At 48.0% G+C, this 72089-nt stretch overlaps 1 protein-coding gene across 1 annotated transcript; it reads left to right on the top strand.

Moving 5' to 3' along the window:
- Positions 1-28263: 28263 nt before the first annotated feature.
- On the top strand, positions 28264-41223 carry LOC119405267 (keratin-associated protein 21-1-like). Its single transcript, XM_037672079.2, has 2 exons — positions 28264-28462; positions 41047-41223. Exons 1-2 carry the CDS (start codon positions 28282-28284, stop codon positions 41094-41096), a joined length of 231 nt encoding a protein of 76 aa, XP_037528007.2. The 5' UTR covers positions 28264-28281; the 3' UTR covers positions 41097-41223.
- Positions 41224-72089: the final 30866 nt, after the last annotated feature.

Below are 72089 nucleotides of genomic sequence, written 5' to 3'. Positions count from 1 at the left end.
AGAAATTCGTGTATGGCTAAGCAGACGTTCCTGTCGCCGTAGTCCAGAGAAGACGCCCCAAAGGAAAGAAAAAAAAAATCGGCAGATCCCACTGATTCTGGGAGTAGATGTCATGCGACGCAGTAGGCGATCAGTGGCCTATACTGATTTTTTAAAAGACGATTTGGGGAACTTAAACGCAGAAATTTTGGTCTGTCGTTCTGTCTGTCCTGTTTAGAAAAAGTTTATTCCATCATAAGACGCTACGTGCGTCTACGGACATTTGGATACAGTATCTGTTTAGAAAAAATTTATTTACACTATGTACAGAGTATACATCCTGCGTGACATATCAGTGTTCAAGGGACACATTCACATTTTCACAATTGTACATCACAAAAACTAACACTTTCACATAGGGCGAACAGCAGAAGTCTGATCAACATAACAACAAACGAGCATAGCTCACAATTGACACAATAGGGAATAGGGGAGAAGGGTAAATGGGCGGGTGACCATTCTCTTCCATCGTGTACATCACCGTGGTGGTAGATTCACTAGGACATGAGATATCAAGGTGGCGAACACAGATCAAAAGGTCGAGAAGACAAGCACATAAACTCCGAACCGACGGTGCGGCCTAGCACCATGTCGGCCGAAAAATAAGTTGAACTCGATCACGCTCAACGCCGACAAAAGGGCATGACCAATGGCGCAGAAACTCGCGCTCCCCCAAGAAGAAAAGCTCCTCAGAGAGGAACGCGAGGATCTCACGCCTCATGCGCCCCAATATCGGCCATAAAGCACGTCGACGGCAATTCCCAGCGACGGCTTCGCAGCGATTGCGCCAAAGGCTGAACAGGCCGGCAACTAGTAAAAGTGCCGCGAAGTGCCCTCGTGGGAACCCCCCGCCGGACACGAACCCTCGGACACCTTGTCCACGAAAACCAGCATGGACCGCACGCCAAAAAAGTCGGGCGACCACGCATTCGATCGTCGCATGCCGGTTGGTCTCAACCATGACGCAGTTCGGGCAAGTGGCGCTGCGTACCACCTGCCATCGTTGCAGCCGATCTCGAGTGGGGAGCAAGCCCCAGCCCCATCGCCAAACGAAGTCACGAAGGTGACCCGGCAACGCCGCTGCAGTCATGTGCTTCCACGGGCGACTCATTACCGCTTGCCGGTGTCGGGGTACTAAAGGCTGCACTAGGGCGGCCATTGTGTCCACTACTTTCGCTTCGGCTACATCGATCTCGGGACATGTAGTCTCTAGACGGCGGTGGAAGGCTAGGAGGGCACGATACACAGTCGGTAAATGAGAGGACTGCGGACCACAGTTGAAAGGACCAGCGGGCACTAGGACACGTAGGGATGGGCCCAGGTGGTAACGCGCGAGTGTCTGCGCAGGCGTACCATCATTATTTAAAACGCGCAATAAAGTGCGGAGGGACAGGATGGAAGCCGTAACGGCCACGTCGGGGAACGCGAAGCCTCCTCGGCTGCGCGGTTGCGCTAACGTGGGGCGCGATAATAATTCCGTACCACCAGACCAAAAGAACGAGGTGATTAAACGCTGAACTTTCTGTGAAACGCGGAGCGGGGGTTTGACGGTGTGACATAAGTACCAAAATTTGCCGAGGTAAACCGATTGCGACAAGTACCGGCGTTCTAAAAGGGGAAAATCGAAGTGCTTAGCAGCGTCTATGTTTTCTGTTAGAGATTGTATAACAGATGCCCAGATATTTTCGTGTATACCGAAAGCATTATAAGTGACACCTAGTATCTCCATGGTGGGGGACCATTGCAAAGGCAACGTGATGTTAATACGTCCGGCAGGGTTTCCAATGAAGAAATATTGACTTTTTGACAAGTTTAAACGAGCACCGGATATCCCACCGAAATGGGAAAAGGCATTCAGGACGTGCTGCAGTGACTGTTCGTTGTGTATGTACAGAGTAATATCATCGGCATAGGCAGTTACTTTAACTTCAGTGCGGCTAGGAAGGGGTAAGCCACGAATCTGTGGATCTCGTTCGATAGCCTTTAAAAAGGGCTCTAAGGCAAGGACGAATAAGACAGGGGAGAGAGGACAACCCTGACGGACTCCTCGTGTAACCTGGAATGGGCGGCTCTCGCGCGAATCTAGGAAAAGGGTACTCTCGGAGTTAGCGTACATAGCACGAATGAGGCGAATGAACTTGTCAGGAAAACCAAATGATTGTAAGACGTTGAATAAATAGGTATGTTCAACGAAGTCAAAAGCTTTTTCCTGATCTAAGGAAACCAGTAACCCCTGGGCGCATCGTCCAGTGGTGTACTGTATTATGTCACGCGTGAGCCAGGTATGACTATGAATGTCGCGGCCTGGAATGGAACAGACTTGATGGGGAGCTATTAGCGATGGAAGAGACGGACTGATGCGGCGTACCAGAATGTTAGCCAGGAGTTTGTAATCCGCATTGAGAAGGGTAATGGGGCGCCAATCTTCGGGTCGCATGGATTGGGAGTCTTTCTTGGGTATAAGTGTGATACGGCCGCTACGGAAAGAGTGCGGGAGGGAAAGATCGTGGAAACAGCGCCTGATGACACGTGACATAAATGGGCCAATAATGGGCCAAAACTCGATGTAGAACTCGACGGGGAGGCCATCGGGTCCAGGGGCCGAACCCTTTTTCATTGCATTTAAGGCATCTTTGATTTCAGAATCCGATGGTGGCGATAGGAGAGTGTCAGAATCCGCGTCGGAGTAACGGGGTAAATCTTGTAGGAGGGAGTGCAAAGAACCCCCTGCGGCAGAACTTACGCTAGTAGCTGACTGAGCCATAAATTCAAAGTGGCGCGTGAAAGCCTGGAAGTCGCGTGAGCCAGTAGGGACAGGAGCTATGGGGCTTAGCGTGTGAGCAGGCGAGCCGCACGGACGGATGAGCGCCCGGCGTGCATACCGGAGGACCTCAGGGTGTGCACATGGCGCACGTCTACAGCGCCAAGCTGCCGCTGAGAGTGAAGAGGCGCGCATGATACGCTGGTACCTGTCTACTAGCTCTGCTTGCCATGCACGCATGACGGGAGAGGGGCACGGGTCCCGGTGGGCAATGCGGATTTTCTGCATTAAAACGTTGGCGTCCTGCGTCACACGAGCGCGAAGTGCCCTACCCGACGCACTGCAATGGTGACGCCATTGTTCTTTCAGATGATCCCAGTCAGTGAGATTTGCGCCAATAAGTGATGCGTGTAGTGCTCGGGACAAACCTTGGGCCGCTTGAAAGTCTTGAAGGACGCGGCAATCCAGACGCCATGGCCTCTGAAGCGCCGGCGTCCCCGCAGGCAGGTGTAAAGTCAGCGAAACCGGGCGGTGGTCACTTATATACACGGGTGTGGGTGGTAGTGACAGCACCTCAACATTACGTACAAAGGCCACGAGGCCGGGGGATACATATGCTCGATCAAGTCGACTGCTCGACGTCGCGCGACGCCAAGTATAAACATACCTCCCGCCATACGTACGGTCATATACATCTGTCAGTGACAACTGTTGTACTAGACGCTCAAGTTCTTTGGCATTCCAGTTAGACCGGCCTCGACCTGGACCTCGGACGTCAGTGTGGGAGTCTAAGACACAGTTGAAATCTCCTAAAAGTACCAAATGTCGAGAATTTAAAAGGTAAGTGTCGAGGGAGCGAAAAAAAGCGGCAGAGTTTGCGGACACCGCCGGCCCATAGACGCCAACAAATCTGATGCGCAAAGAAAAAAACGTGCAGTCGAACGCCAGCACGCGTCCAAAGGCATCGAAAGTGACATGGTGGTCACGCAGAAGGCTGCGGTTAAAAACAATAACTCCGACGCCGGTCGAACGCGTGCTAGCGAACGAAAAGTAACAATCAATGTTAAATGCGCGTTTGAATGTCAGAACATCTGAGAGTTTGAAAAAGTTAGTTTCCTGCAGAAAAAGTAGGTCACAAGATGCTGAACGCGCAATATTTATAATTTCAGCCTGTTTTTGAGGGTTGCGGAAACCTTGAACATTAAATGTAATGACTTTTAAAGTGAGAGCCATGATGAAAGAGGAGATAAGGATACAGAGTAAGTGACGGAAAGGCAGAAGTACCTTCAATGGGAGCGGGAGCGGGTGAACGCGCCCCGCAAGCAGTTCAGTCATTTCTTGCGGCCGGGCGACGCACCGGAGGCGCGGGGCTTCCGGGGTCGCGTTGGTGTCCGCAAGGGACTTCTGTCACGGCTATGGGTTTCCGAGTCGCTGCTGGAAACTCGGTGACGCTTGATGCTGGAACTTCGAACGGAGGGGGGCACTAGAACGTCGACACTCTCCTGGCTGACGTCGCTGGGAGTAGCGTCTTCGTCAATTTGCAGGCGCGTCTCACTTGAAGAGCTGTCTGAGTCTTCAATGTGGACGTTTCCGTCAGCTGTAGACGAAGACTCCTCGATGGTAGGAGGATTCGCAGACGATGAGGACGCCGCGTGACTAGCGTTGGACGTCACGCTGTCATCTGTAGACGGAGACTCCTCGATGGTAGGAGGATTCGCAGACGATGAGGAGGCCGCGTGTCTTTCTGTTTGTCGGCACGTCCCTCGATTCAGCCACTCGGCCAAAGTTGAACCACTTTCCCAAGGGCCAGCCATCGTAAACGGCTGACTAGGTTCATACTTGTGTACATTGTTGATCAAAAAGCAAACGTTACGCATATCTGAGGCGCAACATCACTAGGTAAGTATTAGGTGGTGTGTTCCTTTAATAGAAAATACATATACACGTAATTCTATAGACCCTGGTTTCTTAAGCTGCGCTGAAAATGCGACTGCGCTGAAACTTGGCTTCCTCCGTGCCCTTTGCACGAGCTCATTGTTGTGTTTCGGTTTCGGTTCAGTATTGCACTGTACGAGTGCCATGGGGCGCCGCTCTGGCATTCCTGCTTTACCCAGGCGACGTGAATATAAAAGAGTGTGTGGAGAGTACTCGTTGAATGCGGACGTTTCTTCTGCTTCGGCGCTTCGCTCCAAACCGCGTGTTCGGGCTGGCTGGCGTCCCCGCCGGTCGCGTTGGTCACCGCCGGTCTTCTCCTGCTGCTGCGCCGGGACTACCAGCCCGCAACACAGCATTCACGTTTCCCGACGTATTGCCAGATGGCGTTCATATCTCACGCAGCGCCTCTTCTATTGTCTTTAGACGACATTTGCAGCGAAGCACGCAGATACGCGGCCAATTTTTATTGCTTTGATTCAAGCGTTGCGAGTTGGACCGACTCCTTTGTGCATCTTGAGTATATATAAGTATATCGTGGGCAGGCCTGTAGCGAGGGATCTTTTTCGGGGTGGTGGTGATGGGGGGGGGGGGGGGGGGGGAGGGGTGAAGCACTTGCTGAAGGCCTTGATTATAAGCACCTATTTTGTGGAAAGTACCTATTTGAGGAAGCAACAATTTGAAGGAGGGCTGCTGGATCCCCTCTTCCCCCTTTAATTCTATGCTATGCGTTACTCTCTCCTCTCCTCCTCACATCTATCCTCCTCACCCCCACTTCCCTCTCCTACCCCCTTGCTATAATACACTACACAAGGCTATGCTATGCTCTGCTAGCGTCGAATCCAGCCTCGCGAAGAACTTTTCCCCCTAGAATTGCTCTCTTTCTCTACCGTTATATCTGTCCTTCTCTCCCTCTCTGTACTCGTCTGACCCATCACAGTTAGTGCATACCGAGCCGGAGCAATCGACGCACGTGTTTTGACGGCGAATTCGCTGTCAAAACACGTGCGTCAAAACACGTGCTTAAGCACAAGATGAAAACGACGGCGATGAAGAAGAGGACGAAGAGAGGGCGCATCCGTCTCGCGGAGCAGGTGCGGCGCAGCCGTGGCATTAACGGTTGCTAGGAGACGTGAGGCGCTCCGAGCGTTTTTTTTTGTTTTTTCGTACGCATCAATGTTTTTACGGTTGTGTTTTGTTGCGTTTAAAGGGACACTAAAGAGAAACAATGAATTGGTTTAGGTGGATAAAGCGTGCTCGGAGAACTCTTGTGTAGTTTATTTCACCACCAGAGGTTTATTATTAGAGGAGAAAACCAAGTTCAAAGTTTCATTTTTAAATTTCGCGCCGAACTTTGTAATTCGTGACGTAAAAGACTTCAAAGAGCATTTAACGTATTTTGGCGCCACTGGCTCGACGAAATTTCCACAAACTCGTTATGTCAAGTCTCTGGCCCCCTCAGAGGACAATGTACTTCGATTTAACCGATTAGGAACTACGTAGGCCCAAGCAGGCGCCGTCAAAAATATGTGACGTCACGGCAAATGGTGCGGGAATTCCAAGGTGGCGTCGCCACCTGTATTTTCGTTTTGCGCGTTTTCTCGCTTATTAAGCGTCTTCTCGCAGCAAGCGTGGTGTTTTTGGTATCGTGGAAGACTACTTTACTAATGCGAGAAAAATCGTTTTGCTCTTTATTGTCCCTTTAACATTAACCGGTTGTGTTTAACATGGAAGCTGTTAAACACAACCGGTTAGCCTATAGTGCGAACGGCGCCAGCTTTTGCCGCACTTACGGAACTCACTTTTTCTGCCTTTTCAGGGCATTGGTGCATGTAAATGTCCTCCTCACCATCAGCCAATATTATGTCCCCTGTATGACAAAGGCCTCTCGCAAGAAGCTCTTATTTGCTCTATCTTGTGCGAGCTGACTACAATTTTTCCCTGTCAACTTCTTAATTACATGACTCCATCCTGCTAGCGCTGCCGTTCTCTGCTGCGTTTCCCGTCCACTAACCATTCTGTTGCTCCTAACCATTCTGTTGTAACCATTCCTAACCATTCTGTTGCTCTAACTGTGACCACGGGGTCGCCACGGTGATACAGTTGTCACGGTGCTCGGCTGCCGACCCGAAACTCGCGGGTCCGAATCCGACCGCGGCGGTCGCATTTCGATGGAGACGAAATGCCAGAGGCCCGTGTACTTAGATATAGGTGCGCGTTAAAGAACCCCATGTCAGTGGCGTAGGCAGAAATTTTAGGGGCGAAGCTCCTTAAGGCGGCACCCGTTCGTCCCTCGTAATCGTCGTGGTCGTAGTAGTGAGTAACAAGTCTTACGCTTTGACCTCCAAGGTGGTGCCGGTGGGAGATTTCTCCTGTGCGTTGTTGAACAATAAAAAATTCGCAGCGTGCGCGTTAACTAAAAGCCGAGTTCTTCGGTCTCTCATTCCCCATTAGCAGCCATTGGCATGTTCCAGTAGGAAACGTTAGTAGAAGTAGAAGTGTAAGTGTTAGCTAAAAGCCGACTTCTTGTGTCTCTCATTGCCATTAGCAGCCATTGTTTACCTCCAAGGTAGTGCCTGGTGAGATTTCTCCTGTGCGTGATTAAACAACAAAAATTTTGTTCAAAACGCCGTTGATTGATGAAATAAACCAACGAAAGACGCCAGATGTTTTGTAAAAGCAGAACGAAAGAACGCCAGATGTTTTTCTTAAAGTGTAGTAGTAGTAGTTATATGTAGCCACCTCGCCCGATCGTCAACGGGCTAGGTGCACCGGCAACGGCGCGAGGACCCTGCCGTACGAGAGTTAAATCACACTAAAAGACATACTTTGCGGGCGATACACTCTAGTGAGCTTTCAACTTTTCGTCTTAATGTACATGATAAAGAAATTATTTCTACGAAAAACGCAAGGCACACCTTGAGCAATATGTTTGGTTTTGGGACGCTAAATGGAACCATGAGGCGATGCGAAGCCGGAGCACTTGCACGATCGCGTTCCGTTGGCTTTCGTTGGGCATGCTACCGACCTCGCGTCGTGGAACGCGCGTCCTGTCTTCCCTCTAGCCTTGCCTTTAATTCGCACAGGGCGAGCGGGGAATGCGGTCGCTCTTGGCGCTCTTTCGATCGGGAGCGGACTTCTTCCTTGCATTTCACCGATCACAAGTGATAATGAAGGGACCACGTAAACCAACAGTACAATAAAAGTTTGATGTTTAATATATACACGATGTTTCACACTCTTTATATTATGTACTGGGCGCATTTCACGGAAGAGTTTCACGGTTTACAGATGATTCCCTCCGTAGCTTCGCCCCACTCATCATCATTCACCCCGTGGATATGCTGTGATTTTTTTTTTCGGAGGGGGTGGAGGGGGGCGCACCTCCTTGACCCAACATTGGGTCTGGGCACATAAGTGCGGTCGAGTGTCGTTTTGTGCTCTGTATACCATGGAAAAAAAATTCTGGGGGGGAGAGGCAAGGGCCTGGTGTCCCACCCCCCCCCCCCCCCCCCCCCTGGCTACGCCGCTGCCCCGTGTGCTCGAAATTCCCGGAGCCTTCCACTGCGGCGTGCCTCGCAATTACTAAATCGTGGTTTTGATCCGTAAAGCTCCAGATATTATCCAGGCGATATCCTTAGATGCCTCATCAAGCGAGAAAATTGACCGTCGGCGTCCCGCGACCAACGTTACTAGAACAAACTCAGTTTCAAAGCTCCGTATCTCCGCCAGCGGAGGAGGGTGGTCCGAACGGCGGTCGCGAGAACTAGCGGCGCTGCAGTTCCGTCTTGCGCCACTATCGGCGCGTCGTCTGCTGCCGGCATAACGCTGCGGTCCATCGCGCAATTGCTCGCGGCAACTGGGCCCATGCCCCCCTCCGAAATTTGTTTTTGCTATGGCATACAGAGCCCAAAATGACACTTGACCACATCAGCCTGCCCAACCCCGACTTCAAATCAAGGAGTTGCCCCCCCCCCCCCCCCCCCGAAAAAAATTTCTGCCGACGCCCCTGACTGCGCGGCAACTTTCTTATTGTACTAGTGGCAAACTGAGACATTTATCATTCTTCCATTCGATGTTCGCGCGTCTCATTTGCGGACTACTAATAGGTGGATATGCATAAAGTCGTCTGTATGCATTGGCTCGCGTGCGTTGTTCATTTGATTGGCTAAGCATCGATGTACGGTCTATATTTGAGCTGTCTACATTGCGCTCAACTTCCAATCATAGGATTTTCTAAGCGAATCAGGGTTTTCAGCGTAATTTTTATAACTACCACCACAATTTTAGCCGCTGCCGTCTTATCTAGACCAAGAACAACCCTAGCACATTTGTAAAAGCCTATAGAGTGTACAAAGAAGGGTACTTGCTCGAGATACAAAAACGTTCTAGAAGAACAGTACTCATGTTGTCTACAATTTATTTTTAAAAAACTTTGTCGAAAAACATCACCAACGCTTTGCAATGTTTACAAGACACGTTTTCGCGACGGTTGAGGGGACATGCTCTGACCCAAAATCGGAAAATTTTACGAGAACTCTGTAAATGAAATCTCAGTGTACGATTACATCGAATAGATGTCGTCTCTGAGCAATTTTTTCAGCGGATAGTTATATTTTCGGTGTCGCACCTTTCTACGTCGCATCTTTCTACGGTGCCTTGTACAATTCGAACAGGTCGGCCGTGGTGTGAGCACCTAGCAGTTATTCGCGCGTACTCTGTCGCTAGAAGAGTCGTCAGTATTGACTCCTTCGCACAATTTCAGTTTTTCAACTTCACCGAGCAGATGTTCCATGCCCGCAGCACTTACACTGCATGACAGCCGTTTGCGCTGCGTGCTGTAGCTGTTCACTGCGCAGTTAAACTGCTCGTCAACTACAATTATCTTTTGCGCATGTAAGTCTCCCGAGCCGGCGAGTGCAAAATATTCCGCACATCTTGTTCGATACCTCGTCGTAAAATCCTTCGAAAATCCACTGCTTTGAAGGCATAGCGATAGTTGACAACTGATCGAATGTCAGTGTGATGCAACTCTCAGTCTCGGTAGCGTATATATATATATATAAGTAATAGCCTGCCTTTCGTTTCGCTGTTCTATTTCTGGCGGCTCCTTCAAACTGGGCACTGAGCTTTCGCGGGACGCCGTGCGTTTTGCGGGGAGGGGGGGGGGGGATTTGCGCCTTGGTCCCGACCGTTTTTGCCTTGAAATGTGGGGTGGAAGTGCTGGGAACAAGCACTGCACGGCACCGGGCGCGAGTTTCCACAACGACACGACGATAGTGCATTACAATGTCGTCACTCTCAAAATGAACGTCACAGACCTTGCATTTCGCAGTAAGCATTCTATCGTTGCGATGCAAAGCATGAATGGCGTAGGGTCTTTTGGAGGCCCGAAGAACTGTCGTCAAGCGGAGTCGTCGTTGAAGTAGCCGCTCTTACACCCCGGCGCAAAGCAAGTCGGCATACAGCACTGTGAATCGGTTCGTCCTCGTTACGCTTCATACATCATGCACGTGTCTTCGTACAAGACGCTAAGCCTGGTTAAGAACAGTCGCAAAAATGACGAGCGAACAAAGCGCATTCGTCGCTGTAACCCACGTGCGCTCGTACGTCGCCGGCGCCGATCACAACAAGCGCCAGCCGCGGGTAGGGTGGCTAGAAAGGGAGGTGTGCTGAGCGCGGCGGCCAGCCATAGGAGAGGGTGGTCCTCTTTCGCGTGATCGCCGCTAGGGCACAACGTAGCGCTGCCGTCTGGGGCGCCGTCAGCGTTTCCGCGGAGAGAGGCTGGCCGGCGGTTTGTAGTTGTGTCGGTTGTGTAGTTTGCTGCGAACTGTTGGCGTGTGCTGTTGATTCATGAGTGTTGTGTGCTAGCAAAGATGCCGTCTACCTCAAAGAAAAAAACTCAGCGTTGGTGCTTCGTGCCAGGGTGTGATTCCGGCTACAGATCTTGTTGGGAAAAAGTGTCCCTTTTCCGTGCACCGACTTGCCAAGAACTGTTCTTGAAGTGGGCACGCTCCATTCCGAGGGCTGACAAACCGCTTTAAGAGAATTCTGCTGTTTGCGCAAAGCATTTGCGCAAACAGCGGAATGAATGGCAAAATGTCAAAGAAATGAATGACAAAAAAATCAAAAGGAGAAAGCCTTGTGTGATGTGAGGCAAGCCGCGGAAACAATCAAGTACATTCTGTAGTACACAATAAAGGTTCTTTACCTAGTAACATGTTGCATTAATTTATTTGGTTTCTGAATTGAGCCTCAAAAGACTACCGAGCGTTGTATTACCATGTATGCCGGCCATGATTTAATCCCGATTTGGTTGGCGTAGATCAAGTTATCTGCTTTCGCACGTAATGAGGCGCACGAATAAAATGATCAGAGTGCATTAGAGCATAATTAAGCCCCCAGGGCCATAATTAAGGGGGGGGTGAGGGGGTTCTGACACCCCCGAAATTTTTTCTTGCTTTATTTATTTCTTTATTTATCATAGTACCCACAGCGCCCAAGGGCATATTACAGTTTGGGGGGGGGGGGCGAGAATACAATATTTCGATACAGAATACAGATTCCAACACTTCAATATTACAATAAATGCAATTCACTGTCAACTTACGTAGTGATACATGGGATATACACAATATAAATCGGGTTCATAGTACAGTTTTGTCCTTACACAACCGCGCGAGTACACTACTGGAGACCCAGAAGTGAACTTGAAAATACTTCATGTGAAGTAATTTCTGCTACTTCAGGAGACAATCTATTCCACTTGCTTATCGTCCTCGGAAAAAATGACATTTTAAATGCGTCAGTCGGGCAGCTTATTTCCTTTATCTTATTGGCATGATGTAATCGCTGCGAAACGTAATCCGGTTTGTGAAAGTATCGCGAGGGGTCCAGACCCGTTAGGTCATGAAATACCTTATGAAATAGTTTCAACCGCAGATATTCCCTTCGTTTGTGTAGAAGTTCCCAACCAAGCCTTTCTTTTGCTTTTGAAACACTGAAATTCCTGGTATAGTCAGAGCAGCAGACAAACCAAACAGCCAAGTTCTGAATTCTTTCTAAATTGGACACGTCACAATTGCCTTCCACGGTTCCCACATAGCACAAGCGTAATCTAAGATAGATCGAACGTTAGACATGTACAGTTGAGTCTTGGCCTCAAATGGTTAACTTTTGCATTTCTGCGCAGGAAACCTAGCACACACCCGGCTTTGTGACGTGATGGATGTGACAGCTCCAGGAAAGGTCTGGTGTGAAATATACACGGAGATGCTTGTGTTCGCGAACTGATAGCAGCCTGGTTGAATTTACTACATAAAAAGAGTCATGGGGGGCCTTTTTCCTAGTGAAACACATATGCACTGTTTTTTTTTTTCATTAATAAACATACGCCACCTATCACACCATTCTAAGACCTTGTCGAGGTTGTTTTGGAGAGTAGTGTAATCATGGGAACTATGTATAATTCTGTACAAAACACAGTCATCGGCAAATAATTTGATATGTGATGAAATACCGGAACAAATGTCATTTATGTAGATGATGGAACAATAGCGGACCCAGACTGACCCTTGGGGCATGCCAGAGGACACATCAACTTCCCGGGATGTCTTACCATTGATAATGACATTTTTCCTTCTCAAATTTAAATACTAGTTTAACCAGTTCACAATTAACTGTGTCGCTCACATTATACGTTTTTAGTTTTTCAATTAATAAAGAGTGGGGTACACCACCAAAGGTTTTTTTTTTTTTTAATCTAGAAACAAGCAGTCAACAGAGAAACCTTTATCTAAAGCACAGGATAAGTGTCAATTCAAGTAATTGTGTTGTACAGGAAAAACGATTATGAAAGTCGTGCTGCTGAGGATTAAGTAAGGAATGCGTGTTCATATATGAGTCATAACATTGGTAAATAGAACATGTTCAAGTATTATGCGTGCAACTGCATTATCAACTGCATTATCAGCTAGGAACTGCATTATCAGCTAAAGTTTTATATAATTTGGTAACGCGCGCATTTCCACTGAAGCGTTCTCCTTGCCGAGAACGGAGAACGGCTACGTTCGCTGACGGCGCCCCCGACGACAGCGCCGCCCCACGGCATTCACGCGAATGGCGGCCAACTTTTGCCGCCCGGTCATCACACCTCCCCTTCTAGCCACCCTACCGCGGGAGCTAGACGTGACTGCAGCGCCACTAGTTCTCACGACCGCCACGCGGACCGCCTCTCCGGCGGAGCTTTTAAACTGAGTTTGTTCTAGTAACGTTGTCCCGCGACGTCGGCTTCAACACGAGTGATGCAAGCAATCATCAGCATGACGTCACAGATCACCAAAAGTTGTGACATCGTTGTGACTTTACTACAACGTAACATATAACGTGGCATCACATGACATCCTCACTTGGTCAAAGGTGGGCCGATCACGGAGGCAGTGCAAAACCAGGTGACGTGCGACGTGCGGAAACCTTGGAATGCCTCCGATCATGGAGGCAATGAAAAACAAGTCGAGGTACTGAAACCTTGGAATGCTTCCGATCACGGAGGCAATGCAAAACCAGGTGAGGTGCTGAGACCTTGGAATGCCTCCGATCACGGAGACAATGAAAAACCAGGTCATGTGCTGAAACCTTGGAATGCCTCCGATCACGGAGGCAATGCAAAACCAGGGGAGGTGCTGAAACCTTGGAATGCCTCCGATCACGGAGACAATGAAAAACCAGGTGAGGTGCTGAAACCTTGAAATGCCTCCGCTCATGGAGGCAATGTAAAACCAGATGAGGTGCAGAAAACTTTTGGAGGGGGCGGAGGACGATCAATTCATCAAATGAGAAGAAAAAGAAGAAGATAGCTTTCGCCTTCGAGTCGGTTTAGGCGAATGCATAAGAGACCCCGTGAGTTTTTAGATGTGAAGAATCTTATAGCGGAGTTCAATCCGGTGGTGGTGGTGTGCGGCGTGACCACCCTTACTGCACATGCGCAAGCCCTCACCACGCCCCTCTCCCCTCCCCCTCTCCACTTCCCCTCTCCCCTTCAGCTCTCCACTTCCCCTCTACTCTTCCCTTTCCCCCTCCCCTTACCCCTCCCCGACTCCTATTCCCCTTTCCCCCCTCACCACTCCCCCTCTGAAACGCGGGCTCTACATGCCGAAACAATGCTTCGCATCTACTCATGGTCCCCTTTAGCGGGAGGTGGTGTGATTTACTTTTTATAATAATAAATGTAATCACCGTCCGTCTGTCCTACGCATTACGTGGCCAGCGTAAAGATTTCTAATTCATTTCGGACGCAACAGGTAATTAATACAATCAAATAGGGCATTAAACACACGCCCCGGGCGAAGCCTACGTCTTTGGCAAATTCGAGAGCGAACGAGGCTCCAGCTACACCTGTTTCCCATATCGACATCAAATTCCGCAACATAAAGGCCCTATACTCGAGCCTTAGAATGATCGCGCGCATACGTATAAAAACGCCCGCGAAGAAATTCACTTCTTTCAAAGGGGGCCGCGTGCCGCGATCCTTTGAGGTCGCACGACAGCATATACGCCGACGTCACAGAAACCAAACATAACTGAAGCGCAGGTATATATGGTAAAGCTCGCGTCGGCAACACTTCTACCCGCGCACACGAGACGATATCTTTTGCCCGAAAGATAAGTTCGAGCATGCTCGCTGAATCGCAACGGTCCACCGTGTAAACTCGATGACGGTGCAGCCTCAGACGCGAGCTGAGCGTGTTAAGTTTAGAAAAGCGAGGACTCCAGCGCGATCCCCCTTTTGAACGCCAAACTCCTGCGTATATGGCTTTGAAAGACGCTTTGATGGCCGACGCTTTTGCTAGAACTCGAAGCCCGCGCCGTCCGCACCTCCCCTTTTGGAATAATAATAAAATAATAAATAAAACAGGCCGCCGGGACGTTCTAAACTCTACACTCGGCGTACGGCTTACAAGAAGAAGCCCACGATGGACCTCGGACCACGACCTCATCCTTTGAGAGATTTGGAAGAACAGCACATGCCGCATTCACGCAGTGCGCGAGCGGTCGTTAATTTTGTTTCATGCGTCCACCCTTAAAAAAAAAAGAAAGAACACGGGTGCAGAACACGAATGCCTGCTTGCCGGGAGACGACTTTCAGGACAGCACCGCGTTCGCACTGTGTTCAGAGCGGGATGTTTGTGGAGGATCTCGTGGTCGTTTTACGGTCCGGTGGTTTTCAGTGTCCCCTCGTTGGGTCTTAGCCGTGGGCAGTGAACTGTCATAGTCGACGAATGTTTCTACGAATGGTAATTACTGGGAAGTGCCTTTTAGATCGCGTTATGGGGGGCGTGGCTTCTGATTCTTGGTGTGGCAGGAGCACGTTCTTGGGGACGAGGTTTAACCGACAAGCTACCGGCACCTCAGCTCCCTTGACTAGCGGGTCTAGTCGAGCTGCGGATATCCGGAGTTTTTCTTGCTATTTTCATCGTGAAAAAAAAAGTAAATTTTTGTTGCCCACTGATTGTGGTAAAATGAAACAAATCACGAGATCTCAAACTTACGGTCGCAGTAAAAAAAAAAAAAAAGATAGTGAGAAGGATCCTCGCTCATTTGGTACTATACCCGTTTGCATAGCGTGCGCCTGCCCAACAAAACGGGCATCACATTTGCCCTAGGCGTCTCTTAAACTGCGTCAGGTTGTAAAACACCGTGTTAAAAAAGTACGCGCTGCATAATTTTAGGTGAAGGTGTTTTACACGACTCTATTCCCCCCCTCCTCCCCACCGCACCCCCTAAAAAAAAAAAAAACCACACCGGCTCAGTGTCGGTCCTTCAAAAATTTTATCATACCCAAACAAAAGACGTTGTTCTTTTTTTTTGTAGATTGTGTTCCCCGGAAGCTTCGCATTTTGTGGCGTCGTCGACAGTCCACAGACAGTGCTCGCTCGCACCACGTCCTTTATGGATGTTTTATGAAAAAGACGCTGAAAAAAAAAAAGGCTTTACAGAAATTTCAAGTGCTTAGCAAACGTTTCGGGGTATATCGTCTGTCGGAATGCACAGCCTATAGCTGCGTGCCAAAGGAAAGAGAACTCAAAGTACTGTTGTCTTGGACCGAGAGAGGGAGTCCAGGAGAAGGACGAAGTCGCAGAGACGGGTCCAGACAATGCAGACGTGTCTGCAGAGCCACTTGATGTGTTCGATAAGGGTCTGGCGGCATCGTTCGCAAGAACTCGAAGTTCTACTGCTGCATCTCTTCTTGATATGTGTTCAGTGAGAGGTAAAGGCTATGACCAGAAAACATGCAGTGGTAATATTATGAACGCTATGACATTCCATCATGTTGTCCTTTTCAGCCTATCAAAAAAAAAAAAAAGCCTTATAAGCCTCCTGGGACGAATCAAAGTGGATATGAGGGCCCATGCGATAATGGAGCGAGATCCGACAACGTTCATTGTAGCACCCTCAAGTGCAATGTCGAAGGCTGGTCATCTGCACTGGCGTAGCCAGGGGCGGGGGAGGGGGGGGGGAGTTTAACCTTCCCCCCACAAAATTTTCAGTTTTACGTCTGTGTATGTACTGTTACACATAAAAAGACACACACAAACACATAAGTGATGGTTCAACGCCCCCCCCCCCTCCCCACCGGAAAAAAATTTCTGGCTACGTCACTGGTCATAGGTACTCACATTGAAATGGCAGAGCATATAAATTTGTGCAGATAAACGGCACGAACTGTCTATCGGAAGAAGATTTAACATTCTGGGCAGTGGTATAGCGATCAAGGAATCACAAGTTGAGAATCGCAGGATGTGCGGCAAGCAGCCCCTCAAGGACATCACCACGACGAAGACAGTGGAGCTGTCGAAATTTCGGTTCACTGGGCATGAAAAACAACACACTCGTAGTATCGCCTCAAAATGACTGCAGAGCTATGTGAAGGCTTGAGGCGCGTACACTTTCTGCGCACGAGTCGATGATCTGACCACTTTCACAAGAGAACTGGTCTTGGTTACTTTTGGGGGATACTTAGGCAACATCATTTTCTTAGTTCCTTCTTGAATTGTGAGGCCAGTATATAGACACCATAGCACCCTCAAACGCCGCTTACAGAAGACTACGTCGAACAAAATATACCTAACGAAGCAAACCAATGAACAGACCGTAGCGTGTCCGCTGCCAGGGGCGTACTTTTTGTTGGGGTTGTTGGGGGTTTCAACCCCTCCCCCCCCCCCCCCCGAAATTTTTCAGTTTTGCTTGCGTATATATACACGCGCACATATAAACGCACGCACGAACATACATAAGGTATGATTGAACCCCCCCCCCCCCCCCGAAAAAAATTTCTGATTTCTGGCTACGTCCCTGTCCGCTGCACATCAAGAACCCCGCAAAATCACGCGGGAACCTTACCAAACAGGAAGCCATGAAGACGCGCGTTTTCGAAAAGTGTTGTAGTGTTTCCGTTGCTTCTTTGTGCCTTATAGCAGCGTTTCGAGATCAGAAATGGTGGCTTGAGTTTGTTTATACTCTCGCGTGCAGAATGAGCGGAGAAGTTAGAATACCCAGGTAAAAAAAAAATGGGAGCGTGTGCGACACCAAAGATGACTGCCTAAACCAGCAATAAAATCAGACTCGGTGCTATCTGTTGGGGCCTCACGTCTGAAGACCTTCGCAGGAGGAGCAGTTAGTGGCTCCCCTTTTGAACGCTTTAGCGACTCTCTGTAAGGGTTCACGTTTTTTCAGTTTAAGATTGGGTTAAGCCTTCTCCAGCGGGCAAGTACCGTTATCCTATCACCACGAAGTAGAACCGCGAACAAGCTTCCCACTGTGCTCGCTGTATGCCTTTCAGAGAACCAACGGCTGCGTACAGCAATGCGCCTGCCAGAAAGTTCGGGGAGGTGAATCTTGGCTACCCGTCATCACCTCGGCAATGGCTGCTAACCGTGCCCACTTAGCGCTGGCTTATTCTTACCGTCGCACTAAAGCCGACGCCCTGACAGCTCAAAAACAGATGAGGAAAGGGGATCGTCGCGTACCTCCCTTTTTACTTTATTTTTTTTTCTCGCAGCCACGAGATGGAGCTGGGAAACAAAACCACCATCCTGGAACACTCACTCTAGAGGCAAAATATCGCGAGGCGCATCATTAATGCCAGCCGCGTTTTCACACCTCGACGAGAGAAGGCTCCTGGCGGTGAGATTCTTGAAGACTCTTGACGTGCCTGCTATAGAAGGTGCGTGAGGCTGAGGGCCATGGGCGAATTCATTGAGATGATGCAGTCTCTGCGAACATGAAAGAGGTCCCTCAAGGAGAAAGCACAACCGGAAGAAAAAAAAAAGAAAGAAGAGTCTGATAAAAGAAGGCGCGTTTCCAACCATGCGGTCCTTCTTCAGAAAGGGCACCCTACCGGATTGCCGTTTCCGACTAAGAGCTTCAGTGTTTGCTCGTCTTCGTTCCGGAAGGGCCTGCCAGGTAGGCCCCCCTGCTCGCGTCTTCAAGTTTACCCCTTCCCGAAGAGCGTAAATAAATATATATAAAAAACAAGCGAGCTGAGAATCGCCTCGTGCACGCAGACATTCATGAATGGGTCACGTGATTCGAATCTGGAGTTTGGACAGCCGGTGGACAAAGGCCGCGAAAGAAAGGAGGGCTGGGGAGGGAGTGTACCTTTCTTTGCAGGGTCTCTTACACTCATCGACCCATTCACGGCTCTCCCTTTTCACAGCCGGCATTTGCGAGTCGCGGGGCATTCATGATGCCACCCGCGAGGTTCTTTGACGGTCGTCCGTCGGAACTGTCTTTGCCAAGAAGGGCGATCTCCGTGGGCAGGATTGCTGCTGCTGCTGCTGCTGCTGCTGCTGCTGCTGCTGCCCAGGGAAGCCAAAGGCCGGGTTAAAATGGGTTCAGGTAGAGGGACATATTCAAGTCAGCGAAGGAGAGAGTGCGAACACGGAAAGCATATGCAGGAAAGAGGCGGGGAAGGTTATACATAGGGAGAAAGAAAGGGAAAGAGAGATTGTCTCTTGTATACTGTAGGCGATGCCCTGGGAGAGAGACCACTTTTTCTTGAGAACTAACGTACTGCGGCGTCCGCGGCGTGGTACTGAGAGGGAACCCCGGGTGGTTTTAAGGCTGCACGACGCGTCGCCCCACTCTCGAGTCGCAGAAAGACCGGGGCCGGGCCTCAATCGGAGGGTTCCGTCGTATCGTGGACTGCGGCGCGGTTGGGGGTGCCCAGTCTGTTATAAGTGGAAGAGGATCACCGGGAAGCCAGCTCCGAGGTTATACGACGAAGGAACCATCCACGATGACAAGGGTCTGCAGGACTGTCGCCTCGCTTCTGGTGCGTGACAAAAAAGGGAGAGGGAGTTGGAAGGAATTCGCTATTGAGAACGTGAGCGTTGAGGCAGTGCCGCTATAACGAAGAAGCCTCGCTGGCATTTGGAGTTCTTACGTAGAGCACAAACTGGTGGATTATATTCCCCGTTACGGTATACGGAGACATTCAAAGAACAAGAAAAAAAATCTCTGCGAGTTTAAGCTGGTTGGTGAAAGCTAGTGTGAGTTCAAACTGGTTTACGTATATAAACTGCAGTTCTAGATTGTTGGGTAGTTCTTAGCGACGGCGTTTACGATATTTAATGCCGTGCAGTTGCAGAGCGTAGATTAGTTAACAAATGCTTTGGACAGTGATTTCTACGTTGGTTCGGCGACGAAGGGTTGTTCTTGTGTCGCTATTTGTATATGCAGCATGCCCAAAGTGGCACAATATTTCTATATGTCACACGTGTTTATCACATACCAGCAAACGAACCCAACAGATGATTAGGCCCCGTATGATGACCCCAATATTTTTATCACATGATACCCTATACCGTATGTCTTTATGATACCCTATGTCTTTATTTTGACAATCCATCGGTCTATCAGCAAATTGTCCAGTGTTACAGAAGGCCCTTGTGATACATGGACATTCATCAAGAAAAAAAGAAAAGCACTAGGATGATGCTGCGGAGCACAGATATGTTTCGTCCACAGGTTAATCGCGGACTGTGTTTGTTGAAGGCCAGTAATAATTTGGGAAAACCAAAGTTCAGACAATTACCGCTAGTCTTTTTTTCCTATGATATCAAGTGCCGTTGTTAGTCGTAATACTCGCAAGGTAATCAGTGTAATATTATCGGAGTTTACAATTTGTAACTTAGAAAGTGGTCGGTAGTAAAAGCGAGATTCGCGACCCTTTGCCATATTGAGACCATATGGATGGCACTCGTAATGGTTCCTGAAGGTATTTGCGTTTTGTTCTACTGTAGGGTAAGTCAGCACGTTGGAACATCCTCTGCTAAATGTGTTATGCTATGCTGACTGTCCATTGGCACCTCAATGGCTCGGAAGCACGTGACCTGCACAGAAGGGTCACCTATGAGGTCATTGTTAGAGCGGTTGTGTCAGTTGCTTTCAGGAAATGACCGCGTTGGTGTCAGCGACCCGTGGGTTTCGTCTTTGGTTCTGGCAATGGTGGTGCTGGCAAAAATATCGAGAAGTGTGAAAAGGCACGGCGTAGGTTACCTTCCACCCCCACCCCCCAGCCCCCCAGCCCCCACCCCACTTTCAGTGACACGGGCCAACCACTGATACTGGCAAAATAGCGCTACTTGCCGCATATGCTCTATATGTGACGTCATACGGGACTTTTTTTTTTGCTCGGGTCACGTGACCCCGAGCTGCTGAGGTGCAAATAGACTATCCCCCTTATATCGAGGGGAAGCTGAGTGGCTACACAGCTATCAGTGGTCGGAATTATAGGGACATCGTGAAAGTGGTTTGTTGAGTAGGCATGGCCATCGAGATGTGTTGCAGAGGCTCTGGCGACACTGATAGCGCCAGGGCGACAACCAAACATAGAACGGTGGTATAGAACAAACAAGAAAGTGTTCTAGAAGCTAGAACGTAGTTAGAAGCTAGAAGCTAGAACGTAGTTAGAAGCAGTTACAGTAATAAGTGTGTTAACTTAAAACGCGGAACGTTATGTATTCTATTTCCTCAAACTTCCCTAAAATTCCCGTAATGCGCGTTTTTCATTCTCCTGTGCTTCCCTCTGACGTCTTGGTAGGCCCCGGGGATCCGGGGGCCGGGGTCGAGACTGAAAGCCTCGGAGATCGAGGGGTGGTGGTGGTAGTGGTTTGAAGAGGAAAAGGCGCCTAATTTCTGCAGCCCGGTCGGGAGCACGGCGCAGCGCCTGCGGGAAAGGGGAGATGGGATGACAGTGGATAGGAGAGAGAAGGTTAGAGATGTGGAGGCACAGAGGTCATCAGTACGAAGAGCAGCAGGCCGGCAGCAAGGATAGGGGTGGCAAGGGTCCCTGTCTTAGTGGTAGGCCGCGATTCCCGTCTCCTCGAGGAAATCCGCCAGGCTCCGGAGTGCTGGTAGATGGGGACGGGAAGGGAAGAGGAGGTGCTCCAGGGTAGTGGCAGGAAGGCCCTGCCTCCGGTAGGCTGTGGTGACTGTCGAGCGTTCCTTTGCCAATCCGGGGCAGGTGCAAAGGAGGTGCTCAAGGGTTTCGGGGTGGCCGCAGCGGCTGCAGGCCGGGGAGGCGCAGCGACCCTTCAGGTAGCGGCGGGCCGCGGTCCACACACAGCCGGTCCGCAGTCGCAGCAGGGAGGCTCGATCGAGGGGCTCGCAGACACCACGCCAAAACGTTTCGCGCCTTTTCCGCTAGGGGGAAGGGCGCATGGGCCATGACACCATGAAAAAGTCGTATTATGTAAGGAAGCGGCATTCTCTCAGAAGAAAAATGGTGAATTTTTGAGTGAGAGAAGCGAGGAACATGCTGAAACTCGTGTGCGTGCGAGAGAACCACTTTACGAACATAAAGAGTTAGGGGCGAGGAATGAGAGAGAGAGAGAGAGAGAGAGAGAGAGAGACAGTGAGAGAGAAAAGAGCAGCCCACTTATTTTTGCATGTCAAAAAGCGTTCCTTACACGAAAGCTCCTTTAGACGCTTTAGAAGGGACCAACAAAGCGCACTTTTTGGATTTCCGGACGTCACGCCATCCTAAAAGCGAGCTGTTCTCGCACCAGGAATGAATCTGAGAAGCTCATCATTTCGTGTATAAGAACTGAGCTCTCACGTGTTCCGCACGCGCTGGTGCGCTTCGCCGGCTAGGGTTTGCGGATGTGGAGCTCTATTTATCGTGCCAAGTTGACGTCACTACTACGTAGTTCATGCCGCAGCTGGTCAAAATGGGACTATTCACGAACTAACACACGTATCAAGGTGCTGCTCTTTGCCTTTTAGCACCGTCAATGAATTCAAGCGGGCTGTGTCTCATTGATGGTAGTTTCACTGAGCGTTGCGCATAGTGATCTCAGTAGAGTGTAATGATAATAATTGTTGGGGTTTTATGTTCCAAAACCACGATATGATTTTGAGGGTCGTGTGTAGTGGAGGGCTCAGGAAATTTCGACCACCTCGATGGGGTTCTTTAAAGGAGCACTGACACAAAATTTCAAAGGAGGGATAACCCGTGTGATGGATTTATGTGGACACACACGCATCATCTACGAAATATCAACGGATAATATAGCCTAGAACATATTTAAAATCACGTTTAAAGTGCGCGTCGCCCCACTCCACGCGAAACGCGCCTTCGGTGTCCTAGTAAACAACCAACGGCCACCTGCGTCACGGGTTTGTGTTGGCTGCCACGATTGTGGCGGGCGCTCTCTCCCACTGACTCCTAGCAGACCTTTTCAATGGAAAGAAGGGGAGACTTGCACGGGAGTACAAAGGCTGATGTCCAGCCTCAGAGGGCATTGTAGCAGCACCAGGAAGCCTTCGTTGAAAAGAGTTGTCGACGCGGTGCTCATGTGCACGCGGTTTTGTGTGCTCACGTAGCCGGCTATGCTTACACAGCCACCACTCTGGGTCCTGCCTCCCTCGGCGCTCTCTGAAACCGAAACTGCGACTGGGCGCTATAAAACCGTCTCCAAATAATTAACGGTTGCGCGCTCGAGCAAACGAGCTTTTCAGCCGTGATAAGTGGGTCGTTAACTACTTATCGCAACAGAAAAAAACAAGATGTAAAATTTTGGTGTCAGTGCCCCTTTAATGTGCACCTAAATCTAAGCACACGGAGCTCTAGACTAGCACTTCGCCTCCATCGAAATGCGGCCGCCGCGGCCGGCATTTGATTCTGCAACCTTCAGGTCAGCGGTAGAGCCCCATAACCACTGCATCCCCGCGGCGGTTTTCAATAGAGTGTAACGGTGCATGTCGGCTTCTACCGGACCAAATAAGCACTAAATAAACCTAGAATGAGAAAATTATTTGTGAAGAGTATCGTCGTTAATTTCGCAATCGTAGGTTCGTTATAAACATTTTTCCGAGTTTCGCGCCGGAACTTCAACCCCTGAGAGTTAGTGTGACGTCACAGATTTGAAAGTCTTTTTATCGCATTTTGGCTACATTGGCTCGTTGAGATTTACCGAAACATCGGTACGTTAAGCCTCTGACTCCCCTTGAAGTTAATGTATTTCACTTTTTGGTCGATCACGATTTTTTGCCGATCACGTAGGATCCAGCGGACGACTTCAAAATCAATGCCGTCGCGGCAAATAGTGGCGGGAAACTGAAGGCGGCGTAGCCACCTCTATTTTTTTCTTTTAACGCGTTTTCTCGCTTACTAGGTGTTTTTTCGCGGTAAGAGTGATGCTGTTGGTATTGGGAAAGGCTAAATTACTAACAGGAAAACAACCATTTTCTTTCTTTAATAACACTTTAAAGAAAAATACGCGCACAACTCTGTAGATTTAGCGAATGTTTGCCGTTTTCAGCAAGTGCTCAGTATACAGGGTGCCCCAGTTATCACTAGCCAGAGTTTAAAAATATGGCGATGCCCTGTATGACGACGTCACCAATTGTATGTTGACTATTATTGCATGGAGTAAGTGAGACAATTTTTTGTTTTCCGCTGAATCTTCTAATCAGGCATGTTTAATTAACTAACTTTTTAAGCAACGAAGCTGGGCAAAAGATTCCATCGAGAAAGTTGTAGATCGGTTTGCAAAACGTCCGATTAGTCAGCTTTTAACTTTCTCTCTATTAAGTATTAGTGTTTTTCTGCTTACCACATATGCTTACCACGTTACCACTTTCTGCTTACCACGTTACAAGCCCGCTAGCGTGCCTTTGAGCGCCGCGATTGCAGTGCTCCTGACCGTTCCGTGTGCAAACGACTGTAGCATTAGGTCGGGTGTGCTGCTTCGACAGGACAGCAACGATGGCGGTGGCTATGCGATGACGCACGTTTGCTCGTGGCAACACAAACGATAACCCGCGCGTCTGCCTATCGCAGTCATGAACCGTCGCGAGGGAAGCGTATCGTTTTTACGCGGAGCGTTGGGAAGCACCACAATCACGGCGCGCAGATGCGCGGAAGCGGGCATGTCACGTGGTATTTTCTGCATTTCGCAGGCATCTGTAGTTAGCAGAAAAACACTAATACTTAATTGATCGAAAGTTAAAAGCTGTCTAATCGGGCGTTTTGCAAACCAATCTACAACTTTCTCATTGGAATCTTTTGCCCAGCTTCGTTGCTTAAAAAGTTAGTTAATTAAACATGCCTAATTAGTAAATAAGCGGAAAACAATGAAATAGTCTGACTCACCCCATGCAATAATAGTCAACGTACATTTGGTCTCGTCGTCATAGAGTGTGTCGGCATATTTTTAAACTCTGGCTAGAGATAGCTGGGGCACCCTACAGTTGGAAGCACAATAGACAAAACGAAAAAAAAAAGAGAGAACACCCGTCAATTCTGCGTTTGCCGTGGCCTGTCAGTTTAGGACCACAAACTCGGTTGGGGATACCGGCGAGCGATGCTGGGATAACCAGATAATACGCCTTTTTTTTTCGCGGTGCCACGGCGCATGCGCCCTTCGCCTAGCGGGAAAGTCTCGAAACGCTGTGGCTTGGTCTCCGCACGCTTTTCGATCTCGGAGGCTTTTCTTCTGGCGGATGCCGGTTGTTCCGAATCATTCCAGGAAGCCCCGCCCCCCTAATAAAACGGCAGTGGTTAGCACAGGAAAATAAAAAAAAAGGCAGATTGACAAAATGTTCCGTGGGCTTTACGCTAATGTGATCCTGTATGACGGACCCAATGCTCTTAAACTGTGCACGAGATAGGGACCAAGAGTTCATGGAACCTCTCTTAACAACTTGGTGAGGGCTAGTTGGTTCATAATTAGAACAGATGATGAAACAGCGCGATTAGAACGAAAGAGCAGGGGAACGAATGTTTCGTCCTTAGTTTTGATTACGACAGCGGTTGTCCCGTGGTCTTCGTTCCTATGTTGTCCTCGTTCTAATCGCGCTGTTTCATCCTCTGTTTTTTTCCTAAGCTGTAGAATCAATCAATCAATCAATCAATCAATCAATCAATCAATCAATCAATCAATAAATCAATCAATCAATCAATCAATCAATCAATCAATCAATCAATCAATCAGTGAGTGATGTGATTCAGCGGTGCAGTACTTGCTCAGGAAAGCATATTGCTCACTTTTCTGACGTTTGACGCAAGGAGCTCATAAGATTACGTTTGATCATTTGCTTTGCCATTTTCTAAGTGCAGGTCGTCCTCAGCGTCACCATTACAGCCGTATTCGGAGCAGGTAATGTAACCTATATCGTTTGTTTAGTAATGAACTACTAAACTGATATTGTTGTTTTGTCCGTCATAACAGTCTTGTCCAGTCGTGTTTTCTGTGGCGGCGAGACTAGTCATTGGTAGCCCTCATTCATATAGGCGTGCGCAGGGTTTCCCATTAGTGGGGGCCAAGTTACATCGCACAGAACCCCCCCCCCCTCCCCTACCTCTCTGGTTGGTCGAGTTCAAGGACAACACGCTTCACAATGCATGAAAAAAATGAAAATGAAGCGATGACGTGTTTCTCACGATGACCTACCATTGGTCCCTGGCTTTCCGGGAGGAAAGATGGGTAGTAAACTGTTCTTGAAATGCAACATCAGGAGCCTTCGGCCGCCATTATCGCCAAAAACCTCTGGGGACGTAACCCTGCTGTTTAAACAAATGACAGGACAAGTCCGACTGAGTGAAAGTACGGGGGAGACTTTGCACCTCCCTTAGGTGATTAAGAGGAGATGCCCCCCGCCCCCCGCCCCCTTCGCACGCTTATGGCCACATCATATGGGCTGGTGTCTGTACCTTATTATTGAGAACTAACAGACACTGATGTGAAGGAAAGTATAGGGGATGTTATTTGCAGTAATTAGGATAGAAATGTGCAGAAAGTAAAGTGGACGAAAAGATAACTTGCCGCCGGCAGGGACCGGCAGGGTCTGTACCTGCGTTTTGTTTTCACCACAGCATCTCTACGATTGGCTGCTCGAAGGCAGCCGTCGTGAAAGCGCGCCAGTCGTGCCGTGCGACAATGTGAAAAATGTCCCAGAGCACCTCTGATGCTCACTAGAGCGCTGATGAGGAATATGTCGCGATTGGTGGTCAGTGTCCAGACATGTTGTAGAGCTTTATGCTGAGCAAAGCAGGCACTGACTATAGAGATAACTATTAAAAGACCCGCAGATTGGCAGAACTTAGTTTAGAGCCCAATTCACGGGCACTCATGGTTCACGAAGACGCGGCAAGCAAATATGGCGGAGATTTGAATTAGGGTTATGTATGTGCGGCTTCCACCGAAAAGAAAATCTGGGCAGCTACGCAGTGATGGCGAGAAAACTGAGGAGACAGGAACTGGTGGCCTTCACCTCCTCCTCACCCTAACTTTCCTTTCCCAACTGTTGCTGTACTATACTGTACAAGACTATGCTATGCTTTACCCTCTCCCCTCCCCCTTTCCCTCCTTCTCACTCTCATTCCCTTTTCCACCCCTTGCTTACTACACTATGCTCCTTCGTTGGTTTTGCGTACCCGCCGAGGTGGTCTAGTGGTTATGGTGCTCGACTGCTGACCCGGTGCTCGCGGGATCGAATCCCGGTCGCGGCGCCAGCATTTTCGATGGAGGGAAAACATGCTTGAGGCCCACGTACTTAGATTTAGGTGCTCGTTAAAGAACCCCAGGTAGTCGAAATTACCTAATCCCTGCACTATACGGCGTCCCTCATAATCATATCGTGGTTTTGGGACATTAAACGCTAACAATTGTTATTATTGGCTTTGCGTGTCTTGGTATAGCTAAGCTGGGCTCCTCCTCTCTCCTCGCTCAACCAGTAAATGCGGGACGACAACAGAGTTTCGCCAAGCTTAAACGGCTGCGCTGTTAAACAGAAATGGGACAGACGACTATGCCTTTCTGCTCGGTTCCAGACACCTGGCTACTTAAGTATGTCACGTGGTTGTGACTTTTTCGCGCATGTGCGTTTTCAAGCGAGCATGTCCGAATGGATTACATACCCCAACAGCTGATACACTAGCGGGAGAATAAAAGGAAGGAGTCAAGTTTGGAAGGTAGTCTAATACGCAAGACTGGGATGGATACCGTTAAAAAAGTTAGCGTAGCTTGCACTAAAGGCGCAATGTTAAAGAGACAGCGGGGGCTGATGGGCACCTATGTAGTCCTGGCTTTTTCAGGTGAAGTTTTGTTGCAAACGTTCTGTCTTTCTTCCTCTGTTTCTTTCTTCTCTCTTCTTTTCGTTTTTTTTTTCTGTCTTTTTTCTCTGTTTAATTCCATTATTTCTCTCTTTATATCTTTCTCTTTCTACCTTTCTTCCTCTTTCACCCCTTTTCCTTCTCTCTATCTCTCACTCTATTTCTTTCTCTCTTTCGTTAATCTTCTCTCTTTCTTTCTCTTTCTGCACTTCTTCCTCTCTCGTTCTCATTCTGTCTGTGCTGTCCTTTACTCTCTCCCCTCCTCTTTTCCCTCCTCCTCACCCATCACATCTCTCCTTTTCACGTTCACTTCCCTTTCCCACTCTCTCGCTACACTCTACTATACAAGCCTATGCTATGCTCTGCTAGCGTGCTTGGATAGCCGAGTAGTTAGGACACTCGCCTTCGGATCGAGGGCACGCAGGTTCGAATCCCGGCTCGTGAAGATTTTTTCCAGCAGCAATATCTGTATTTCTCTTTCGTTATATTTTCCTATCTGTCCCTCTGTTTCTTTCTCTTTCTTTCTTTTTCTCTGTCTGTACGCGTTCTATCTCCCATCAAGGTTACTACATGCCACGCCGAGAAATTGGCGTACGTGTTCTGGGAGTGATGAAGAACAGGACGGAGAGACCGCGTGCCGGTTCATGATGATGATAGTTTTGGGTCACGACATTTTACGCCGACCTAGAACAGTTTCGCGGTAAAAAAAAAGAAAAAACTGTTGTCTCTAGTTTTCGCAGATGCGTCACTTACAAGTGCATGCTAGCACAAACACAACCCTGCTTCTTTGTGTGCGCGTTCATTGTATCTTCGTCTTTCGTGTTGATTAACATTGCAACATGCTACAACATGCTACAACTCGCCTACCTGCCCTCCAACATCTCACTCCCTCGTTTCTGACGTGTACGCAGCACTGCAATATGGCCTGGCCATGCCTTACTACGGCTACGGCCTCGGCATGCCTTACTACGGCATGGGATACGGTATGGCCATGCCTTACTACGGCATGGGCTACGGCTTGGGCTACGGTATGGGCTACGGCATGGGCATGCCTTTGTACGGCATGGGCATGGGCCTCGGATTCGGACTCGACTACGACTACTACGGCATGGGTGAGTCCGAAAGGAACGCTCCCTACATTCCGAACGGGCATCGCGGCCAAGCGCAAGTGACGTTGAACGCGGCATCTAGATTTTAAAAGGGCTCTGCAACACTTTTTAAAGTAATTATCGAATGGTTTCATTCGATTAGCTTATTGCCTCAAGAATCGACTGCCGCAAGAAACTTTAGAATACGTCAGTACGGGCAGAGTTACAAGGATTTGTTGCACGCATTAAGCGCTTTCTCTCTCCTTTCGTATCAGCGAGCGCGCTGAAAGCTGCTCAGGGGGGGGGGGGGGTATGACAGGGGAGCAAAAAAGTACGTGCGTTCTTGAACGCGCGTCGTGACCTTGAGCCCTTTTTTGTTCTTCGAAGTGCGCGCAGCTTACTTTCGGTGTGATAGCGAGCGAGCGCGCGGGCATGTCGCGCCATCCCGCGCCGGCCGCGGTAATTATGCAGCTCACGATGCTCAAATCGGCCAATGGCCGTGGACTTTGTGTTCATGGCGCGGTCATTTGGATTTATGACGTCATTTGTCGAGAGAAGAGGGAGCGATTTCAAAGCTGAATTTGAGAATCGGTTGTAAATTCCAGGCCGTGTGCTGCGCTATAATGTTTGGCTGACATGTTCCGAGGAACCTCAACTACCGATCGGCAGCGTTTTCTGACCATGTTGAAGAAGTGTTGCAGGGCACCTTTAAGTAAAGACGGGAATCGATGGGTGGAAACACAATGTGCTATAGAGATTGTATGAACGAGAATGAATTGTCTCAGGCAGGCTGGCGGACGCTGTGATAGGTGGGCCTATCTTTGTCAAGGGAGCCTCGTCATCCTTCACGTGTTAGTATTAAAGTGGTTAGCCGTTGACGCCACGTCACGTGCCATCGCCCTCGGTACTTGCCATCTACAAAAGCGACACCGCGTGACGCGACGTGAACGACTAGCTCATTCAACACTAACACGCTAAGCCGCCTTTGACAAACATAGGTCCACCTATCGAAACGTCATCCAGCCTGTCTAAGGTACCTGCCCCTGTCCATAAAACCTCCATAGTCGGCTACAACTTTAGAAGTCCGTGGCATTTGCTCCTCAAAGGCGGATACACAAAAGCCTGCACCAATGGGCGCGCACTCCCGACTGACGTCATGAGCCGGACTGCCGGTGACCCCGCCTTCGGAGAACATCGGCGAGTGCATGAGAGGGACAACTTCTTTATCGCGGAGGCGATCGGCTACCGCGCTTCGGTCATCTGGACGGGGCCTCTTCGGACTTCTTAAGTTGTATCCGACTATAGAGGAGCTAGATTCTTTTTGTAGTTTCGTTTTACACCTTCCCGTCTTCGCGGACCGCCTACGCCTCGGATACCTTTCAGCGCAGGCTGGCTTGGTCGGTACTCGCAAGCCGAGGAGGGTAGCTTACCGACGCTATTGATATGACTTGTATATATATTTGGCACAGAAAGTGTGTGAAAACTGAAAACCACACCATTGAAGTTGAGATGCATGTATATATGCGTGCACAAATATATATACAGTTTTTCCGGAAAGCCAGAGCCGGTCGATGATGTTTTTTACAGGAAAGCCGTGTATAGCTATAGGTTCAGGCGGATCGCGTTCGTGGAGAGAAGACGCGTAGAACAATGTTTTCGGCGAACCGATTAACTCGACAAGTTCACCGTTTTTGCTTCGAAAAGAATATACACATGGCGTAAAAGTAGACATATACTTTTAGTTTTTTGTGCTCTTAGTTTTTCGTTCTTTCCGCGGGCTGTTAGGGACTGGACAGCTTTATCAGAGACGGTGGTCGCGCAGCCCACCGTTAACAAATTTGCTGAACTTGCTGGTCAAATTGTGCTCTCAGCAACACGTTACCGACGCTATCAACACTGCGTTTATCATTGCCCTTCTTACCTATATAATGAAAATTTGTGATGTAACATGGCGGAGTTATCAGTTTTATTTCTCATGTGATTGCCTTTCTCTTTCTTTCTTTTTGTTGTTTTCTTCTGCCGTGTTTCATATGTAACTGAGATAAAGCGATCTTGCGCTATCGTTTTTGCGCTCCTTAATAACATAGGTCCATGATGACTATTACTTATCATTTTTGCAACCCTGTCTAACTATTGTATACTTGTGTGAATGCGTGTACCATAATGTCTGTAGTCTCTTTGAACCCACTCCTGTAAATATCCCTGACGTGATCGACAGTATTACTAAGTAAATAAATAAAAAAAATAGGATTTCACCGACATGACAGAGTGACGTGAACAATATTTTTGCCTCGGGGACAAGGCCATTTGCATAGCAAACGAACGTTATACCTTCTCTGTACTTTGTGCTACAAGATTGCATTTTGAGATTGGCGTTGATGTGCTTCACGCGCAAGAGAAGTACCGGGATCTTTCAGTGTATCTCTTTTTATTCGCTCAATATAGTCGATAATGAAAACACATTAATTGACAATAGCAATAATCACTATACCAAACCCACCGTAGTCACAGCTTCGCTGACTCCCATCTTCACAGCAGTGCAAGGGCTCTGAATTTTTATCAGCGAAGCTGCTTAAGCTCGCCGCAATTTGCCTGTCGGAAACAGAAATGATCGTCATGATTGTTTGTTTGTTTGTTTTTCCTTCTGTTCCATGGCACGTACCCACTCTGGGGGATGGGCCAAAAATGCGTAGTTGAAACGTAAGATCTTATTCGAAGAATGTTAAATGGTTAAAAAAAAGGAAGAACCGGCACGCGCTCTCTACATCCTAGTCCTCTTCTGCTTGGCTCCCAGAACACGTGCGTTGATTTCTCCGGCGTGGCCTGTAATAACCCTGACGGTTGAGAGAACGAGTACAGAGAGAGGGAAAGAGATATACAGAAGGAAAAAGAAACAAATTCTTGGCGAAAGAAATGTTTTTTCTTCACGAGGCGGGATTCGAACCTTCGAACCCTCGGTCCGAACGCGAGCGTCCTAACCACTCGGCTATCCAGGCACGCCAGCAGAGCATAGCATAGCCTTGTATACCATAGTGTAGCGAGGGGGTGTGGGAGGGAAGTAAGCGTGAGGAGGAAAGATGTGATGGCGAAGATGAGGGAAATGAGGAGGGAAAAGAGTAAAGCGTAGCACAGAAAGAATGACATGGAGAGAAATAGAGACAAACAAATGCAGAAAGAGAAAGAGAGAGAGAGATAGAGAGATAAAAGGATAGAAAGAAGGAGGAAGCAAGAGAGAAATAGAGAGAGAGTGAGAGAAAGGATGAAAAAGTAATGAAGAGCAAGAGAGAGAAAAAAATAGACAGAGAGAAGAGAGAAATAAATAAAAGTAGAAAAGCAAAAAAAAAAGACAGAAAAATCAGGGAGAAGAGAAGAAGAAAGAAATAGAGGAAGAAAGAGAACATTTCGAAATCTTAGCAAAACAGCAAAAGCCAGGACTACGTGTGCCAATCAGCTCCGCTGTTACTTTAGCATTGCGCCTCCAGTGCAAGCTAGGTTAATTTTTTTTGTCTCCTAGGACAGACGCTGTCTGTACATGTAGTGAGAGCGCATAGGCACTACCTCGATTTCTCGCACTTGGAAGCTGAATGTCGTGAATGAAATAACCGACACGAAAATAACGGAAATCGCCGAGTTTCAAAGATGTCGGGAGACGAGCGCGCGTAACGTAGTCTCGTTTTGGGATACCGTCGCCCTGTTTCCCTCCTTTCAAATATTCTGTCTTCAGAAGTACCCACGCGCCGGTGTAAGAACGGCAGGCTGAGCGTGTTGGTTCAGCATATTTGAAGTGTAAGGAGCGATGAGGGCAACGGAGAAAAGGGACCAGAACTTTAAGATGCTACCGAGCTAAGAAGCGAATAATCATCACAAAAGAAGCCCCCCCCCCAAAAAAAAAAAAAAAAAGCGGCGCGGCATTCGCGAAGAAGCCCAGAAGAAGCGGAAGTTTAATTAATTTTCCCATATTTGAAAATATTTTTAACTGTAATAGAAGTGTCACTAAAATGCGACGGGGAGATCAAAAATCTTTTTAATTATATTGCACTGCGAAAATATGCGCAGCCATGAACGAAAGCACTAATTTACTTTCTAACATGGTCTCCAGCGTAGTCTCCATTCGGTTGAATACACGTTTGCCGGTGCATGATTAACGTTACTTGTCGACCGCCCCAACTAATGCCTGATTTCAACACATAACTACTCAAAGTCATTGACAAACGCGCTATTAGTGAATAACAAACGGGCTATTGGTGAACTTCATCATCATCATCATCATCAGCCTGTCTACTCCCACTGCAGGGCAAAGGCCTCTCCCATGTTCCGCCAATCAACCCGGTCCTGTGCTTTCTGTTGCCACGTTATACCTGCAAACTTCTTAATCTCATCTACCCACCTAATTTTCTGTCTTCCCCTCACGCGTTTGCCCTCTCTTGGAATCCAGTCAGTTACCCTTAATGACCACCGGTTATCCTGCCGACGTGCTACGTGGCCGGCCCATATCCATTTCTTCTTCTTAATTTCAATTATGATATCCTTAACCCTCGTTTGTTCCCTGACCCACTCTGCTCTCTTCCTGTCTCTTAAGGTTACACCTATCATTTTCCTTTCCATCGCTCGCTGCGTCGTCCTCAATTTAAGTTGAACCCTCTTTGTAAGTCTCCAGGTTTCTGCTCCGTAGGTAAGTACCGGTAAGATGCAGCTGTTATATACCTTCCTCTTGAGAGATAGTGGTAGACTACCATTCATGATTTGATAATGCTTGCCGAATGAGCCCCATCCCATCCTTATTCTTCTAGTTATTTCACTCTCATGGTTCGGCTCCGCGGTTACTACCTGTCCTAAGTAGACGTACTCCTTTACAACTTCCAGCGTCTCGCCACCTATCGCGAAGCGCTGTTCTCTGCCAAGATTGTTCCACATTACTTTAGTTTTATGCATATTAATTTTCAGACCTACTCTTCTACTTTCCGTATCCAGTTCAGTAATCATGAGCTGTAATTCGTCTCCCGCGTTACTCATCAATGCAATGTCATCAGCGAAGCGCAGGTTACTGAGATACTCTCCATTAACTCTTATCCCTAATTCTTCCCAATCTAGGGCCCTGAAAACCTCCTGTAAACACGCGGTGAATAGCATTGGAGAGATCGTGTCTCCCTGTCGCACGCCCTTCTTTATTGGGATTGTGTTGCTTTCTTTATGAAGGACTATAGTGGCTGTGGATGCGCTGTAGATTTCTTCCATTATGTTTATATAGGCTTCGTCGATGCCCTGATTCCGCAGTGCTTGCATGACTGCTGATGTCTCCACCGAAATAACAATATTTGCTGGAAGGACGCTAATAAGCCCCCCCCCCCTCCCCCCCAAAAAAAATTCCACAGCATATCCACGGGGTGAATGATGATGAGTGGGGCGAAGCTCTCGTACGGCAGGATCTTGGCGGCGGCGTCGCGCAGCTTCACGCCCAGTACATCATCAACGACGTGAGATCGGGCCGGTTTATACTAAAGGGTCGATGAGAGACATGGCGACTTGCAGCTCACTCTAATTTTACATGTACGCTGTGAATTTTTATTGTTTGATCACACACAGGAGAAATCTCACCAGGCACTACCTTGGAGGTAAGCAATGGCTGCTAATGGGGAATGAGAGACAGAAGAAGTCGGCTTTTAGCTAACACTTACACTTCTACTTCTACTAACGTTTCCTACTGGAACATGCCAATGGCTGCTAATGGGGAACGAGAGACAGAAGAAGTCGGCTTTTAGTTAACGCGCACGCTGCGAATTTTTTATTGTTCAACAACGCACAGGAGAAATCTCCCACCGGCACCACCTTGGAGGTCAAGATCTGGTACTAGTGTTAAGACTGGTTACGCACTACGATGGGGACGAACGGGTGCAGCTTTAAGAAGCTTCGCCACTAAAAGAAACGCGACAAGTGACTCGGCGAGAAAAAGAAGCCCAAATCCGCTTATTCATTAGCGAAACTGGCAACTCTGTCACACACACACACGGATCGCCAATCGCTCTGTGTGTGTGTACTCTCCCTTTTAACTCGATAGCGTTAAAGATCTCGTTCTGCAGAAAATCCGGTGTCGGCGTCGTTGGTTGTGAGCGAAAAATCATCTTGTATAAAATAAATAATAAAAAAACTTTAGCTTCGAGTGAGAATCGAACCCAGGCCGCCTGCGTGGCAGGCAGGTGTTCTACCACAAAGCCACTCCATTGCTTGGAACTGCACTGAAATTAACTTTACTATAGGTATGTCGAGTGTGTGTGTTTGTGTGTGTGCATGTCTGTGAGACCGGGCGACTGAACATTATGACAAGCGAAAGAGAGCAAGATGAGGATGGGGCCGGATATCGCTATCGCGTTAAACTCTTAAAGGCGAATCTTAAGCGTCCCCCAATTTTTGTGCGTTGCCTTCATCGTATCATGTTGCTCACGGCGTAGAAATGACGAGCAACTCTTTTCGAAGCAAAAATATTTGCCGGCTCATCGCATCCGCAGTGCCACCTCTGGCGAATATTCGATGTTGGAAACGCGTCCGCGTGTACCCTCGTTTGCACATTCTATTGACAGGTGGCGGCAGTAAGCGAACAGCAACGCCGCTGCTATTGTTAAAAATTAAGTTCAGTAATGATGAATACCGCTCTAAGACAAGGCACGCAACGAAACGGAAATGATATCTAGGTTCTTTAGGTAAATAAGTATTCCAAGTTTCCTACGCTGTGATGTTAGGCCACTTTGAAGTATCTTTGTATCTTAGCCTACGCATTTATGCATGCACGAGATCACACAAATCCTACTTTGCTTTGTGAAGTCCGCTGGGCTTGAGAAACGTTTGTGGACAGCCAGTGCGTGTTAGTATTTAGTGTGTTCCCGCTAGTAGCAGTAGTAGCAGTGGTCCCTTATAGGTTCATCTGTTATTTTTTCTTTCTTTTCTTTTTCTTCACTGTCTTATCTATTGCTCCTCTTTACCTACATGTAGGGTAGATAATGTCCCTGTCTTTTTCTTCTCTCTCTCTCTCTCTACGCATAAAATGCAACGACTTACAGGGGTGGTCAACAGTTCCCAGGCCGCTGTCACATGAAGTCCTACGGCAGTGTGACCTGGGAACCTTTGACCACCCCTATGCGACTTAGGTAAATAAAGAGCGTATCATATGTGACACGCAGGTCATTAGAGGGTCGAGGATATGTCGCACGCCAAAAATTTCATTTTTGGACTTTGGAAACATGACCTACAGTTTTATGCCTCGCACTGTCTCGGGGCGCTATCACTGAGACAAACTAGACAGCATCATTCTGGCAAGATAACTGCGGTTTTAACGAGCAAAAGCTGCTTAAAGGGGTGGTACCACCAAATTTGTGACTTGCGCGTTCTTTGCTGTAAGCGTTTCCTATAGCTCCAGGAAGCGTGATGCACGCACCAAGATTCATGTATTCTCGCTAAATAATTTAATATCGCCTTTTGATGTGGACAACTTTTGGTTTCGGTTTCTGGGCGCCGAGGTTGGGCAGTGACGTAGAAGTGTAGGGGGCTTGGTCACGTGACCACACAAGACTATGACGCACTTAGCCAGGAAGCGACCTAAACTCGGCGAGTGATGTAGCAACCGATGCTTTGCCGGTACTATATTGAACGAAAATATATTCTAGTTCACTACAGCCGGTACGTACGTTGCGGAGGTGGCGGAGGTCCGGAATTCACTCACGTCACTACAGCAGATCTGGTGTGACGTCACTACAACTTTCGCTGCCCCTCCTATACAGCTACGTCAGAGTTGACGCGCTAGCGATGGGTCTCGGTCGGGATAATGGGCATTTAGGTACACTTTGGAAGTGAATTAAAATATATTTTAAACGTTTGCTGAGTCCAACCCTTCGTGTGGAGTGCCCTTGCATACAGAGGAAACCCGCAACAGGCTTGTTATAGCCTCGAAATTTGATGGCCCCACCCCTTCAACCCTTTCAGACGCCACCTATGAAAAAGTATCGGTAAATACGTCAAATCGATACAACGTTATTTCAATGCACTCGATGTTCTGGTGCAAGAAAAATTTGCAACGAAGATTTATGCCTGTTATAGTAATTAATTCTAATCAAACTGTAATTAAATATCGATTTACTCTGAAGTTCATGCTTTGTTTTATTGCGATAGCAATTATATGGACACTGTCGGCAGGTTTTTGCCGTCAACGTCGCCGTCCGGGCCCGTATATATATATATATATATATATATATATATATATATATATATATATATATATATATATATATATATATATCAAAAGCCACAAAGAAAAATAATTCAGAAATAAGTTCCGGCGCGCGGAATCGAACGGGCGATCTCTCGCTCCGCCGCGCGCGGCGTTAGGCGTCTAGGCCACCAAGAGTTCCGTCTTACAGCATGCTAACGGCGAGCTATTTATATACACCCTTTTGCTTGAGCGTGCTTTCTTGCTCACCAGCGACATGGCACGAAGTGCGCGAGGGGCGCGCTTTAAAGGTCGTCGCCCCGCTCGTAGTGATGCGCTCACGCCTCCGTGCACTTCACCCTACAGGGCGTGGTAGCCTGCGCGCGCGCTTTTCTCGTGGATTGGGGGTGAGGGTGGGGGGAGGGTCTGTTTGTATGCCTCGTGCTTTCACCGCGATGTCCGCGCTGAAGTTACAGAGTGTACGAAGGTATATTCGCTCGCTGCAGCGGCCGCGTTTGTGAAACGAGCGCGTTGTTCAAACAGAAATAAGTAACAACTGTGGCAGTTGTTAGTTCGCGCTCGTCCTGTTGCGTTCGTTTCATGCGTCCTTTATATTTGAGCAGCGCGCTTTAATAGTCGAGCTGTGACACGCAATAGTTGGCGCTCGTCCTGTGTGTGTTCTTTTCGTGCGTCCTTTGCGCTTGAGCGACGCGCTGGAAATTTCGAGCGCAACTAAGACGATAACGACCGATGTCCAAACCGAAAGAATGGACAGCCGTCTGCGGCATCTAATCGAGGCTAAGATGTCCATCCTGAATCGCTGGAAAGGCCAGCGCCTCAATCGTAAACTCAGAAAAAAGGTTGCCGAGCTAAACAAGGCCATTGAAGAACACTGTCGTATCCTGTGTAGACAACAATGGAATGAGCTTTGTAATTCTGTTGATGGTCAGCTACACAACGGAAAGACATGGCAGATTCTCCGACACCTCCTTGACAGCACAAAGACCAAAACCCATCAGAGACAATGCCTCGCCAGGCTTCTCCACACAAGCGTGGGAGAACTAGGAGAGCAAGCAGTCGTCGATGTGCACATTCATAAGTATCTTCCATTGGGTCCAGCTGTCACACACGTGGATTACAGCGGTGAAGCAAACACACCACTGGATGAAGACTTCTCCAAGGAAGAAATCCGAGCAGCACTGCACGACCTTAACGGACGCTTGGCGCCTGGGCCGGATGGTGTTACTAATAAAGCGCTTCGGAACCTTGATGAGAACTCGCTAGTCAGGCTCACGGATTACATAAATGAACGTTGGAGGGCTGGAAACATACCAGTGCAGTGGAAGACGGCCAAGACAGTCCTAATACCCAAGCCTGGCAAAACCCCCGGTCTCGACACTCTTAGACCTATCTCCCTAACCTCGTGTGTAGGGAAGGTAATGGAGCACGCCGTCCTCAGCCACGTCAACAACTACCTCAAGTCTACGGAAGCATACCCGCACACCATCATAGGCTTCCGGGCACACCTGTCGACGCAGGATGCGATGCTCCAGCTCAAGCATCAGGTTCTCGATAACAGGTCTCGCAACACTAAGGCGATCCTGGGCCTAGACCTGGAGAGTGCTTTTGACAGTGTCAGCCATTCCGCCATTCTGAGACAGATATCCGAGCTCGTCTTCGGTGAGAGGATTTCTAACTATGTTAGAGATTTCCTCACTGGAAGGAAAGCCATCCTTCTAGCGGGCGATATCGCAAGCGAAGAACAGGAGCTCGGCAGCAGAGGGACCCCGCAGGGCTCGCTAATCTCTCCGATGCTCTTCAATTTGATCATGATTGGCCTTGCCAAAAGGCTCCAAACAGTGAGCAACGTCAATCACACAATATATGCGGATGACATCACGATCTGGTCCTTTAAGGGTAGCGACGGACAGATCGAGACGGCCCTGCAGGATGCCATTGAGGTAGTCGAGGAGTACCTGGCTGGCAGCGGTCTTCGATGTTCTCCCAAAAAGTCAGAACTCTTGCTGTACCGGCCTACCCTCAAGGGCAGGCCTCCCAAGAGTTTCGTTAAAACAAGAGAAAACGAAGAGATCCAATTACAGACCAAAGAAGGGGGCACCATCCCTATTGTCAATCGCATCCGAGTCCTTGGAATGACTATCGAATCCAACGGGGTGAATGGTGAAACTCACTCAGAAGACCACCAACGCCGTCAGACTTCTCAACAGGATCACAAATAGAAGAGGTGGACTGAAGGCCTCATCAGGCTGATCCACTCCTTTGTAATTTGTCACATCGCATATGTAGCGTCTATGCACAATTGGCATAAAGGCGAAAAGAATAAGATTAACACTATCATCCGCAGGGCATACAAAGTCGCCCTCGGCCTACCGGAATCCACCAGCACTGAGAGGTTACTCCAACTGGGGATCCATAACACTTTGGACGAGATAGCGGAAGCGCAAAGAATTTCACACCTCGAAAGGCTCACCGTCACCAGCACAGGAAGACATATATTACAAGAGTTGGGCATCACGTATCACCGACAGCACGGTGACAAGGCGGACATACCTAAGGGGATAAGAGAGAAGATACAAGTCACCCCGGTGCCAAGAAACATGAACCCGATTTACAACCCAGGTCGCAGAAAAGCCCGAGCTACACTTCTACTGAAAGCATACTGCACCGATAAGAACGCGCGTTTCACTGACGCCGTTGCGGCAAAACTGTGACCTTTTTGCTTAATTAGAATCAAATATAAGGCTAGAAATATAGTGCGAAATCGTTTTCAGTTATGTCCATTTTGAGCAAATAAATTGTACCTTTGACGTGGCTCGCGGGAAGCGGCACGTCGAACGACTCGTCTAACGTGGCATTGCCTTCAGCAAGCTGATCATATGCAACAGTACCCGGCAAAATGAAGTCAAATGAAGACAAATTTATTATGCAGGAGGTTCAATTCATCCAAAGCTCAATGTATCTTGTTCTTTCGTAGCCCCTAGTAAACACAACTAGCAAAAACAAGTGGTGTACACAATTGTGTACATAGCGTCTCAAAGGGTTAAGATCTTTTGCCCCGAGAACAATGACTCAGTGTAACGCCCTACTTGTAGATGTACTCATGTCCAATCAGTTATCACTCGCCATCGACGAAATTAAGAAATATGCAGGCATAAAACGGGTGCAGCTCGCGCTGGACAGGGCGGATTGGAGATGTCGTCGTGCAGTGACCGATGATAATGATTGGAAATATTGTGCTTGTAGCAAATTACTGCCGTTTTTTTGCGTATGCACCCGCATGTAAAAACGATTACTCGTGCCTATGTTATCTCGCCGCGTACGGTTATATGATTCCATAGCCTCCGGATGCTGTTCGTAGAGAAATTTTTGTTTTGCCTTTAATACAATGCCCACGGTGTCTTATATTGTACATTGCGCTTGCCTTTTATGCACCATATGCACTGTATTTTTCTTTCTTTCCCGCGCTCTTTTTACGTTATGAGCGAATTACCATCACAAGTGAACAAACAATTATACATTTCTGCCAGGGCCAAACGCTTTCCTCCAGTATCGTGTGGACAATAAACGCCAGGCCTACACGGAACATGCAGCACAGTCGCAGCGAAATCTGGAAGAACGGCTTTTCTAAGCTCGTTGTAAACTCTCTCGGGGTGTCTATTACAAGAAAACTTTCATGGTGCCCGCTACGCCACAGATCATAATTTTTGCGAAGTAGGGGAGCACCCACTGTGCTATTATTTGTCATTCCGCGGAGAAGCGAGGCACCCGCTACACATCTGTAAGGCATTACGCGTACTTTGTTGATGCTGTGGCCGATGACGATGAAGAATTATGGCTGAGTCCTTTGTAATTGGTGGCAAGCTTTAAACGACCAACTCGTTACGCCTGTCGCATTGTGTGACGCCTGGTTGTTATCTTACTCTTCTATCGTGCTATATTACATCTATTAATGCGATTCCTTGCCCGACATGACACCTGTATAGCGTCTTTTCGCGAGGGAGTCTCAAGCACTGGCGTAGCGCTGTGGTTGAATACTCGATTGCCACGCAGAGGTCCCGGGTTCGATTCCTGCTCAATCCTGGATATTTTCTTCTCATTTCGTGCGATAGCGGTTACGGACACCGGCGGCGGCGGTGTCCGTAACCGCTAAAAGGTCGGCTCTTGTTGTGATCTCATAACAGCTTTCGCTGCAGAAATCGAAAAAAAAAAGAATATATGGAAAACTATAATTGGGAATTGTCGTGTTGAGCTACTTAGGACTTGAGTTGCTGCCGCGTAACCGAAGCGTTACACTTGTAACGTATACGTTTCAAGTTTTTTGTGCTATGTTAAAGCAGCTTTTAAGCTATTTTTATATCCAGAGAGCGTCACCCTGCTGCGTCGCACTTCGCAGGTGGCTTGGGCATGTACGGCATGGGAATGTACGGCTTCGGCAAGAAGTGAGCGTCGCCAAGACAACCTGACGTCATTGGCACGGCAAGTGAGGTCACATGCCGCCATCGTGAAGCGCCCGCAAGGGAAGAACAGCTCGCCGAGGACGACGCAGCCAGTATAAAAAAAAGCGTGTCTCTTGCCAAACCACAGTGTCTACTCGTGTCGTTACTGCATATGCTTACTAGCTTCGCAACCGGGCTTTCTTAATTTCTGCCAAACAACAACACCACCAACAACAAAATACAGCGGAGTACTAAAACGATGCAGGATGGGGAGGGGGGGGGGGAGGATTCAGGTTGCCCAAAACTGCTCTTTGAGCTATGTGAAAGCGGGAGAGCTCCGTAATAACGTGAGCCATCACCATTTTTTTTTAAAAGCGGGCCCAGGTGCACCCGAATCTCAGCGCGCGGATGGCCGCCGAGGCGATGGGGGTCGACCTCCCGTACGATTGCGCAACGTACCACGGGTATCCGCAACTATCACATCCAGATAGGCAGGCATCAGAGTAAAATTTAAGGCCGGCGTTTAATGAAGGAGTCAGTCGAGTCAAGCCACAAGGACACTGCGATGTTCATGGGAAACAATACTCGCCAGCAACTGCCGAACATTTTTATAATGATTTTTTTTTGAAGTACAGGTCGCTGGTGCACGTTGCAGAGCCCCGTGTGGTGAAACTCAATCCGAAGCGCCCCACTGCGGTCTGCCTCATAATTAGATGGTGATTTTGGCACGTAAAACGTCGAAATTCAATTTTCAGCCAGAGCTGACACCAGTGTTTCTTGGCGTCAGCTATTGCCTCGGTACAGATACAATATGAAAGGAAGCTTCGCACTAATGGTGCCAAGCCTGAAGAAATTGTGCGAAACTGGGCAGCCATCTTTGTTTCTTTTCGGCTTTCTCTTTTATTCCTCCTCTCTCTCTTTCTTGTCCTCTTTACCAGTTTTTTTTTTCTCACTTTATTTCTATTTTTCTTCCTATTTTCTTCATTTCTTTCTCTCTCTTTCAATTTCTCGCTTGCTTTCTCTTTTTTAATTGCGCAGAACTGTACGCAGACGTTGTTAAACTGTACACAGTAACATATAAGGAGAAAACGTGTACCGGTCGAGATGACTGATTCTTCTCGTACGAGCAGCAAACAAACAATATCTCGCTCGTGCACTGGGTCATGCATGTAAAAAGGGGATATAAGCAGTGACAACAACGGCACGACCGACAACGAAAATTTAATGTCTGATGAAACTTTCACAGAAGCTTCTCCTGCGCGAGGCAGTGGCTAAACGTCCACTACCGCGCCCCGCCAGTCCAGGGAAGAAGATAGAGCGGCGGAGATTACGCCTGTTGGCGTCTTTCTTTCTTTCTTTCTTTCTTTCTTTCTCTTCTTGTCCTTTCTTTCTTTTCTTTCTTTCTTTCTTTCTTTCTTTCTTTCTTTCTTCGTTCGTTTCTTCTCTTTCTTTCTTTCTTTCTTTTCTCTTCTTCTTTCTCCTTTCCTCTTCCTTCTTCTTTCTTTCTTTCTTTCTTTCTTCCTTCTTTCTTTCTTTCTTTCTTTCTTTCTTTCTTTCTTTCTTTCTTTCTTTCTTTCTTTCTTTCTTTCTTTCTTTCTTTCTTTCTTTCTTTCTTTCTTCAAGAGGAAGAAGACTTCTCTTTGGGGCGAGCGCACACTCTATTTGCTACATTTGGCTATGCTATATATGGTTTTGCCTGCGTTAACATCATCATCAAGGCGATCGAAGAACAAGAGGAAGAAGACTTCTCTTTGGCGCGTTGCGCGCTCAGATGGCCCCACTTTGCCTGTGTTACGCCAAGCTACGACGACAGCATACGATCACAGCCTACGACAGCCCGGTCCCCTAAAGTGCTCCGCACTTAAGAGACAGCAGGCGTCTATGACAGGCTACCGATGTGCGATGACGCGGAGCGCGAGTGTATAGTGACTGTGCTAGCAGGCCGAGCTAGAAAGTTGCGAGGAGACCATGAGTGCTGTCTGTCGCATAAACCATGAAATTAGGAAAACAACTACGACCCTCTCAGCACCATTTAAAGGGGTCATGAAGCACCCCTTGGGCTGATTGAAAAAACACATCCTGCGGAAAGCTGACACGGCTATGAACTGCTCTGCCAAATATTACAGTCGTGCGCGCCGCGTAATGGCCACAAGCGGAGCGCGAAGTTGCCGTTTCCCCAGGCACCCTCTTTTCAAACAGAGGCCGGTTCTCACTCTCGTCGGTGGGCGGGGCGTCTGTCCGCTGTACGTCGCAAGAGACATAGCATGCTTATTGGCCGATAGCCGACGTAAATCGAGAGCGGCGTTCGGATCAGATGCGCTTCTTGCCGCGGGGTGCCGTCACTTGCCGGCGCCCTCCTCAGTACACGGTAGCCGCACTCGCGCAAGCGAATCACAGCGGGAGAGCGATCGCGTTTCATGACGCGCGCTGGCGTAACTTCTTTCCCCCATGCCATCCCTCCCTGTCTAGCTTCCAGTGCGCTCGTCGGCACGAGAAAAGAGAGAAAGCGCTGGGAGCGTGCGCCAAACCCCCGTAACTCCGCTGATTCTTGACGGATTCGAGAAATTTTTGCGGCAATCGATTCGGGAGGCAGTACACTCCGATACTGAGGCCATTAGATCATTACTTGGAAAAGTGGTTCATGACCCCTTTAAGAGTGCTACCGCCTGCCGACTCCACTCTTCCGTGCATGGGCGCGGTGTGCAGCCTCGTCAAAACAAAGCTATAGGACCACGACTAGGGCGCAGATGTGTTTCAACGATGTCGTTAGTGCGCACGCTCGAATAAAAACCAATCTCTGTCAGAAATTAAAAGGAAATCGCAGCTTTTTTATTCAGTTATTTCAGGAAAGACTTTGTTCAATTGAGTTTAGGGTCAAGTTAAATTGGGTTGATGACCACGTTGAACCTTAGGGATGCCTGCTGGGGAATGGAAATTTTTTGGTTACATCGGGAACTTCGTGAAATCGCGTTTCGTTACATCGAGTTTTAACTGTAGTGGATCAGTGAATGTCACTAGAGCCGGCGTATCGTCAAGTGGACTTGTCTCGGATCAAGGCAGCAAATGGGTCGCAGGTAGCAGCTGCGTCGTACGACTGTACTAAATTACCCGACGCCCTCCACTACAGCGTCTGAGTCGCTTTGGGATGTTAAACACAACCGACCGACCGACCGACCGACCGACCGACCGACCGACCGACCGACCGACCGACCGACCAACCATAAGCTATGTGTAGTAACTACAGTATACATCTCTCTAATCTTGGATTTATATTTACTGCGTCGCTCCAATATTACTTTTACCCAGAGCGCACGCGTAGCGACTGCGACTAGAAGCACACAGGTATTCTCGATCTGAGAGACCTCTCCACGCAACGACATGAGCAAAAGAAAAAAAAAGAAACAGAGAAAAGCAGGAGAAAAACCGTTTAACCACGAGCAGTGAGGATAAAGGCGGTATTCAGCCCGCGCGGCCTTTTAAACCGTCGTGTTTCAGCAGGTGGCGTGGCGGGGCGCAAGCGGAAAGGACGGAAGCATTCCTGAATACAGGGGTTGAGGGGGGGGGGAGGGGGTTCACGAAAGGGTGGTAGCTGCTCGTGGCTGCTTTTATAGATCTACGTGAGCGCCTCTTTTCACACTTTACTGTTGGACTCAGAAGAAAGAAAACAAGTTTGGAAGTTTGGTCACTCCACTTGCAATGTTGCTGCGTATACCGTCTATAGTTCTTTTTCCCTTTCTGTGCCAGCATTTTTTGTCGTTGCTCAACTGGACAAGGACACCAACAGTGATTATTCTCTGCTGCACCGAACAGATTGCAAAGGAAATTGTGTGTGGGATAGCGTGCGGCTGTTACTGTTATAGAACAATGTATATAGGCCACGAATGATGCAGATATTTATAAATGTGCATCCGTAAATGCAACATAGGAACGATGCATGTGTCCAACAGCCCACGCAAAACACATCTGAGTTACCGTTTTGCGTGCAGGGTTTCGATGCAGAAGCCAAACGGAAATGCTGGTAGCGCATTGATAGTCTTTGTGAAGAGGGTGCGGGCACCGAATCTTGCCCAGAATAAAGATGTCGTCTTATTCACCCACCAAACCCAATTACTTCTTTTTATTATTATTTTTTTATTTAAAAGTGCAATAAAGAGATACTGTGAATGCAGGAAATCAGCCGCGCGCATCATTTCATCTAAAAATTTCTTCTTCTCTAGTGAAATGTAACGCCTCTTACTTCGTAAATTAAACATGTGAATTAAATTAAAACTTGCTCAAGTGCGAAATCTTTTTACTCCCTGAGTAAATATGTACGGTGTCGACATTTATACGTTTTCTGTATTGGAGCAGGTATTTGGCAAATGGGCTATTTGCTCAACTGCCATGTACGTATTTTATTTCGCTTCTATGAATAAACGTCATCTTGATATTATTCGGCTAAAAAAAAAGACCTTATGAACCCAAATTTTTATAAGTACTGCCATATAGGTGACTAAGCGCACTAAGAAAAAAAAAGTGTCCTCTGACCTTTTCTTTTTGTCAGTTCCGACTCGCCACGAATATGACTCCCTTTAAGGAGACACGTGAACTCTCTTTGGAGATCATGATACTCTCTTTGGAGAGTCGTCAGACCGAAAAGGAATTTGACGTGTTACTTTAAGGAGTGCGTGTACGTGGAAAGTCAGGACTCACCGAAAGGAGCCACACGTACTCTTCTTGTTTTTCTTAGAATGTACAGCAACGCGCGCGAGCGACAACACTGGCTACAAATATGCAAAATTTTCTCCCCACAACTCAAAATAAAGGAGAGAACGAAAACTATTTATTTAAACAGAGATATTCGAGTCGTTCACGGTACATTAACCAATACTCGTCGTTCTACGTGTGACCTAAAACGGTCTTTAAGTAAGGATAATTACGCGTTGTATACGTTAAAGCTTGCATACACCCTTGGGTCTCATGCGCGAAATGTGGGAGCAGTTGAAGGCCAGCGCGAAGGGAGGGAAGTTCCTGAGCGCTCCGTTGACGAGCGTCGGTGCGGGAGAGCGGAGGCCGTACTGCGTCCGCTGCTGCAAGTAGTCCTCGTCGTACGCCTCGCAACGGTCCAGCGCGAACTCGTAGAAGAACAGTTTGTCCGTGGCGTACGTCGTGTTAACCCCCGTGCTGCCGCGCAACTGAAACCTGCGTGGGTAAAATGCAGCGGAGCATGCGCGAAACAGGTCGATACCATACGAATTATGAAAGGCTTTGTCAGATTGATTAATCGAAATACAGTGAAACCTCGGTAATACGAATCTCACGGGACCACCGAAAATATTCGTATCATCCGAAATTCGTATCACCAGACAGCATGGAAAATTAGCATGCAACAAAAGAAAGCTGGCGTACATTTTCATTTATTGTTTTTTAGGGTCGCAGCAACGTCAGGAAGCACCCTGAATGATTGTCACTTAAGTTTTTAGATGTCGGCAATCACACCAGCACTCGTAAATATACGGCCCGTACGCGCGTATTTAATTAATGAACCAGGTGCGTTGTGACCCGCGACAGCAGTAGCCCCTTCCAAATTTTTGTATGCTTTTTTTGCATGACACCGGAGTACTGCAGCGAAAGTAAGAAAAGAAGTGCTTTGACGCGATGAATCAAGGCCACAGAATTACAGAACCACGGCCCTGTGTTATGATTTTGCTATCGCGGAGGTTTTGGGGATGTTTTTTGGGAGATTTACGGCCGTGCCTAGGGAGCCTACATGACCGGGACGGTCATGTAGCCGTGGCCGCACAAGTGCGGCCTCAACGGTCGCGCATGTTGACGTTGTGAGGCCTGAATCCTTCGCCAAGACCATCCTCGCCTTCTTTCGGTCCTCGTCCACCTTTCATAGTATGTCTGATGCACGAGGCAGGCACGTGTAAATACAGTACAACGACAGCAGCCCACATCGAAGCGTTAGAAAAAGAAAAAAAAAGCATGGCGCTAATGTCATCTGTAATTTAAACGCAAAAGCACACGGAGGCACATAGGAGCCCCAAAGATTCGCGCACACAATCTCGGAGGCTGTGACGCGTCTCTGAAGGTTTATTCTGACCGAAAGAAATGTGTTTTTCTTGCACCGTGATTCTGACGATTTTGTGGTGCGGCGCGCACACCCACGCTTGCGTTCCCGCGCTCGCACGTGCTTGGCGCGTCTTCCGCGACAGCGCAGACAGGACCTCTTCGTACCTGGGCGGTAGCTTACGTTCGTATCAAACGTCGCTGGATGAAAATCGGTTCGCAACAACCGTACTCCATTACATTGCAGGCCCATGGGCCTTGGCCCGGACCAATGAAACATTCGTATCACCCCGAAATTCGTATGAGCTGTGATCGTATCACCGAGGTTTCACTGTAGCGCAAAGCACCAATTCAGACGACTTTATATATGTCCATACCTTCTGAAAGCGCAAAGAGTCCCACTGTCCCTAATGCATTCGCCTAAGACGGCTCAAAGGCGAAAGCCATGTTCGTCTTTTTCTTGACACTCGATTATATTGATCGACCGAAAAGCGACACAGTCTATGGGAGACACCGGGGTGGCGGTGCTCCTTAAAATTTCGACCACCCGGGGTCCCTTGAACGTGCACTGACATCGCACAGTACACGGGCCTCTAGCATCGACCATCGGATCAACTTTGTTCATTGGCAAGTACACGGGGTACGCGCCCCTCTTCAATGGATTTCTCCGACACCAAAACTGCAGACGCGCGACTTCCGAGGCAGCGTCGCCGGATGGCAGAGGGTATCAGAGGGAAGCGCGAAAGAGGAACCCTTCGGCAATACATACCTTTGGGCCGTGGCAGTGTGATGTCTCGCTACACTGCGTCGATCCCAATCGCATTAACCTCGAAAGCCACCCTCATGTGCTTTCTGTCGGACTTTTTAAAATGCTAAACTTTCTCAGGCGACTCCTCCAGAAAACTTGTCTTTCAGTAACGCGTGCCTCAACGCGCTCTTGCGCTTCAATACAATGACTCTATGAGAAATATGCATGTAACCTAGGTTTATGAGTGCTGAGCTATGACTACAAGTCCCATTGATAGTTAACAAATTGATAAGTATCGAAGAATTGACGATGAGGATAAGTACTTTTATTAGGTTATGTGGGTCCGATTACGGCAGATTGTGAATTGAAGCGGTCGAAAAGGTGCTAAAGAGGCATCATAGATGAACATGTAAGCGCTCGGATAGAGTTTGGTAAGATTGATAAGGTCCGGCAGCGGCTGAAACAAGTCCGATAAAGGCCCATAAGGTTCGGAAGCGTCCGATAAGGCTTCATCGGCTCGGATCGGGTCTCATCGGATACGACGAGTGTCTGGTCGCGCTCGACTGGGTCCGATAAGATTTGGTAAGGGTCAGAGGCAGGTCGATCGGTTCACTGCGTCGTCAATGGCATTGCATAGAAAGCAAAAATGCTTACACCCACTTGTACAACGGCTGTGAATGTTCTTTATAATTTTCTCTTTTCGCAATCATACCGCGTCGACATCAAGTGGCTAATTACCTCCATGACACTCGGCTACTTGCGAATTTCGGAACACTGGGAAGACACAACAGCAAATTTTTGCAAGTTAACCAAACACACTGTAACACATGGTCTGGGAATGTAAGAAGAATCTGCAAAAGCGACGCGTAAACAGTCACCTACAGAGGAGCCGTGGAAGGCATAGTCGACAAGCCAAAATTGCGAGGACCAGCTACAGTTGGCGAACAGGGCTAGGCTATCAGCTCACGCTCACGGCTACTTGGGCTGTGCTTTAAATCTGGACAGCGTAGTAGACATTCTACGCTGACTGCTGAGAAGATAGCATCGAGACCCAGTCGTCCGAGAAATGGAACGCGTCTGGATGACGTCCGCGTCACATGACGCCTCCTCGCGTCGACAAGAGAAAGCTAAGAAAAAGAAACAGAATCTCAACTTATTTAGACAATTTCACGTTGGAAACTGTGAAGAACTGGACATAGTTTGCATTAGATGCGCTAGAAAGCGTCTACTTGTGGGGATACGACCATACCGGTGGGATCTGAGCTATCCGAACATTCATGGCGAAGATGGGCAGCGTGAAGCCCAGAAGTGCGGAAGTATACAGGCAAGGAAGGTCTGAGGAAACCAAAGAGTGTTCGTCTCTCTTTCACTTCCTCAGTCCTTCCTTGCCCATACTTCCGCGCTTCAGGGCTTCGCGCTGCGCATCTTCGCCACGGACGTAAACCAGCTCACCCACACCGCTATTCTTATTCGAGCATTCCGCTCAGCCGCCATCTTGTTCAGACAGCGAAGTAGAAGGCATCATATTTGTCTCCAATGCTCTCTTAGCCAAGCTGTCTATTTTGCTGGCTTCGTGAGAATTGGAATGAGCCTTAAGCTGGTCGCTGTCCGCTAAGATGTATATTTAGCTGTCTACGGCGAGCACTGGAACACACCGTTGGACCGAGAAGGCCACCACCTCCGGGCGTAAACAGCCTGGTCTAAGAAATTCTCTCGATATCGAATACGACTCTGGAGAAGAATTGTCCACAAAACAGTCTGCGCACCGCTTGCTGCCTCTGGCTGCTTGCTGCCGGAACACTTTCAGCGCCACCTGCAGGGCGAGTAGGTCGATCACGTCCTCTCGGGACGCCGCGTCGCTAGAAGGGCGGGTGCCGTACTGGTGCTGCTGCCGCCTCAGGCAGTCGCCCAAGAGGTCAATGCGCAGGCGCAGGGAGGACGACGAACGGCGGGACTTACTCTCCGACGCCGTCACCTGGTCGAGACGAGCCGCCAGGAGACGAGCCAAGTCGACGCCCAGCCTGGGTGAATGGTGAACGAAGAAGGAGGGCCCGTCAAACCTGAAATAGTAATTCGAGCTCAGTTTGTCAGTTTACTGAAATCGATATTATGGCGGTAATCGTGTACGTAGCTCGTTAACATTTTATGAAGGTCTTCCAGGATGTGCGAAAGCCAGGACAGTACGAAGACCTACAATAGCGGCCAGTTGGCTACGCATAGTCTCGAATGAACCCTTATGCACTAGCCTAAGAAGAATCGAAGGCGAAAGCCTTCTTATTCTTTTCAGTCGACATAGTGATCCTTCCCAGCTCCCCCTCCGAAAGATTTCTGCATCTAGCGTGGCTATGCACTGCCTCTTGGATCAGAGGCATTGAAACCTTTCTGCACATCACCTGGTTTTGCAATGCCTCCGTGATCAGCCCACCTTTGCCCGAGCGACGATATCGTGTGATGACATCAACATGTGACGTGACGTATATGTCACATCATAGCGACGTCATGATGAAGGCACTAATTTTGACTATTAGTGACGTCATGATGACGACGTGGTGATTTTTTGCATCACTCGCGTTGACGCCGATGGTCACATTTCGCGTTTGCTCAGGCATCTAAGGCTTTCGCCTTAATAATGGCGCTGTGAGGAGACGGTCAGTTTTGCGCCAAAACATAGCACGAAGTGTGTTACGGCACGTTTATCTACGAAAAAAGCACTACGAGCCATGCGTTAGTGACTTCAGAGTGCACCAGAACCTGTGTTTAAGCTGTTTTGTTGCTTTATGTACTTCTTTTCTTAACCCCCTCTCCTTTCTTTTCTGATGTCGAATCAAAGTTAGAAAACAGCTAAAGAAAGCTCTCCACAATGCTAACGTGACGTACGTGGTGTCAACGGCACCTGGCGGCACAGCGAGGTACTCCTCGTCGACATCCATCCATGGTGTGTCTCTCAGCGCTGGTCCCTGATGAATGATGAGACACCAAGCTTTGGTTACGTCACTCCTTTCGTCGTTCCTCTTAATATTTCGTCCTACCAGAGTGACTACACACAACATGTGGATCCGCTCAGAAAAGGAGTATTTACTTGCAACTCAATTTTATTTCATGAAATTGCCGTTGTGTAAAGGGAGCTCTCGAGGTATCCAGTAAATAATGTTAGCACCAATGCAGAACAACATTCGGTAGACAACTAAATCTTTGGACACAGATTGAAGGAATACAATCAATGTTGTTATAACACTCGGTAGCCTGCATTAGCCAACAATTACCGACATTGGTCATATAATTGAGCACTGAGCCTGCGCTACTTCGACGTAGCGCAGGCTGAAGTGTCGAAGGTCAACGTCGTCATCGAAATCACAGCCATGATCACAGAAAACAGAGGAGGACGTCCCGGGGCACATAGTCTTCTAGATAACACGTATGAACCCTAATTCATTCTGCGTGGCTTGCAAGTGACAACCCGTTTAAGAGATATCGGGTAAACACCCATGTTATATGTTAATACCTCGTCGACGCGAATAGAATCTCAGTGTCACACGGTAACTATGCCGTTCACGTGGCATACAGGAACTCATCGAGAGAATTGGTGCCGCTTTAAAAGATGTACTCCTGTAGCAGAGGAGGAGCATTGCGTTGTAGAACTAAGTGCAGCTGTAAAATGGTAAAGGAGCACTGCAGCACTTTTCCAAGTAGTCATGGAATGGCTTCATTAAATGAGCCTATTTCCTCATGAATCGACCGCCGCAAAAAATTTTTAGAATCCGCCCAGTACTGCGGAGTTACAAAGATTTGTCGCACGCTGTAATAGACGTTTTTCAAACACACGAGCGCCACCAATGGGTGCGCAAGCGCTCGTGGGAAAAGTGTGTACGCCGCGGCGGCCGCAACAGCAGCCGCAGGGAGCGCGCAGGCCTCGCGCTGTAGCTTTCCGCTTGCGCCGTGCCGGGACTTCTTAGACACAGTGAATTTGGCAAGGTGCAACATGTCACTGCGTAATTCAATGACGAACTTCAGTGTTTAGCTGCGACGGCCTCTCGACTATTTCCATCTGCCCACTGTTGGACCAGCTGAGCGGCTCAGAAGCGCCTTTTTTTTGGGGGGGGGGGGGGGGGGGGGGGCGCCAGTACGCCTAACGGCATAAATAAAAAAAAAGTTCAACTTGGTTGCCTATGAAGTGCAGGAGTGGTCTATGATTCGCGGATGCATTTGGAATCAACGTCCATCGTCACTGTCGACGAGTTCAGTGTGAGGTTCTGATATTTAAAGAGTACACTATATATAAAGTGTAGTCCGCATTTGGGGAAATGATACATTCACTGCGTCGCTCGCACCATATATGTAACGAACCAACGATAAATGCCCACTAACCTTCATTGGCACTATAGCTACAGGTTGGAATAATACTTAGAGCGAAAAAAGAAAGAAGCAGGAGAAGGAAGGAAATGCACAAACCATCTAGCGCTCACTCACAACTGAAAGGTTACTGCACGCGTGAAAAAAAGAAGCATATATACAAAAATGGGGGTGCATCGCGCATGCCATAACGAGGCACAAAAAGTCAAGCAACGAAGGCGTGTGTTTACAGTCGATTAATAAAATTGAATTCCTTGTCTTGTAACGACTGAGAAGGTTGACTGACACAAAGTGTGACGTTATTTGTGACATGATATGCCTCCGAAATTTCTCGCGTTGTCTTATTAGGTTGATGGTACAAAATTACTGTGCTTTCGAAGATGGGATTACATTTGCATGAATGACATAGCGAGGCGAGGTGAGACGGCTCCATTCAGTGAATTTCGATTCTAGCTGAGGCGCGTGTTAATACATCGGACCAGTCTGGCCGATGTACATGTGGACACAACAAGGAGAAATTTGCGGTTAACTCCTACAATATTGACAAAACAATTGGCATGCCTCTGACCCCATTTTTCTTTGCCCACTGCAGACCCCTGCGACCTTAATGCGACTAAGCTTATTTGGGGCGGCAAATTTAACCTTCACCCCACATCGCTTCCCTAGATTCTTCAAGCCATGCGACTTCTTATACATATGTGGAATAACTGCAATATTTCTAGTTTCTTCATTATTCACGGGTGGAGGACGGCCGTATTTATCTTGCTTTGCCATGCGAACCGATTTTCGTAAACCGATGCAACGATACGCAGGATATTCCGCCTCTTTGATGCAGTCCCTTTGCAACTGGAAACTACTGCTCATTTTATGCGCGCAAGTTCTTTTCCAATGCCGTGCGTGACCATGACATCACAATTCCTCGTTTAACAACAAACACCGGTTTCGCTGAACGCGGACTATGCTGCCCGCAAACACGCACCGCCGTCAAACTTAAAAGCATGTATCAATAAACTGTAAATTATCAGAGCAAGGCACCTCGCAAGTCCAGCCCCCCATCCCTTTTCCTATAAACCTTTCAGTCACGAATTGTGATGCTGTGATGCACTGTCTGCAAATGCATCAAATTTCCATGGAATGATTTCAAGGCGCTCAGTATTACATTCCAAGAAATACAATGAAGGAATGTGTTGGTTTGTGTGAGTTACAGTAATTAATGCTAATTAGCGTGTAATAAAATATCTAATCCTGCAATCAGTCAGCTCCAATGCTTGCATAAAAGGAATCAACTATTAGGCCCAAAATGCATGCACAGTTTGTTTTATGGTTGTATGCTTTTCGAGCGAAGAAAAAAAATACTCTTGACGTTGGCCCTGGAACGTCGCACGTCGAACGATCGTCGAACATGGTAGTGCCTCTAGCAATGTGATCATTTGCAGCAGTATACAGCATAATGAAGTTAAATAAGCACTAGTTGTCCACTCAGGAAGCTTGCACTTATGTGCACACTAAGTTTCAGGTCATTTGAAGAAACACGCGGTGCGTGATGCGACTTCGAAGTTGATGTGTACAATTGTACACACCGTGACTGAAAGGGTTAAAGACGTTCAGAATGTGCTCACTTCTTTGTACAGCGCTTGACTTGTCAATGAACATCAAATAATCACCTGTATACCCGAACACTGCAACACCTCTCTGCAGTTTGGTTAAATCCGATCACGAGCCGCTGTGACATTAAATGCCATAGCGGCTTGTGAAGAAGCAATCATAGAATAAATACGAATTCGGTGTTCCAGCTCACATTGCTCACGATAGCCCGTTTTGTCTGCATGTATCGGCACGTGATAACTCGCATGCCGCTTAACTGCTACATCTGGTATACATCCGCTCGGTAATACCTACACTGACTGCATCATTCCTTTCGCATTTCATGCGTAGAGATACATGCAGGTGCGTTCAGACATGTGTAGTATTTAGGATTTAATGTTCAACCAGCGGCGACACGTTTTTTTTTTAGTTTGGTGCTCCCACGGCGCCAACGAGCAGTGGGCGACGGAACAGCCTGCACGCTCGACGTACACACTGTTTCCCATAGTGCATCGCGCACCCGCGGGGGGTTTTGAGATTGCTTGAAAAAGGTCTGTTACTTTCTCTCTGCTCTCGTCCTGACCAAAACGCTGGGAGCTAAGCAGGGAGAGGTGGCACGGGGGAAGAACGCGTGTCACGCGCGCCTCGTGACCTTGAGCACTTAATTTTTTTTCTTCTTCAAACGCGTGGCGTACTTTCAGTGTTTTCAGTGCGATCGCGCGAGCGCGCGGGCGGATGACTGCCTCCCGCGGCGGCTGCATTAACTACCGAGCGCGCCATGTTCAAATCAGCCAATGACGTGGAACTTGTGTCAGTGATGCCGTAAGCATCATTTTTGTCGAGTGAAGAGGAAGCGCTGACTTTGATAATATTATTGTAAATCACAGGCCGCGTGCTGCGCTATAATGTTTGGCTCGCGTGTTCTCGGGAGCCTCGACTACTGAGCGGCAGCGTTTTCTGACCCTGCTGAAAAAGTGTTTCAGGGCCCCTTTAAGTAATGAATACCTGCCGCTGATTTCATCTGATATATCAATCAATCAATCAATCAATCAATCAATCAATCAATCAATCAATCAATCAATCAATCAATCAATCAATCAATCAATCAATCAATCAATCAATCAATCAATCAATCAATCAACTTTTTTTAGCCATAAGCAATGCAATGTTGTCAGCAGTACTCTGTAATACAATGTAGGCTCCAGTTGCGTACCCGACCTGAACGTTCTGGAACTTAACACTTCGTGTTACGAAGGGTTAAGTTCTAAAGGAATTAACTCTTCGGAAGTCTGACAAAAAATTTGGAGGTACAAAGGAGCAAGGACAAGAAATGACAGGACTGGTGCCAAACTAACAACTGTTTTATTGGAAAGAACATTGCAATGTTCTTTCCAATAGAACAGTTGTTAGTTTGGCACCAGTCCTGTCATTTCTTGTCCTTGTTCCTTTGTGCCTCCAAATTTTTTGTCAGACCATGCACCAACTAGCCCAAGAACGTGTTTTAGTCTTCAGAAGTCGAAGGGTTTGAGGTTAACCCCTGTTTAAAGTTCGCGTATATTATGAAGTTCAGATTCTAAGTTCCTTCCTTTGGTTTTTTTGCTGCACCAATTCGCCAATTTAAAGTTCTGCCACACAGCAGCCTTAAAAATGCCTGAACCCTTGTGGTGACGTAAATTAACATCAGGCGCATCATTGTAAATCACTGTAATTTTCATACATTTTTGTGGTCACTTTTGTAAATTTATAGGCGGTGATATATACCAGGGCTTCTAACTTCTTGCTTCCGAGTTGCTTTCTCATCATTTCTTTGTTATTGTGAGAATAATGGAAGGTAATAAGCCTTTTAGTGTATGCTCTGTTGCAATGGAAATTTTTATGTCCTTCTTGAAATTATTACAGGTTTTTTTTCTTATTTATTTCGAAAAACGATGCGGTAAAAAAAAGTCTGAGTGTACTTCTCAAAATGATTCACAACAAAATGATTCCGCAGTCACCTATCATGTGCCCCACAAATGGATTGCGCGTTGGCAAGTGACACCCCGGAATTATTTTTATAAAAATTCCCACAAGACCGGTAAAAAAGCCTGGAACTCTCGGACCTATTCGTGCATGATCTTCGTCATCATCAGCCTGACCACGCCCACCTAAAGGAAAAGATTTCTCCCGTGTTTTTCCGATTGACACGGTCCTGTGCTTTTAGCGGATACGTTATCCCCGCCAACTTCATAATCTCATCTGCCCACCTAACGTTCTGCCTCCCTCTCGCGCGCTTGCCCTCTCTTGGAGTCCAGTCTTGATGACCAGCGGTCATCTTGCCTTCTCGCTAATGTCCTGCCGATGACAATTTCTTCTTCCGTACTTCAACTAAGATATTCAAGTAGAACTTTTTGCTGGGCTAGTTGGTGCATGTTTAACGAAAGATAAAGGCGCAAAAGAGACGAACACAAGAAGTGACATGGACAATCGTCCATGTCACTTCTTGTGTCCGTCTCTTTTGCGCCTGATCCCTTTCGTTAAATATTCAGCTAAGATGTTATTAAGACGCTTTTCTTCACTGATCCACCTTGCTCTATTCTATTTCCTTAAGGTTACATCTATAAATTACTATACACCGCACATTACACAGCATTATTACACAGCGTTAAAAAAAGCTCAAAGCTTCCGCATCCCATTGAAGCTTGTTCTGCACTAACCTACTGCACTAGGAAGGGGGGAAGGCACGGGACTGAGCATGTCCTGCGCACCTCTTGCCTTACGTCTTGTATGTGCCTTACGTCTTGTATCTGAGCTCTGCACAACCTTCAAGAGGAATGCACATTGTATAGCTCAGTTGTCTAGACTAATTCAGCATCACACGCTATACCGACCTCCCAGAATGTCTCGAAGCCTTTGTCGGCGATCTTGAGCAACTCGTTCCTCTTGCGAGCGGCCAGCAGAGCCCTCCACGTGACCAGAGGAGACTCCTCGGCGTCGGCGAAGACTAGCTCGGCAAAGCGCATGCGCAGCTTCGGCTTGTACAACCAATCCGGCAGGAACAGCTGCCGCCGCAGCGAGCCCGTGGCCCGTAAGAATCGGAGGGAGAGCTCACGTGACGTCCCATTGAACAACGCCACCTATGGGAGAAAAACATCGCCGTCGCAACACCGAACCACGATTCCTATTTGCAAGACGTATACTTCTAAGCCCGTACTGTTCCGCGTTTCGGGTCCTTTAACCGATATACTATGTGTGATGGATCGTCATAGTGATCACGTATTTGTTATCTGCAGGATAAATGCCTCATTCACGATCATCATCGACATCATCAGCCTAAGCCTGACTAAGCCCACTGCAGTGCAAACACCTCTCCCATGTTTAGCGAATCAACCCGTTCCTGCGCTTGTTGCGGCCCCATAATCCCAGCAAACTTCTTTAGCTCATCTGCCCGCCTAACTTTCTGCCTCCCACTGAGGCCTTCTCTTGGAATGCAATCTGTTATTCGTGATCACCAGCGGTTGTCTTGCCTTCACGCTACAAGCCTTGCCCACGCCTATTTCTTTTTCTTTAAGAGATGGGCATAGGCAAGTTTATTTTATGCTAGCGTATTTCATAATTTCTGATTTCATCACACCACTTCAATTTCCACAGTCCTAGACTCTGCGTATCTTCCCTTGGTTTTCATTCTGCGTAGTTATAATAGACAATCGACTATTCTCCATACACTTTGCATGACGTAGCGGTGATCTTAATAGCGATAGACGTCTTGTGTGACAGAGCGAAAGAAGTACGGACGGAGGGACACGCAGTTTAGCTCGTTGAGACGGCATAAAAATGCTTACGCATTTAAAGTGCTACCCCCCTCAGCATTTTATCTTGTTCCCCGTAAGTAACCGTTATGTATCGTGCATGTTATTTTAAGCTGCAAATCCCACACTTTGAGGACGCGAGCGACGTCTGTATGTCAGATCGACAGGACAGTTCTGGTGGAAGAGTAGAGAACGAAAATATAACAAAGTGAATGATGTATATTCACGATTTCATTCAGGGAACAACTTATGCGTAGTGCTCCGTGTTTTCGGAGTTTATTGTTCTCGAAATTAGGAGGGTGTTTTTTTCGGAGTTTATATTTTTCTGGCTGGAATTCGGTGTTTATCGTGGTTTATTTCTCGTAAATCACCAATTGTCCGCAATTCGAAGTTTTAATTTCCCATTATTCTCAATACTCCGATACCTTAGATGAAATGACATCACAACACGAAAACATCACAACACACGAAGCGCATGTGCGGAAGCTTCGAACGCAAAAAACACATATACACACAAACACAAATACATGCATACAAAACGCCTACGTTTGTGCGTATTCTAATAGGTAGACGCACGAGGGGGCATAGGCGGGCCGGCTGCCCTCTTTAATCACACAAGGGGGGGGGGGTGATGTTGCATTGCAAGAACCGTTAACTTCCCATCTTTATTTCACGAAAACCAGGGACCAATGGCAGGCCATTGTGAGAAACACGTCATCGTTTCATGTTCATTTTTTTCATCCATTGCAAAACATCTTTGGACTCGACCAACGAAGGGGCGGGGGGAGGGCGCTGCGATGTAACTCCCCCCCCCCCTAATGGGGAATTTTGCGCACGCGTATGCGTAATACAACCTTAAGCTTGTTGTAATAGACGCAATCACAGATTACGAGGTCCGTATATTCGATGTGCACGTCTGGCGCTCCCCAGTGCCGCTAAGGGACCGTATATCAATATGTGGTCTCCAGCTCTCGGAGCCTCTGCATACGTTGACGTCTCTCGCTCCGTGCGCGACAAACCCCTTTTTTAAACGTGCGACGGGTGCGGTCTACAAGAAACTGTTGACGTAAGGTAAAGTTTATATCGGCCAAACAGGCCGATGTATCAATGACCGCTTAGAACATGTTCTTTCGATAAACAAACGGAGCAGGGTCATATTGGCCCTTAAAATAGGAGTTTATCAGATAAATCCGAATTGCCAAAAAATTTACCGCCGAGAGTTTATCGGATTTTTTCAGATTTATTCGGAAACACGGAGGCCCTACTTGTGCGTCGGAGGTATATAAGTACACTTTTCAGAGCGTAAGCAATGTTTTAAGGCGACAGCCTTAAGGCTATATTGGTGTTCCCGTCCGTGAGACTTTCGCGTGACCGTAATGTCTCGCTGAGGTATCGTGAGTTATCGTAAGGTCTTGCGAGGCCTCGCAAGGCCATGTGCCGAAAAATTGGTGCAACTACGCACAAGTGGTGCGAAGACTGATCGTGCGAAGACGGAGCTGGTGTCGTTGGCCTCGTCCTTTTTCTCCTCCTCTCTCTCACTTTTCTTTCCCACCACTTGATATACTATACTATACTATACTATACTATACTATACTATACTATACTATACTATACTATACTATACTATACTATACTATACTATACTGTACTATACTATACTATACTATACTATACTATACTATACTATACTATACTATTCATGTGGGAAGAATTAGGGATAAATGTTAATGGAGAGTATCTCAGTAACCTGCGATTTGCTGATGACATTGCATTGATGAGTAACGCGGGAGACGAATTACAGCTCATGATTACTGAACTGGATACGGAAAGTAGAAGAGTAGGTCTGAAAATTAATATGCATAAAACTAAAGTAATGTGGAACAATCTCGGCAGAGAACAGCGCTTTGCGACAGGTGGCGAGACACTGGAAGTTGTAAAGGAGTACGTCTACTTAGGACAGGTAGTAACCGCGGAGCCGAACCATTAGAGTGAAATAACTAGAAGAATAAGGATGGGATGGGGCTCATTCGGCAAGCATTATCAAATCATGAATGGTAGTCTACCACTATCCCTCAAGAGGAAGGTATATAACAGCTGCATCATACCGGTACTTACCTACGGAGCAGAAGCCTGGAGACTTACAAAGAGGGTTCAACTTAAACTGAGGACGACGCAGCGAGCGATGGAAAGGAAAATGATAGGTGTAACCTTAAGAGACAGGAAGAGAGCAGAGTGGGTCAGGGAACAAACGGGGGTTAAGGACATCATAGTTGAAATCAAGAAGAAGAAATGGGTATGGGCCGGGCACGTAGCACGTAGGCAGGATAACCGGTGGTCATTAAGGGTAACTGACTGGATTCCAAGAGGTGGCAAACGCGTGAGGGGGAGACAGAAAATTAGGTGGGTAGATGGTATTAAGAATTTTGTAGGTATAACGTGGCAACAGAAAGCACAGGACCGGGTTGATTGGCGGAACATGGGAGAGGCCTTTGCCCTGCAGTTGGCGTAGACAGGCTGATGATGATGATGATGACTATACTATACTATACTATACTATACTATACTATACTATACTATACTATACTATACTATACTATACTATACTATACTATACTATACTATAAATGGCTATGTTTGCTCTCTCTTTTTCGGCCTCTTTCTTGTGTCTGTTTCTCTTTCTCTATTTCTATCTCTGTCCGTTTCTTTCTCTGTCTTTCTATCTCTCTGTTTCTTTCATTTCTTTCTCTCAATTTCTCTCTCTCTGCGTACTCGTTCCCTCATATTCTTTCTTTTCCTCTCTTTCTTCTCTTCCTTTCTCTTTAGTTCTCTCTCTCTGTACTCGTTATCTCATTCACAAGAGTTATTGCATCCCACGCCGGACCAATCGGCGCACGTGTTATGGGAGCGAAGCAGGCGATGAAGAAGAGGACGAAGAGAGGCCGTGCCAGTTCATGATGATGATGATTATCAGGTCACGCCACGCGGCATAATGAAAAGCTTAAAAGCTCCGCTCTAAATGCCACGTGACCCTCTCCGAGCGAGCGATGACGCCACATCAAGACGTCAAAGATCGTAGAAATTTGTGACGTCATTTATAAAGTCGCAGATGACGTCAAACGATAACGTAATCAACTGACATGACCGATCGGTCAAAGTTGAGCAGATCCTGGCGGCAGTGCATAACCACGTGAGGTGCAGAACGCTACTGTGGAGGAATATTGGATTCGACCACGGAGTAAGATAAGAGAGGAGCGCCGACTCCGCCGCCGCCCCACGCATTCACTCGGGACAAACCGTGCAACGCAGGACGCGGCGGTCTAACTCATTCCTTTGCTCTCCCTCTCCGCTCCTCTTCACGCTTTCGCACATGCTTTCTCCTCTCTCGGCGCGGATCGCAACGCGTAGCGCCATCTGTCGAAGCGCATAGAAATCATTCAACACCCGCGCTCATGAGCGCATGCGCCAATTGGAGGAAGACGGCGGCGGCGGCGGCGGCGGTGGCAAGGAACGGTCTGCGCGGAGCGTGTCGTCTGCTAGAAACCCGCTCGGCATTCTCAATATGACAAAAAAAAGAACACGTATGTATGCGTGCTGATACCAAAATATGAAATAAAAACATCCTACCGCTTCTTATACACATATGCAAAACATTGTAACATATCTTCAGTGAAAGCAGACGAAAAATTATGCTGAACAAAAACGGCAGAGCAGAAGTACACTTGTTTTCCACGTCTGGACGTCTGCGTGGTAGTGTTGGTTGAATATTTTCGTGTTACACCCTTTGTTTAGGGTTTCTGCAGTGAGCTTCTTCATACTAGAAAAAACAAGGTGTCTTGGTACTTGTGTGTGAAGACATTGTTGGATATCGGGTGTCTCAGCTTGCGGCTGCATCTGCGCAGAGCTGATAGACGGAGGGGACAAGGCGACGGTGAGTTAAGGCAAATTTATATACATATTAACTGAGGCGTAACATATTCGGCACTGGGGCCAACCGCTTATGGGGCTCGCACTCAGGTGCGACGACGACCCAGGATTTCTTCGTTCGCTGTCCCCCTCTCCGCGCAGCTTGATTCTTTTATAGCCCTGGCCGATTCCTTGCATCAGCCAATAGTTCGAAGCCTCCAATCAGGAACCGCTGTTGGTCGCTGGCTGGAATCGGATCTGTGGATGAGAGGGCTTGCCGCACGTTGCGTGAGAATTTGCTGTCTGTTGCGTCAGACGCATCGCAGGAGTTGCCGGGGGTTGCATGGTACCTCGCTGGTGTTGACGTTGGTTGCATCAGACAGTCTATCGATGTTGACACCACTTGCGTCAGACGTTTTACCAGCTTGAATGCCTTGCCGAAGCAAGGAAGTTTGGGTTGGGAGCCTTGGCATAACATGGAGCAACCGGACAGGAGCATAGGCGTGCGCACGTTCCCCATTAGGGGGGGCAAAGGTTCGTCGCAGCGCCCCCCCCCCACTCTACTAAGTCAATGTATGGGGCAGATTTTGCGCCCCCCCCCCTCTTGGGTGACTAGAAGGGTCAATGTACGGGGCAGATTTTGCGCCCCCCTTCTTAGGTGATTAGGGGGGGCGGCCGCCCCCCCCCCCCTGCCCCCCCTGTGCGCACGCCTATGGACAGGAGGCAATGAAGTGTTTTGTTCCTGGCTGTAAATGTGGTTACGGCAAAGGGCGAGAGAAGATTCCGCTCTTCGTCTCCCCATCTGTGACAAAAGCTATGCGCTCTACAGAAAAGAATTGGTAGCAGGCGTGTAGCATGCGCGGAACAGACGACAACACAGATAGGCATGCAGACCCGCGAACGCGACCAAGCACGCGTCCGCGCCGCTGCTGTAGCAACGGCTGACGGAGTCCCCGCTCGTGGCTCTGCTCGAGGACGGCGTCTCTCCTACGCCGCTTTTCTCCATTCGTAGCGCCATCTGGCAAACACGCCGGGAAGCACGAAGCGGCGTTGCAAAATGTGTCCCTTCCAGACGAGCGGAGTCGGCGCTTCTGTCTATCTTTCTCCGTGGATTCGACTGAGAACGCGAAGGTAAGTTATTGCCTGTCTCTGACACTGCGACTCATTAACGTCTTTCAAGAAGTCTGGTCTCCGACAGCAAAACGTAATGCATTACCAAGTGTGTAGTAGCCTTTGACTTTGAAGTGTTGCGGAGAGTGTGACAAGTTGCCAATTTTTTTTCTAACAAAACCTGCGCGTTGCAGTCCTTTTGGCCTGTAAAGCGTGCACCACCGCAAGCACAACTGCCCGAGGTGAAGCTGTACAAGTGAACACTGAGAGTTGAGGTGAAGCCGCCCGGTTAGAACTGGCACCCAATTCACATGCTGTAAATTACTCTCGAAGTTAATATTAACATGGCGTCAGTAGAAATCATAGCCTTCAACTGACGTAATAAAATATCTAATCCGTTCAGTGCCAACTCTGTGCGGTGTTTGAGCGCGTGGAGGCCACCGCCGTCGTCGTTACGATCAAGTGGAGTAGACGGTGTCTGATGTCGCGAAAATGACGCAGAGGCGTGATAATTACGTCACTCAGACTGACAAGCACTTTACGTCAAAGATGTGATGTCATACCAGCTGACAAAAGAAGTGGCTTCTTCGAAGAGGGAGCGCGAGCTCTCATTTGTAAACTATTTGCATGACACACTACTGGCTTGGAACTATGCGCGAACTGTTCCAAAACTACCTCAACGTTTTTAGGCATCAGTGTTCAGAGCAGCGTGCTTAGAAAGAACCGTATGAAACATGACAAACAAGCATCATATGAACAATGCCTGAACACAACTCTAAATTGTTGTTTTGTTTCCTGGTTCACCTGCATTTGTAACAGTGTAACAGTGAACAGGAAGAAATTAGGGCTGCCTTAAACGCGTTTCTTAATTTTCCTTTTCGCCAGTACGCGTACCGCCAGCATGATTTCTGTTTGCAAGGTTATTGCGAGACCTTAGAACTTATTCGCAACAGTATGATTACTGGCGCAAGATTGTGCTTTCGACTTCTCGCTTGCAATATGCGTTTCACATCGTTAATTTCTTGTTCATGTTTTATTTGTGGATTGCTGTACACTTGGGACTACCGACTGCTTGGAAAAAACATATACAGAGTGACTGCACACTCTACTTACACGTATCCACGCGCAACACGCTTTCTGACGTGTTTGTGTTTCGATTTATACCCCGATGGTTGTCGACTTACCACGTTAGTGCTCGCCAGCCCACGTTCTGCACGTTATTGTTTACCTTCAGTGACACCCCAATATTTACTTTTACTCCCGCCATTCTTCATGTACTGCAGCTGAAAATATTTACAGTTGAAACCCGCAATAACGAACTGGGCGGGGAAAGCACAAAATTTTGCTCTTGCGGGAATTTCGTTGGCGTGAGAATGCGGCAGAAAAGACATGCAATTTACAAAAAACACATTTTGTTTCCAAAAGTCAGTAAGTTTGCTTTGGCGGGCCTTGCCATGCAGCGATTTCATGCCTCTCGATCGGGAATCTCTTTTGCCACGGCACAAAGTTCGCCCCATGCACTGGTCAGTGACGGCGGCACTGCGCTGTCACCCGTAGCGTCATCAAGTGCACCTACAGGCGAACCTTCTTCCGGCACCGCTGCATCAGCGCAGAATCGTGGACAGCGAGCTGCACGCAACGCCGAATCCTTCGGCGATGTCCATATTTTTCCTGCCCTTTTCCACCTCACTGATGATTGCAGCCTTATCTTCCAGCGTGATGGACTTCCGCTTTTTTCGTTGGAGGCGGCATCTTCGGAGGCAGCGAAATCGGATGAAGCAGTCGCAACACACAGTTCACGTTGCACCAAGCAACCAAGCAAACGCTCCACAAATGGCTCCACACACGCGACCATGTGCGCGCAAAGCCGACAAAGCCAAGCACAGAGCCAAGCCAACGAACGAAACTCCATGAGGAATGTGGATTTGGCTACGTAGTCCGCGATGACGAGCAAGTATTTCGGCAAGCCATCATCTTCATCATTGTCGCCAGCTTTATGTTTTTTGTAAACAATAATGGCGGCTGCTTCTCAAGTGCGCTGTAGCGATAGTTTTGCACAATTTAGGTGCAGCATGAATGTATTTCAGCAGTTTTCTAATGTAGTTAATGTTGCCAGAGTAGATTATTTGCGCACTCGTGTTTCAAAAATTTCGTTAATGAGGGACTGCGGTATGAATACCTTCGTAGTCGCGAGTTACGAGATGCATTGACTCCTATGTGCGTTCGCCGGTGCTCCGAAAATATTTCGTTGCCGTGAGAATTTCGTTCCCTCAGGATTTCGTTATTGCGGGTTTCGACTGTAATTCAGTTAAATTCGACAAAGCCTAAGAATTCAGGTGGCCTCGTACCTCGCGCGCCGACGCGCTGACGATCCAGTCCACCAGACGGCGCGTCATGTCACGGAAGTGGCGTCGCAACCGCTCGCGCCGCTTCCGGCCCTGTCTTCCTCTCCGCTTCCGGTTTCCCAGCCTGACCCCGTTCCAGTAGACGAACGCCATGAGCTCCGGAACCGCGCGCGTCACCAGTCTCAGACAGCGCAAATCGGTGACGTCGACCGTAGGGTCTCCGTCCTGCCAGCCGGGCTGACGCGCCGCCGAGAGCTGCGCCAGCCGACCGTAGCGACCTGTCCTTCGCTCTAGGAACGGGGCGTAGCGAACGTACATGCGGAACGCCAGGTAGTTGCGTAGCTGCGCGGCGCCCAACTGCGTAATCAGGGCAGCTAGTTGTCGGTCGAAGGCGGCGCCCTTGATGAGGACGGGCGTGCGCTGGCCGAATGTAGCGACGCCTGCGCAGAACAGGAGCTAGGCTTAAGGTTAGGGAAACAAGATAAAATGACTCACGCAAGGAAAACACGAAAAACTTTTGAACATGGCGTGTCGCTCGGGCCAACGTTTCTACAACTGGTCTTGTCTTCTTGGAGGCTGGAAATTTCTTCAGCGTTGCGGCCTTGACGAAGACAAGACCGCTTGCCGAAACGTCGGCTCCAGTGACAGCAGTATTCAAAATATTTTCCCCTCTTTAAGCTTCCGTCAAGCCCTCAACATACACATCGGAAACACAGACAGAGATACACAGAACGCAAAGTAACAACCTATTTGTGAAAATAGAATGCGGGACATGGTGCAATTTATTATTGGAGTTCTATTGTAGCCAATGTGTGTGTTACCAAGCTACAAGCGTAATAATTCAGAGGCACTACGTTATATAGGGTGATCCATTTAGTACTGACTTATTTAATTAGGTTGTACTTTTGTTACAAATTAATTGATTTTAATGCGGTTTGCGGAAAAAGAAAGATTCAGGAATGACTAAAATTCATCGGCTGGCCCCTTTTTTGATGTGCAATGTCGAAAAAAAGAATACCAAAGAAATAACAAAAACCACTTCATTCCGCGGAATTACATACAATGAGGGACTCTGTATTATTGAAATCAAGACACTTTGATGTTTCAGGTGGTCGTTTCCACATCTGCTGTAGGGTAAACGATTAAAACCCTTATAACGTTTACAAACCTTTACTAGTCCCGTTTGGCAGGCTGCATGACAATTATACTTTTTAACGTTTTATAGGCGCAGGCAATCCTTCCTTTAAGAGAATTTATGGGTTTTCGTTATTTCTTATTTACTCTCGTTTGTTTGCATTCCACGTCACAATATGGGACGGGCCATTAAGTATTCATCCTTCCTGAATGTTTTGCCGCTAACCGCATTAAAACCGGATACCTTGTAACAAAACTACAGCCCAATCAAATAGGTCAGTTCCCAAACAATCACCCTGTAAAAGTTGTACCGGCTGTGCGGCCCCTTCCTATCTTAATATCTCATTTCGGGTCGTTTGGACGCCTTACTAACAAATTAGAAAACGATCAAACCAATAAACAAGGTACCTGTAACTGAACAAACCATACAAATAAAGTAGCTACATAAACAATCTATTTTATTAACTTACTACCTAACTTACAAATAGGCAACGTAAAGTGCGTTACAATCTAGCTAAACTGACCAGCAAACAAATAATGAAACCAATCGACCGACCGGCCAACCAACCAACCAAAACTAACTGACTAAACGTGCCTCGGAAGACGACTGTAAGGAACCGGGTCCAATTCCAGTGGGAGCCGTGCGCCAGCCTGCCGACGCTGGTGAGCGCGTAATCGTGGACTCCCCGCCGGTGCGCGGCAAGTTCCACGAGCGCCTGTTCGACGCGGAACAGTCCGTGCTGGTCTCGGTGGCCGGCGACCGTGTCCACCGCCGTCAGGTACCACTCGTCGTTCGCCGGGCTCATGCGAGCGAAGTCCCGGAACAGCGGCACGGGCGGCTCGATCCGGGCCACCCAGCGAGCTCGGCCACCACTCGGGGATCGGAATCCACCGAGAGAGGGGTTCTTGGAATTCTTTGTGCCACGCCACTGCACGATCGAAATGGTAAGATAGATTTTCCACCAGTACTGCACTGTGCCCGGCGGTGCGAAAACATTTCAATTCATTCTTTGATGGCGCGTGCCAGTTCTGCGGCGAGGTGGCTGACACCTTCGACATAGTCTGGGCGTGCCAATCAAACCCATCTATCCCTCCCCCCCCCCTCCCCCCAACCCCTAATCCACGAGAGAGGACTGAGAGGCGGCCCTGCTCGGCTGTCAGGACCTCAAGGCCCAAAAGGCCCCTGATTCAACGGACGCGGGCGGCGCTGCTTGCCAATGGAGCCCTGGAATAGGGGCTCTCCACCTAGCACTGTGAGCGGAGCAAGCCAATACGGCCCCAACCCAATCACCTCTCTGTAACCATTTATTGGTTAATAAATGTTTTGACCACTCCCACCAGCGCAAAAAGACAAAACACTTAAGAAGTAACACACACACACAGCGCTGTGTGTGCGTGTGTGTTCCTTTTTAAGTGTTTCGTCTTTTTGCGCTGGAAAATCTATCTTAATCGTGAACCAACTCGCCCAAGCAGCAGTTTTAGCGAAAGGGTAACGCGGGTGCACGAAATTATGCTCAAAGGGACACTGAAGAGAAAACCGATTTTTGTCGTATTAGGAAAGTACTCTTTTCACAATTCCAAGTTCACCATGCTAGGCGCGAGAAGACGCTTGGTGAGCAAGAAAACGCGTAAAAATAAAATGCGGGTGGCGACGCCACCTTGAAGTTCCCGCACCAGTCGCCATGACGTCATAGATTTTGATGGCGTCTACTAGGGCCTAGGTAGTTTCTAATCAGTACAAATGGGATACATTGTCATCTGAGGGGGCCAGAGGCATAGCGTACTAAGTTTCAGGAAGTTTCGTTGAGCCAATGTCGCCGAAGCACGAAAAATACACTTTGAAATCCCTAACGTCACGCGTGGAGATTTCGGCACGAAACTTGAAAATGATACTTTGACCTCGATTTTGTTCTTATTATAGCTATGATGGTGGAATTAACGACGTTAGAGTTTTCGAAAAAAAATTAATCAATCGAAAGCAAATGACTGTTTCACTTTAGCGTCTCTTTAAAAGAGACACTTATTAAAACGGTCATGAGACGGTGACCCCACAATTTGTCTGTACGAGTCTATTGTGCCTGTACATATATGAAAAAAATGGACGGCAATGGAGTGCTTCAGCGCAAAATGAGCCCCAGAAGTCGCCGTCTATAAAACCTGCCCACCGCCGGCGACCGCCATTTCACCATGACGTATGTGAAGTCATGTGCTACACGGAGCGGAACCGTCGACTTCTACCTAAGTTTCAGTCGCTGCAAATCGTTGAATTTCAATGCCGTGCTGAAGCAAGCTGAAATAGCTCGAATGCACGAGCGGCTGACCACGGAACAAAACGGTTCGCCGGAATGCAGACGCTCGCACGGCAAGCAGCTTGTTACGTCACCGCTCGCGACTGTACCAGTGTTGCCCGACCCTCAGGCCGCTCGCGTGTTTATAAAATTATACAATTATAAATTAAGCGTTCCACCAAATGCGCTAAAATTTCGCCGGCTTGTTTGAGAACGCACACGCATTAACCCATATAACACAGATCATGATCGAAAATTGGGCGTCATGGCTCTTTTAAGTCGACGCTGATTGTTGAAATAGCGTTAGAGAAACCTTACAGTGCTTGTATCATGCCAAGGAAATGCTTACCCCCGTCACGGTGGTCTAGTGGTTATGGCGCTCGACTGCTGACCCGAAGATCGCGGGATCGAATCCCGACCGAAGCGGCTGCATTTTCGATGGAGGCGAAAATGTTTGTGGCCCGTGTACTTAGATTTAGGTGCACGTTAAAGAACTCCAGGTGGTCGAAATTTCCGGAGCCCTCCACTACGGCGCCCCTCATAATCATAGTTATTTCTTTATTTATATATACTGCCGTCTCATTGCGAGACATTGCAGGGGTGGGTACAGAAGTTGCTTGCAAATCAGGCATAACATAAAACAAATTAGCATACAAATGAACGCTAAACTGCGTGATTTAACAAGCTCATAAACAAGCAAGTTATACTAATACACGTATAACAAATCAACATTGCATCAAATACCACTGGTTAGATGGTAGAAAAAGGCACAAATATACAAAAAGCGCACCACACATTTAGAACTCGAGAGGCACATGTCGAATTTTTTCTGCAAATTGTGCGGCAGGTAACTGGCGAAGTGCGCCATCAAGACCATTCCAGATATCGTGGTTTTGAGTCGTTAAACCCCAGATATTATTATGATTAATAATAAGGAAATTCTTAGATTGAAAAGCTCAGCTTGAAAATCGCGTTTAAGTGGTCCGCGTACCGTTACTGCAGTTCAAATTCCCCGCCTCCGAAAAGGCCTCGTGACGTAGTATTCTCAATGGGCACGCTTTACTGCCCAACAGCCGGCGCTGCGCGAAGCATAGCTTTAGTGGAGCACAGCCCGGCGTGAACGGAACTTGCGTCCTTCTCAAGGATGATGTCAAGAAGTTTTTTTTTTTTTTTGCATGAATCAGACTCAAATGCACGAGTTCAATTTTTATTCCGTCGTGCAATGCACCGAAATGTTCTCTTTTGTCAGGGGTAGCTTCAGTACATGTGATTTATTGCACTGAGGTCCTGCTACGTCATCGGGCTTGTGTTCCAGAACATCCCACTGGTGGCGCGCATCGGGTCCTACATTCAACTTAATTTCTCCATTACTAACGCGCTGCTGTGTGTAACGTTGACGTTTTAGATGTAGCGTTGATATTTCACTCTGACATAAAATGTCATTTCCCATCAGTGACACTTAAGTTGACTACCCGTCGCGCGTCTGACATGACGTAGTGGTGGCGATCGCACTAGAAACAAAGAATAATGGAAAGCTACATTGGTATAGCCAATCATTATGCTTAACGACAACGACAACGTTGACTTCTGTTTCGAAGTTGCGTTGCAAGTGTTGGTCTGAGACTTGTGGGAATGGCGTGGAGTGCGAGACCTGATGCACTTCACGTCATGAATCACGTCAAAAGATGAAATTAGGATTACCCGGTTACTGTAGAAGGCGGGCTGTATTTCAAGCGCGCTGGCTTCGGTGTCATCGTTCTGCGTCCGGCTCGCAGTTACGAAAACTACGAGAGTTCGGTTCAAATTACGCGGGCATTAACATCAGTGCTAGCATTCGGCGTGCGGGGCCGGGCAACACTGCGCGTGGTTTGTGCGCGGGTCGTGAAATGGGCCCGAGGAGGCGGGGCCCTTTCTCGTAGGGTTTCTTTACAGTTACCTACAGGGAAAGCTGGCTCTGCGAAGCTGTCGTACGCATGGCAATGCTGGGAGGGGTCGTATTTGGATCGGCATCGTACACGAAGAGCCCGAATACCTCGGAGACGCGTCTGGCTGGATGCGTTCCTTGGTACATTATTGTCAATTTTGTGCTGAAGCAGTACGTAATGAGCTGTAATCTTCTCATAAATTACACAGTTACAAGTTTTCTTAACTTTGAGAACTGATTCGATGTAGAGTTTCATGAAACGTAAAAAAAAAAAAAAACCCCGTCGCAGTGGTTATCATATACGAGTGCCTTCATTTGGCTAGTCTTACTGCCCTTGGCTCAAGTTGGCTACTTCCTGGCTAGTTTTTAACAGCGGAGCTGTTTAAGCCGGCCGATGGCCGGACGTAATCAGACCAAAGCGACAAAAAAAAAAAAAAAAAACTCCGTACCGCGATGACGTCAACGCGCGTTGCCTAGTAACCGGTTGCACGGCTGTGCGCCTGTTTCGCTAGCCCATACACTGCTCTGCCACCAGCCGCCCGCCTGCCTGGGCCCGTATTCTCAAACGATCGTGAAAGGCGATAGTATCTCGTTTGGTGACGTAGAATCTGATGCGTTCAATAACTGAAGAAACACTTGCCTATGACGTCATTGTTGCACTGGCCGTTGGTGTTACGAATGTATCATGACATAGCAGTGAGCGTACCGTGCGAGCGCAGAGGGACCCGAGTGCGGCGTTTTCGAGCGTATGCTGGCTTCTACGCAGTGGCCAGGCTTGGCTGTGGCTGCTTGAAATATAGGGCGTGTTGAAAGTGCTTTCAACGTTTTTTGTGCAATTGTTTAATGCGCAGTATAATATTTAAAGAATGCAATGTTGCGTGAAATGTATTTATGTTGAGAGTTTACCGCGGCGTACTCAGAGTTCAGCTGTAAAGTGCCACCGCAGCGACATCGTCTCAACATCTCAAACATGTTGCCGGAGCGCGTTAAACCACGCGAGCAACAAACGTTCCATATTCCTGGAACGTTCAAACCACGAAGAAAACACGCGCTGGCTAAGAACGAGTACTGAAAACACCCGAAGGTAATGCTCGCTGAAAGCTTCAGCGCGAAAAATGCTGCGCACATCCACCGTGGATTGAACACTAGAAGCTACTGTCCATGTCACTGAAATGCTCTGACATCACCACCAACCGACGGGGATAAGGTGTGTTCGTTTATTCCAGGCATGCCAGGTGCACCATTGAGCACCGTCACGTCGACGGAAATGCTAGCTGGCGCCCTGACGTTTCCGGTTTTCTGAATAGCCAATCAGCGTGCACCAAGGACGATACTTTTGCGATTGTCGCCTTTTGCGATCGTTTGAGAATAGAGAGTTTTAGCCAGTTACGGAAATAAGGTACGCAAATGTGGTAAGGCAGAACTATAGCGTTCCTCATTTCCCGCTGGTTGTGCTTTTGCCGCTCTCCGTTTCAGTGACAGTGCGTACCCCAAACGGCAGGTGTCTTGTCAACAATGCGTAGGCTGACGGGCAAAAACGAGTCGTAAAAACTTCAGAGTAATTTTTGAAAAAGCTTTTGTGTTGGGGTGTCTTCACCGGCAAAATATCGACAACCGGGAAAGCAGGAGCGGTATCGTCATATGGTAGCGTAATTGCGTACCGTATTTCCGTAACTAGCTAAAACTCTTTAATACAGCCCCTTGGCACTGCGCGCAACCGCTCGGTCGCAACAGATGTGAGGTCTTGGCCAACTGCGCATGCGCTCCTTCGTAATGTA

This window comes from Rhipicephalus sanguineus, chromosome 9 (assembly GCF_013339695.2).
Source record: "Rhipicephalus sanguineus isolate Rsan-2018 chromosome 9, BIME_Rsan_1.4, whole genome shotgun sequence".
NCBI classification, from domain to species: domain Eukaryota; kingdom Metazoa; phylum Arthropoda; class Arachnida; order Ixodida; family Ixodidae; genus Rhipicephalus; species Rhipicephalus sanguineus.
The sequence above is the reverse complement of the archived record's forward strand: the minus strand, read 5'-3'. Positions and strand labels throughout refer to the sequence as shown.

Excerpts from the sequence above, each read along its gene's own strand:
- LOC119405267 (XM_037672079.2), top strand. The coding sequence starts at position 28,282 with ATGCCTTACTACGGCTACGGCCTCGGCATGCCTTACTACGGCATGGGA. Across the intron at positions 28,463-41,046 it reads CTACGACTACTACGGCATGG|GTGGCTTGGGCATGTACGGC; the intron begins GTGAGTCCGAAA and ends CGCACTTCGCAG.